Here is a 72089-nt window from a genome sequence, read left to right as displayed (position 1 = left end):
CTCAAACTTTCTCACCGTAAGGAAATGTTTGAAATCAAATCCCCGCATTTCCTCCTGGCGACGCCCTTGAATGTTTCTATTATTCTCATGTCTGCCCCTCAAATTACATTCTTTCCTGTCGTCAAAATCTCCCTCGTGGCCGGAGTCCCTCTCTGCACTGTTCGTACGGCTATTGTTAATGCTATTGACGAGTTCGGAATCACACGCCATGCGGTTTTCCAGATGCGCCACGCGTTCTTGTAATTCGCCTGTTACAGCTCTGTTTTGCCTGTTCACTTCGAACTGTCCCTTCTGAAATCTCAGAAGCGAACGCACTTCTTCGGTCTCTGCGGCCGCTACCGGTGTAGTATTGTTCTCGCTTTCCGTCAGCTTCATCGTGGCTACAGTGTCCGCTAATGCCGCAATCTTATCATCAATTTGTCTCTTGTCCTCCGCCCCAGTCTGCTTCAATTGTTCTATTTGCTGTTCCAACGCGTGGATCGCTAAACTGTTGTCCGCTATTGTGTTGCTAACGGACGTGGGACAATGCGTTTCCGCCTCTTGGACCCTCGAGAGTACCTGCTGGTGTTCCCTTTGGCATTCTTCCCTCAGCTCTTGGAAATTCCTAAGTAGCCGTTCTTCGCTTTCTTTAGATTCGGTATCGCCCCTCCGCTTGCTCTGTTCTAAAGCTTGCAGACGATCATCGATTTGTTCAAATGTACGGCCTAATTCTTTCATAATATCACTTTTTATCTCACTTGCCAGATTGTTTATTCTTTGTGAGATATCATCGGACACTCTCTGCATCGACTTGTCGACTTTATTTGTCTGCTGGATTAGTTTTTCGTCTATTTGTTCGCCTAGCTCTCGGATCGATTTTTCAGATTTATGCGTCATTTGTTCGCCTAGCTCGCGGATCGATTTTTCGGATGATTCTTTTTGTTCTCGGAACGATTTTTCTGATGATTCTTTTTGTTCTCGGAACGATTTTTCAAATGATTCTTTATTTTGTTGCAATAAGGCTTTCATGAGTTCTGCCAAATCAATTTGGTTAGTTGGAGGCAAATTAATTTGTGTCTCTGATGTGAGCCCGTTCGTCCTGTCTTGCATTTCGTCTGAAGTATTCCCCATTGCATTTTCGGAACCGCCCGACGCGTTAACATTCGAAATTAAATTATCCCCTTGGTCCATGTTGCTTAGGTTGTCGGACCGCTTACTTTTAGTTTGGTTACGTGTCTGCATTAGTGCAATTTATAACCGGTATGCGACACAATAATCAAAATAAATGTGTCTCACAAAAATTACGATAGTCACACGAAAGATACCCAACCTAGTACGCACTTTTTCACACGCAAAACAAATTTTTATCTTAGATCGAAACAGTGGAATTTACAAGCGAGAATAAAAAAAACACACAGACATATAAAACACACAAATATAAAAAACACAAGACAAACAAGGCAACGCCGATCAACAACGCCGTGAATCTTTTGAAAGTCTGCTCGAAAACAACGCAGAAGTTGTTTGAGCGCTGTAGGGGAAAAAAAATTAAGATTATAACACGCTCGCAATCTAACGTTTCAGAGATTCCAGAGTCTAGCGGAATCACAGAACAGGGTCGCCATGTGTAATATTGCTACAAGAATTTTGCTATGCTGTAATCGGGTGCTAATAGTAGAATAAAAGCGGGTTAAAGCTGTGATCTGTCTGGGGAGAAGTTAATCTTGCATTACTAAGCAACTGTTTCACGACTGGGTATCTAGTCTAGGTTTACCAAGCAGACTAACATTAATGATAATCTTTTAATAGTCATACCACAACCGGTAATATATATATAAAAAGGAGAATTTAAATAACAAGAAAGAAATCAGTTTATATTTGGAAATTTATTTTTAAGATTGGTCACTGAAATTTTAGCATATTAAATTCTACTCGTAACAAGCTGGTGCCTTATTTAGGATTGTGAAAATCTTACGGAACACATCAAATATGGAGCCAAGATTGGGAGACTGCATACGACACTGCATTCATAAAATAACTCACGAAGAACATTGAAACATAAGCAAGAAGAAATTAACCACAACCAACAGATTCAGTTTTTATACCCAAAGAAATTACGTTCATACCACAATCCTGTCCGTCATGTAATTACCACACACTGGTATACTAAATTCATATTAACTCTTTGTGAAGTCTTCGCAAAAAGAATAGCTGAGGGCTACTTTGATGATTACACCACATGCTCTACGTGGTCAATTTGGTTTACACAAAGCGTACAACTCCACAATAATTTTGATAATTAAAATACATTAGATCGAAAAGCAATTGACAAAAGCAAAACCTTGAACTGGTTACTAACGTCTTACTATTAACCTGATGGGTCAAACAGTTATATAAGCACGTGGTACTGGTCTCGCAAAGTACACTCCACGTGGGTTGAACATAAAGATAAGCATAAAGAAAAGTTGCTATATTGTAAAATATTGTCCAGACGAGACGTTATAATCACACAAGCATTCACATTTAAGACTGATGAACTTAGTTAGAGTTACTGATCAACACGTGGTTCCACTTTACTCGCAAAGTAATGACAAACCAACTACCCCAAAATAATCTGAACTTCACACGAGAATTACACTACGCTGCAATTTAAGATAACCTTAGATATTTTAGAGCTAAACCCGAGATAAAGATGATTAAATTTTCAGTTAGGCTGAACTTAACAAATCCATTGTCCTATGGACTTAGCAGACACGCGCTTAGCCGGAGATCTTACCACTTCAGACGCTCGCCACCGCCAGACTGCAACTGCCTTACAGCCGAGCGTGTTTCCTGAGGGTGGCTCACAAAGACAAACGGAAGGGGCCAGAGGGGCAGCTTCCTATACCAACATGACAACGGACGGACAGAACCATACTAAGGATAGAAACCTCTCTGCTTTAAGAAAGCGTAGCTACCTGTTCCGACGTTGGTCCTACTGTTCTCTAGCAGACAGCCTTGTCTGCTACCCTCAAGCATGCAACTACAAATACATTTGCTCATTCATACTCTCACACAGAAGGGAAGGGGGATCACAGTATCTTATCATATACAGTATATAAAAGAAAGCGGATGTAGGTTCCGTATGAGACTGTGTGACATGAATTACATATAAGAATTACATATAAACTGTGCTTTAAAGTGTAGTAGTGTGACAGATCGTTCTTGTTTATGTGTAAAAGTAACACGTTCCACTGCTCAGTCTCCTCCCAGATAGTCAGAAACGCCACAGTACATTTAGCAGAGGAATTTATTCCATAAATGGCAACAGATTTAAGAAATTAAGCATGAAAGGAATCCAACAGAGACCTTTCAACAGATGACCGCAAAAATTATCATCCTATAGATTTACCTTTGTGGTGCATTCAGGAATTTAGAAGAATGTTAGTTGGTTACTTCAACTAGACAGAGTCAATCTCGTCACCCCATGTTTCCCTAATCCGATAGTGGGTAATCAAAAACAGTAGTAGATTGAATTCAAAGCTATCTTCTTTCAGTTTCAAAAGGAATACTTATGTCTGTTGGGGTCTAATTACATTGACACAGTATTTTCAATGCCCTATGCACCAAATAAATATTCTTATACACGTGTTACTTTTCTGGCTGTTAGCCGTGATACATTACAGTAACATTTCAGTGAGAGATATTAATGCAGCACTATTACACGCATTACCCGATCAGAGTACAGATTAAGCGTAATGGCTAAATAACAATCCAGCACACGGTTTATCGGTCCTGAAGAACACGTCGCTATCTCACGTGGTCGAGACCTTGACCATGGAGTTGCTGGAGGAAGAATTCCAGCATTCACCTAATGTTTTTTATTCTTTGGGATCGTAAGTTAACTTTCGTGGGTTGTTATTCGAATCTGCTACCTGGACCTCAGTGAGTGTTGGAGTATTACTCCAAATATCGGACCAATTTTTTTTTTTAATTTTAATATGAGAAATGTCAAGTTACGGTGAGATTCGAAACCCTCGTTGAATTTCATATCTCGCAATATCTGCCTGGTTTAGTCAGCTCGCGGCTAAGAGAAAGTTAAGGGCGTGCCATTTGTTACATGACACGGTACTGTACTACTCAAATCAGCCTTGAACCTTTTTTTTTTTTTTTTTTTTTAGTATTGATTAGAAAACAGAAAATAATGTTACGTCAAGCTTGCCGCCGATGACGAACAGTAGGATACGGATTGAAATAGGCCGCGTGCTTTTCAGGAGAAGTCTTCAGGCTTTTTCTCTTAAGCGATTTAGAGAGCTCTAGAAAGCGCATTTGGTTCCCGACCCTTTGGGCTACAACCGAGCTGGTGCAGTGGCTACGGCGCCGGAACTCCGTCCGGTACCATGACGGTTCAAATGCTCAATCCACTTCCGGCCACCCAGACAAGGCTTCAGGTAAGGAAAACACAATGATAATTCCCTTCAAAATCATATTTCCCCAATTTGAGCTTGTGCTCTGTAATGATCTCGCGTCGCCGACAAGTTTATTCTTAATTTCTGTCTTACACTCCTTTCGTAGACGAAAACAGTGTCACTGACGTTCCAATTCACCACGCCTCTCGTCTGGTGTGTATGCGTGCGTGCTTGCGCTTGCGCGTGTGTGTATGTATGTGTGTGTATGTATGTGTGTGTGTGTGTGTGTGTGTGTGTGTGTGTGTGTGTGTGCGAAACATTTTTAACCGGTTACGAAGGTGTATACTTTCATAATCAAAATTATCTTCCTACAAAAATATTCACTTGGTGAAAAGCATTTACAAGCGTTCATCCAGGCAAAGGTTTCGCAACGATGTCGTAATACAAAGGGAAAAAAGTGTAAGTCCACTTATAAAAGTCAATGAAAATGTCGCAGTCATTTTCCTTCCAATTATGTTTTCTTTTAAAATGTAACCAGTCAGGATCTGTATTTCATCAAAATGAAATCAGTGTCCGCTCCCGCAGAATGAAAATGAATTCTTGCCACTGTGTCACTACTGACGTTTACCGTCATAACACAATGGTTTAGTTTTGCTGAAGTACAAACAGTGACTGACAACTTTATAAGAATGGAACATGGTCACAAGGTAAACGACCACGAAATTTTTACTTACTTTTGTGTGTTTCTTACAGCTTTTCACCTCAATATAACCAAAGTGCCGTGAGAAGATTCCGTCCATGAAAATTTGTAAATGCATCTGCTACAGTGAAGATTATTGTGTAAACGCACTGCTGCTGATGACGGCATACACTTTCCAAAAGCGTTAAAACTAGTGTTTCCACATTATGAGTGGATGAACCTACAATCTAGCCTTTTACGATCAATTCAGCCACGAACTGACTAGTGTTGTTGCTGTGGTCTTCAATCCTGAGACTGGTTTGATGCAGCTCTCTATGTTACTCTACCCTGTGCAAGCTTCTTCATCTCCCAGTACCTAATGCAACCTACATCCTTCTGAATCTGCTTAAGGTATTCATCTCTTGGTTTCCCTCTACGATTTTTACTCTCCACGCTGCCCTCGAATGCTAAATTGGTGATCCCTTGATGCCTCAGAACATGTCCTACCAACCGATCCCTTCTTCTAGTTAAGTTGTGCCACAAACCCGTCTTCTCTCCAATTCTATTCAATACCTCCTCATTAGTTACGTGATCTATCCATCTAATCTTCAGCATTCCTCTATAGCACCACATTTCGGAAGCTTCTATTCTCTTCTTGTCCAAACTATTTATCGTTCATGAGTCACTTCCATACATGGCTACACTCCACAGAAATACTTACAGAAACGGCTTCCTGACAAATTTATACTCCATGTTAGCAAATTTCTGACTAGTAACGATGATCAAAGCAAATTAAACGAAATATTTGCTAACAAAAGAGTGACGTACCGATTGTGGCGTACTCTGAAAAAAAAAGTACGAAACTGAAAAAAAACGCTTTAACTGTGAGTCAAATATATTTAGAGCCACGTCTGAGCTGTAGACATTATTACAGTTTTGTGTGCAAACAGTTGAGAGGAGGAAATATTTTCGATTTCTCGTTGCATTTCTCCATCACAGGTTGTTCAGCGTACGACAAAAAAAAAAAAAAAAAAAAAAAAAAAGAGACCGTGGAAAAAGTATCTAGCTAAAGGGAAAAAAAATCGGTGAGAGTTGTATTCTGCAATGCGAAAAACCAGAGATGAGGAATCAGCGCTGAAAACCTGTACGGTTATCGCTGTAAGTACCACAAGTCCCCAGGCGCCACTAACGAATGAAATTTTAAATCTTCATTTCGGCTTACACGTTCCGAAAACCTGTCTCGCACGGGGTCGTTCACTGTATCGATTCCGAGGTCGCGCCGCGAAGGGGGCAAGGGTTGAGGGGACGTCGCTGGAAGAGGGGGAGGGAGGAAGGGAGGGGGCATTGATGAGAGGTGGGAGGGGTGGCTGGGGGCGGAGGTGGGGGGAGGGAGGAGGGGCGGCTGCGACCCAGAGCCGGCCCACGGTCCCCAGACGGGCGAGCCCTGCCACGCGTGACAATTTAATTGCGGCGGCGCAGCGTACACAGCCGAGCGGTGCGTGCACACAGCCGACGGCTAGACTGTAGGCGCACGTGTCGCGCGCCGGTGCGTCCGCTCTAGGCGTGTGTGTGCGTGCGTGTGTGTGTCTGTGTGTGTGTGGATCTCTCGTTAGCCGCACCGACAGCGAGGCAACGGCCCCGCACACATCCGACTCAATACCCGCGGCCTCGCAACACCCTCGCGTACATGTAGCGATGGCCCTTTCGTTTGTAACGAAGGGCGTTCATTAAGATTACCGCTGAAGCAATTCATTTCAACTTTCTCCTACCGCAGTACTTTCCCGATTATTTACAGACTGACGTGACGAAAGTCACGGGATAGCGATATGCACGTATACAGATGGCAACAGTATCGTGCACACGAGGTATAAAACGGCATAGCACTGACGGAGCTGTCATTTATTGTAAGGTGATTCACGTCAAAAGATTTCGGACGTGATTATGGCCACACGGCGGGAATGGTAGTTGGAGTTACACGTATGGGTCATTCAATTTTATAACCGGTAGGCAATTCAATGTTCCGAGATCCACAGTGTCAAGAATGTGCCGAGAGTACCAAATTTCAGGCATTACCTCTCACCATGAAAAATCTACAGTACCGGTCATTAAAATTGCTACACCAAGAAGAAATGCAGATGATAAACGGGTATTCATTGGACAAATATATTATACTAGAACTGACATATGATTATGATTACTTTGGGTGCATACATCCTGAGAAATAGGTACCCAGAACAACCACGTCTGGCCGTAATAACAGCCTTGATACACCTGGGCATTCAGTCAGGTACAGCTACCCATGCAGCTTCAACACGATACCGCAATTCATCATGAGTAGTGACTGGCGTATTGTGACGAGCCAGTTGCTAGACCACCATTGACCAGACGTTTTCAATTGGTGAGACATCTGGAGAATGTGCTGGCCGGGGAGCATTCGAACATTTTCTGTATCCAGAAAGGCCCGTACAGGACCTGCAACATGCGGTCGTGCATTATCCTGCTGAAATGTAGGGTTTCGCAGGGATCGAACGAAGGGTAGAGCCACGGGTCGTAACACATCTGAAATGTAACGTCCACTGTTCAAAGTGCCGTCAATGCGAATAAGAGGTGACCGAGACGTGTAACCAATGGCACCCCATACCATCATGCCGGGTGATGTGCCAGTATGGCGATGACGATTTCACGCTCCCAATGTGCGTTCACCGCGATGTCGCCAAACACGGATGCGACCATCATGATGCTGTAAATAGAACCTGGATTCATCCGAAAAAATGACGTTTTGCCATTCGTGCACTCAGGTTCGTCGTTGAGTGCACCATCGCAGGCGCTTCTGTCAGTGATGCAGCGTCAAGGGTAACCGCAGCCATGGTTTCCGAGCTGATAGTCCATGCTGCTGCAAACGTCGTCGAACTGTTCGTGCAGATGGTTGTTGTCTTGCAAACGTCCCCATCTGTTGACTCAGGGATCGAGACGTGACTGCACGATCCGTTACAGCCATGCTGATAATACGCCTGTCATCTCGTTTGCTAGTGATACGAGGCCGTTGGGATCCTGCACGACGTTCCGTATTACCCTCCTGAAGCAGCCGATTCCATATTCTGCTAACAGTCATTAGATCTCGACCAACGCGAGCAGCCATGTCGCGATACGATAAACCGCAGTCGCGATAGGCTACAATCCGACCTTTATCAAAGTCGGAAACGTGCTGGTACTCATTTCTCCTCCTTACGCGTGGCATCACAACAACGTGTCACTAGGCAACGCCGGTCAACTGCTGTTTGTGTATGAGAAATCGGTTGGAAACTTTCCTCAAGTCAGCATGTTGTAGGTGTCGCCTCCGTCGCCAGCCTTGTGTGAATGCTCTGAAAAGCTAATGATTTGCATATCACAGCATCTTCTTCCTGTCGGTTAAGTTTCGCGTGTGTATCACGTCATCTTCGTGGTGTAGCAATTTTAATGGCCAGTAGTGTAGCAACGCACGGCCTTCACCTAACGACCGAGAGCAGCGGCGTTTGCACTGAGCTGTCACTGCTAACAGATTAGTAACACTGCGTCAAATAACCACAGAAATCAGTGTGGCACACACGACGAACGGATCCGTTAGGACTGTGGAGCGGAATGTGGTGTTTTTAAGAGTCATCAGTCTTCTAGCTGGTGGGTCCCGCCAAGGCTTTCTCATCTGTGTCAACCCCTTCATTTCGTGCTACCATACACACCCAACAGTCTCAGTTATTTGTTGGGCACATTTGAATCCTCCTCTACAGCTTCTTCCAATACCACGGAAGTTATTCCCCACTGTATTAACATATGACATGGCCTATCATCCCGTCGCTTCTTCTTGTCATTGTTTTCCGTACGTTCCTTCCTTCACGGTTTATATGGAGAATCTCATCGATCCACCTAATTTTCAACATGCTTCTATAGCACCAAACCTCAAACTATTCTTTTCTCATTTCCGATTTTCCATAAGTCAATGATTCGCTGACACGATTCTGTGCCGCAGACGTACATTCTCAGGAATTTCTTCCTCAAATTAAGGTCAATGTTTGACAGTAGCTGATTTCTTTTGGCTAGGAGTGCCCTCTTGGCGTGTGCTTGTCTGTATTTATGTCCTCCTTGTTTCGTTCCTCACGTGTTATTTTGCATCCGAGATATCAGAATTCCTTGACTTCATCTGCTTCTTGGTCCCCAATTTTAATAATTTCATCGCTAATCTCATTTCTGCTGCTTCTCATATCTTCCGTTATTCTTCGGTTTACTGAAATCCTCTCATCTTGAATCTAATCCCACTCTTCAACCTTTCTTTTATCTCCGTCGGTGCATCTTTGATGCATAGTTTGAATACGAGAGGGCGAAAAACTGCAGTCCTGTTTTACATCCTTTTTGAGTACCTCATTCTCGGTATTGCATTCTCTCTCTCTTGCTCTCGGTTCTTTTACATATTATATACTGCCCGCTTTCGTCTGCTTGTGCATATTGTATACTCACCGTCTTTCCCTAGAGTGTTTTCTCCTTTCTTCTGTAGCATCACATGTCAAATGCTTCCATTCTCTTCTTGCCTGTGCTGTCTATCATTCCAAGTTTTTATTTCCTTAAGAAGCCACATTCTAGACACATATCTTCAGAAAGTTGACTAGCATGGAGAGATGAAGCAACCACAAAACACTACCGTTTTCTAAAGATAAGAGAATATTTATTTATTTTTTGTTACCTGAACATGATTCTCCACCTTCACGTCATCTTTTGTTAGTGAATATTTCTGTACAAAAGCGATACAAGTATGGCTGGTTTCACACGTTATTATTTCCGATGGAAACCGACGATATCAGCTCTCAGTTTTGTGCGATTCCTCACAGTAACACACATAATACACTCCTGGAAATTGAAATAAGAACACCGTGAATTCATTGTCGCAGGAAGGGGAAACTTTATTGACACATTCCTGGGGTCAGATACATCACATGATCACACTGACAGAACCACAGGCACATAGACACAGGCAACAGAGCATGCTCAATGTCGGCACTAGTGCAGTGTATATCCACCTTTCGCAGCAATGCAGGCTGCTATTCTCCCATGGAGACGATCGTAGAGATGCTGGATGTAGTCCTGTGGAACGGCTTGCCATGCCATTTCCACCTGGCGCCTCAGTTGGACCAGCGTTCGTGCTGGACGTGCAGACCGCGTGAGACGACGCTTCATCCAGTCCCAAACATGCTCAATGGGGGACAGATCCGGAGATCTTGCTGGCCAGGGTAGTTGACTTACACCTTCTAGAGCACGTTGGGTGGCACGGGATACATGCGGACATGCATTGTTCTGTTGGAACAGCAAGTTCCCTTGCCGGTCTAGGAATGGTAGAACGATGGGTTTGATGACGGTTTGGATGTACCGTGCACTATTCAGTGTCCCCTCGACGATCACCAGTGGTGTACGGCCAGTGTAGGAGATCGCTCCCCACACCATGATGCCGGGTGTTGGCCCTGTGTGCCTCGGTCGTATGCAGTCCTGATTGTGGCGCTCACCTGCACGGCGCCAAACACGCATACGACCATCATTGGCACCAAGGCAGAAGCTACTCTCATCGCTGAAGACGACACGTCTCCATTCGTCCCTCCATTCACGCCTGTCGCGACACCACTGGAGGCGGGCTGCGCGATGTTGGGGCGTGAGCGGAAGACGGCCTAACGGTGTGCGGGACCGTAGCCCAGCTTCATGGAGACGGTTGCGAATGGTCCTCGCCGATACCCCAGGAGCAACAGTGTCCCAAATTTGCTGGGAAGTGGCGGTGCGGTCCCCTACGGCACTGCGTAGGATCCTACGGTCTTGGCGTGCATCCGTGCGTCGCTGCGGTCCGGTCCCAGGTCGACGGGCACGTGCACCTTCCGCCGACCACTGGCGACAACATCGATGAATTGTGGAGACCTCACGCCCCACGTGTTGAGCAATTCGGCGGTACGTCCACGCGGCCTCCCGCATGCCCACTATACGCCCTCGCTCAAAGTCCGTCAACTGCACATTCGGTTCACGTCCACGCTGTCGCGGCATGCTACCAGTGTTAAAGACTGCGATGGAGCTCCGTATGCCACGGCAAACTGGCTGACACTGACGGCGGCGGTGCACAAATGCTGCGCAGCTAGCGCCATTCGACGGCCAACACCGCGGTTCCTGGTGTGTCCGCTGTGCCGTGCGTGTGATCATTGCTTGTACAGCCCTCTCGCAGTGTCCGGAGCAAGTATGGTGGGTCTGACACACCGGTGTCAATGTGTTCTTTTTTCCATTTCCAGGAGTGTATATGAACTTGATTTAGTAAAGTGTGATGCTGTTGCACACGTTATGTCATGAGGGCCTGTCAGCTGCGAATTGGCAAGAAACATCCATTTCTTTGAATGAAAAAAATAGTTTTTTACACGTAAGTAATAATAACGATGCTGAAAATCCTAGTAATATTGGTTGTAAGTGAAATGAAGTGAGATAACGAATGAAAAAACATTAAAAAGAATAAGTGAGGAAAAAAGTTTGTGGATGATCTTTATCAGAAGAAGGGACAGATTAATAGCACCTCCGCTACGGCAGGTGCAGTTAACCGGGATTCTAATGATCCTAGAACAGCTAGCTACTACAGGTGACGTATCTCGTGTTTTGTTTTTTGTCTATCGTATTTCCACTGTGTATATATGGTCTTCTGACTGGCAGTGGTAGGGTGCGTGTTATAGTATCGACGGGGTATTCTATGTTCCCCACTCCTCGTTTTGAATTTTATGAGATACATCTTCTCACAGTGTTCACTGACGCAGGCGGTATATCTCGCACATGTCAATGAGTGTAAAACATGAAAGACGTCGCCGATACCATAGCGTGCACCCTATCACTGGTAGAAGACTACATACAGTCAGTGGAAATGCGATAGACGAAAAACAAAAGAACTGACGTGTAACATCTGAATAAATTGTCGCGTTGTCGATAGCAACACACGAAAGGAACACAATCAGGAGTGATAAAGAAACGTCTCGTACATCCAGGGAAAGTTGGCTCTCTCATGTATGCAGACCAGAAGAAAGTACTTCTCAGTTTTTTTGGGAAAATAATTTGTCAGTAATTACCCTTTTCATCAGGCAAAAGTTTTAACAATAGCTTTTTACTCGCTTGCTTTAATTTAATATCGCTGCAGAGCGTACAATAGAAATTTCAGCAGCTTCCATCTATCAAACTGGCAGGGTGGCGGTGGTTACAAGTCTGTGGAGAGAGGGAGGAGAGAGAATATGAGGGTAAGAGGGGTGGGAGGGTAGACTTAGCGTTTCGGTGGGGTGGGAGAGCGGTGAAGGGCAGAGAGGAAGGGGTGAGGAGTTGCAGAACCAGGCCACTCAGTCATCAGTCACAGTAGCAAGGCCACGTAATTCTTTTGGCCCTCAGTCTAACACTTAAAGGAAAATTGACACTAGAACGCACCGTACCACAAATACACTTTCCTCTGGTTCATCGAGGGGAAACCAACGTAGAGCTACCCGCGTTCCGAAGGTTGATTTCAACACCGTCCTGTTTTATGCCAGGTCTGGTTCTACTTGAGGTGGTGTTCTCTAACCCTTCTTTGACCTTTGGACACGTTTATTGATCTAGTTACGTTCGGTTACACAGTGTAGCGTGAGCGCCGAACCATGAAGAATTCGTGAATGTTTCACATTAACAAATCAGTAATATACGTAAAACAAATAAATAAAATTTAAAAATATAAAATATGTTATATGGCGACTAAAGATAGAACCTTTGGCCGTTGTATATGAAACCTGAAACTTACTGACTGTGCAACTAAACTATTCTGAGTGGTCCGAAACATTAATCTGCCTTCAACATTTAACCAGCCCTTCGCTCGTTGATGTTCCATGTCTGGGGAAAATATTTACAAGCATTTCTCCTTGTCAATGTTAGTTCCATTTTCCAGCAGAGAACAAGACGATTATTTGCCACTATTAGGTATATATTTATTATTTTATATGCCCAGTTGTCATTTCTGTCACACTATTCTGGTTTTCCGTCACATGAGATGAGAAAGTTGTGAGCCGCATCAACTTGTGTCGTGGTATTGCGCCATCTTCAACCCTCCTTCCTAACACATGAGCGTTTTTACCTGTACAAATATTTCACTTCATCGTCCTTTCGAGTCTTCTCATGAAATCAGTAAACCCTCCTCCCATGCTACAATTTTACTGCTTCAACAGCGAAAATGCAGCACGCAATAAACTTTTTCGTTTTTTTTTTGTGAAGGGCGGAGCGGAGGGGTGGGGGTGTGGGGGTGGGGGAGGGGGGGAGGTAAGAAGTTTTGAAATGATTTGAAACTGTGCGAAAAGTTTGTTGGAAGTCGCTAAATGTTCACAATGTCCAATACGGGATGAATGTAGTCTGGGTAATTTGCGCGCCGTGAGCTAGACTGCTTGAAGACATCACACTGTTTATAGCTTTAATACTGTGTTGTGTTAAGCTATTGTGGTAAGCCTTTAATGTAAGATTATATCACGTAATGAGAAGATTATGACGATTGTGGTGTCACCGCCAGACACCACACTTGCTAGGTGGTAGCTTTAAATCGGCCGCGGTCCATTAGTACATGTTGGACCCGCGTGTCGCCACTGTGTGATCGCAGACCGAGCGCCACCACAAGGCAGGTCTCGAGATACGGGATAGCACTCGCCCCAGTTGTACGGACGACGTAGCTAGCGATGCACACTGACGAAGCCTCGCTCATTTGCAGAGCAGATAGTTAGAATAGCCTTCAGCTAAGTCAATGGCTACGACCTAGCAAGGAGCCATTAGTAACATTGCATGTATCTAAAGAGTCTCACTTGTATCGCCACAATCTCCAGATGTACCAAAAGGATGGATTAAAGTTAAGTATTCCAGAAGCTACGTACTTTTCTTTATAGCATTCATTACGTATCCTGTTTCAGACCTCACGCCATCCTGCTTTAGCTTAGCGCGTGCCTTTCGGCTTCCTCTCATTGTGTCTAGGCTGTCTTGTCTAGACACAACAACAATATTTTAAATTCGGTCGGTAACTATACGAAATACTGAAAATCAAATTTTTGTTGCCCATAGAAGGCGTTACAAAGGTAACTGTTTTAGACGTAGTGATACAGATGAGACTACTAGCTTAGTTATATTTGTAAACAGAAATGTAAACGTAGACACATTTTTCTCCCTTCTTCTCCACATGTGAATGGCTTGCAGGAAGAAAGACTGTCGGCAGCCCTTTCTACGTTACTACGCGAGTCTTATGTTGGAGGAACTATTACGTTCATTGACCCGTTCTGATAGGTAGGCTCTCGGATCCGTGAACCACAACATCGTTCTGGTTAGTTGAAATTATTGTGACCCTCTCGTAGTGATGAAACAATCTTGCGACGTATCATGCATTGTTTTTTTGGATCTTTTCACTCTCATCTGTTAGCAAAAACATGGTAATTGTCCCTGACTAACGCAGATTACTTAAGAACTGATCGAACGAGGCTCTTACAGGGGGGCTCTTCCATGGGTCATTATTTCAAGCAAACGAACATATTTCTAGTACAGTCAGAAATACTTTATTCAGACACACTATGTCATTCATTATATTGGCATCGGTGAGCAACAGTGCCGTCTTACAACAATGCACAATCCACACTTTGATACTAATATTAGAAAGATGAAAGTAATTCCGTGGCGTTTTGATCACTGGACCGTGTAATCTCCCCACGGAAAATTACCCTCTACCACGCAATAATTAATAATTATCAATCAAATCATCCACATTTATTCACTTTTGGAAAGTATCTTATCGGATTTTCTAGTAATATATGCGCCGACAGCTCGTCGACGCCAAGGTATTTTTCTAGTACGTTTATTCTTTGGAAGAACAGAGATACATATATGTATTCTCCATGGTTGTTATAGACGGGTAACGAGGACAGCTTCGGAATTATCTGTTGGAAGATTGTCGGGTTGCTAAAAGAGACATATTTGCTCTTCTTCTCGCTAAAGCGAGCTATTAACGTTTGTGCCACTAGCGGGTTATTTGAAGAGAGAGAAAAACTGTAAATGCAAATTAAGTAAGACTTGGAGTCAACAGAAAACGGAACATGTAATGGAGATGGATTGAATATACAATTTTCCTCAAAAATAAGGTTTGTGACCCTTTTATTCTAGAGTGAATGACGAATGAGTTCTTTGTCTGAATCATTGATGATTGTCTTGGCCCTGTAATTAATGGGGAAGTTTCAGCTGTGACGAAGAGAGCCTGCAATCGACAAGTCTTTATAAAAAATCGTCTAAAAAGGCTTCGGACACATCTGAAATTCAAAATCTGTCGTAAAAGGAACGAATTGTTCAAACGATCGATTTTCCCATCTGAATGCAGCGCTTAACAATAATAATAGATATAAAGATCTTTTACAGCAAGCCAGCCGCTGAATGTTAAGACGAAGGGCTCCACCAGAGATTCTATTGGGCTGATTTCACGTAATGAAATATTATATTTAAAATCGTACAGAGAAAAGAGAGAGAGAGAGAGAGTGAATGAAATTAGAGAAAATACTCAGAATCCTCCATTAGTATAATTGTTTGCCTGTCTTATCACGGATCAGCCTAAAGACAAAACAGGAGGCCCTTACTTTACGGTACAGATTTATGTGTGAGAGTGAAGGAATCATAAAGGCAACAAATACACGTCTTTACAGACAAAACATTACACCAAGTTAGCGGCAAGCTGCATTCCCAAGAACAATATATAATTCATTATAACCGGTCGACAGATTTCGACGATATTTGGTATGGAAATAGCTTGAACCAGAAGGAAGAACGTAGGATACGTTAGAAAGGCAGTAGTCCAAAATATTTATTGATTTTAAGAATATTACGAGAATTAATTAAAAATGTTTTATCTTTGAAAAAATTATTTACCCTTTGACTTTTGAACTTGATAATATTCATGAAAATGCTGTTATTGGTTGATATTTTCTACGTAATACGATTGTGGATGATGAATGCAATGCTTACACAGTCCTCATCGTCTTTAATCCATACCTCTACCCTGTTGTTATTAAATGTTAAAGAAACTCTTTTACGTTTTAACGGCGAAACAGATGAATCTATTGCAGTGGAAGTTTTTTATGGAAACACTTTGAACCCTGAACTTCAAATAGGATCCTAAAACAGTGAAGTAGGAAAAGTAACATTTTCTTTACATCAGTCAATATAAACTACGTTAAAAAATTAAACACCTTACTCACTCGCCATCACTCACCATAACAAAAGTACTGATGTGCGAGGGCAGCAGCTGAGAACATCTAGTCATCCATATCACTAAACGTCTATAACGCTCAGCGAGTTCTAGTTGCAAGCTGCCTATCTAACATACTTCAGGAGTAACAAAAAATGATTTTCAGTATTTTATATAATTACTGACAAACTATAAAAAACTGAAACGCTGTCATAACCAGCTCGTAAGAGGTGTAATCTGAAGTTAAAGACCTGACACAGTAAGTCAAGTATGAAAGTTAAAAACTGTCTGTATATCTTAAGTCAGCCCAAGTCATGGCGCGCAAATTACCGAGACTACATTCACCCGCTGTTTCAGAATGAGAGCACTTAGCGACTTGCAACGAACGTTACACATCATTTCAAACTATTTAGAAATATTTTCTCGCTGAAACCCCCCACAAAATAATGAAAAGTAGAAAGTTCATCGCTTACTACAATTTCACTGTTCATATAATAAAATTTCAACATCACGCAAGAGATTTTCAGTTTATTACTTATCGGCCATTGAATCTACCCGCAAAACATTTTGTGGTCAGTATCCAAATTAACCACTGAATGCACCTGCAAAAGTATATCATTCTAAAATACACAGTATCGGAGACATGGCGTTATAATAAGTGAGATGCGCGAGTAACTAGCTGCTCTTAAAGTGAAGTGTTAATTCCTTTCTTCAAATTTTTTTTTTTTTTTTTTTTTTTTTTTTTTTTTTTTTTTTTTTTTTTTTTTTTTTTTTTGGTGGGGAGGGGGGAGAGAAGGACGGGCGTTTCTGGTAGTTCGTGTTTCCCTATTATTCTCGCGAGCGATAAATCTGTCTCTAATCAGCCATTCTCATTAATGGATTTTTGTAATCGTCCTATCTTAAAGCACTCCCGACAGAAGTTACTAGTTCTGTGAAAACTGTGCCTGATTGACGCGACTGATGGTCAATAGCGCAGCCAAATAATAACGGGTCGTTTCCTCTATTTACACGCATTACACAACATCTTTACGTATTATAAATTTAAGTCCGCCGCCTAGTTTTTCTGTCTGCATATGAATGCTAATCTTAGGAGCTACTGCAGAGATTTTGATACATTTTTTGCTAACAGACAACCTTATTCACGGTGGGTTTTGCGTATACAATCTATTATCGCTACGCTACACTAGTCATCCAGTTGTAGATACATAAGGAACCCGCGGGAAGCAAGGGAGAGGTGGGGGAGAGGGTCACTAGTTCATTTAGATTAATAGTCTGGGTCCCAGATTTTGTGCGACACAATGATTATGCGTGAGTCTCTCTGCATTACGTGTTAAATTTCTAACAACACGTCCCTGCACACATCTGTGCGCCCTGCGAACATCCAGCCTCGTAGAGCTGCAGTTACTTTCCGCCAGGTTCTTTCTGGAGAAGCAGGGAAAAGTTCAGGAGGTGGTAGAATATATTAATTCAAATAAAACGTGCCATATAACATGCATCCAATTTTTATACGTTACCGGGGTACACGAAAGTTACAGTGCTAACTTTTCATTTCTCGTATCAGTACTCCAGATGCTATGAGTTTATTTAGAAATCGTTATTTTTATATCTAAATTCAACTTGTAACGTCGTACTTGACATTGCGTGACTGAACCTTTTTGTAAATATTTAGCGTGATGTGATAGATAACTAATTTATTGAGACTTATGTTAGTGCATTGCCTTACAGGGCTCTTGAAAGCGAGCTTCCAGCATTATTGACAAAGTTTCTTTTGACTACAAGGATGGACATGTTCATACAGCATGATGAGCTCGAGTACATTCTATTCATCAGGTGGTACAGCGACTAAACCTAACATTCCCCCCAAGATGGCTCGGCAGACATTGTCACAGTTCTTGGCCACCAAGGTCCCCGCATTTTGTCCCTTTGGATTTTAATATGTGAGGATGTTCGGAAGTCGAAGACTGCAAAGAAAAGTAAGCACAAGAGGCGAACTGATAATTCGTATTATGAATGATGCTGCTCTCATAAAAGAACGCGAAGCCAACATCAGAAGAGCTACACGTCGTGTTGTTAACAGAAGTTGAAAGCGCATACTTAGGAACTAGACTTCTACAGGAAATATGCCCCTTTCACGTGTAATACAATTTCGCTGATATGTACGAACGATGCAAGGTGACATCAAAGGTTCCCATTAAGTTCGAATTAAGAATCCATCCACTTCTCAAAATTCCTCTTTTACAGCATGCTGTGTATACGAACAATTATTTCAACAGATGCACCTGATATCCTTTTAAGGACTGGCTAATTTCCTATTGTAACAGAAACTGTGAGTTCGAAGCCGGCACGCTCTCTCCGCGGCTGGGTCTAGAACAAGAACAATGCGTCCTTCTTCGTCCGCCTTTGAAATACCTTGCCCTCTGTGTGCTACTAAAACGCCAGCCGCTACTCTCATTCATTTTTCACCCTCCTGCGGACTTCCATTTCAAATAATTTCCTTTCATCACGCATCCGTGAGTAATCTCTATTTCCATTATCGCCCCCCCCCCCCCCCCGTCACCCCATCCTTGGGCCGGGGCACTCCCTCCTTCTTCCATGACCCCCATACATTCGAGTAATTATGCACGTCGGGACTGGAAGTAGAGAGAGAACTTCACAGGACATACAAAGGCAACACGGAAACAGCTTTTGCTGGAGTATCTGAAAACACACTGTCATCGCTGCTACAGACTATGGGCGATGGCAATATGTAATTCCAATAAAGACAGCAGCTCGCACTTACAAAACAGTTCATTCAATAAAAAGAGTATACAAGGTGTAAATTTTAAGTTGACAAACCAGAATAACTCGAAAAATAAGCTTCACACGAAAAAATGTATAGAATCCAAAGTTGATTATTTTGGAGGGGGACATCTGCTAGAGCTAAAATTAGCCCGCCACCCCAGCCCACTGGGGGTGGGGCGGGAGGCAACTTTCAAATCTGAAATGGGAACCCCCATTTTTTATTGAAGAATCAGATTCTACATAAAAAACTACGTACGTACATTTTGCCTTAAACATTTCTTTTGATTCTTGGTAGTTGGCGTTGTAATTCAAGAAAATCGATGTTCTCATATTTGCGTGGAATATTGTTACGGATAAATAAAAAATACTTCTTTACTTCGTAAATTTTGATTAGCTGAAACTAAAACTCTCCCTCTCTCTCTCTCTCTCCATAGGGTGGAGTTTCAGAGAGAGGAATTAGAGTTTTACAAATGTTTACCCAAACAAGAGTGATTACTCCGAATCTAATAAAAAATTAGGTTCGTGCGTTAGTTAGTTTCTTAGTTAATGAGTTCACTCGTTAGTAAGTAGGACATTTGGTTAGTTAATTAGCTAGTCAGATGATTTGTTTGATAATTAAAAGTTGTGTGGCCTCATGACCATGAAACAAACAAAACTTATCCGAATCTGCGGAAAAAATTAATATTTGGGTCAACATTTGTAAAACTCTAATTCCTCTCTCTCAAACCCCACCCAATGGCGACAGAGGGAGAGTTTTAGTTATAGCGAATCAAAATTTACGAAGTAAATAAATAGTTTTTATCTATCCGTAACAGTTTTCCATTCAAAAATGAGGACACGGATTTTCTTGAATTACAGCACCCACTACCAAAAATCAAAACAAATGTTTAAGACAAAATGTACACACACACTCAACAACACACTCACGCAAAAGTAGTTTCATCTGTCTGAGACTGCAGGCATGTGTGCAATTTGCGTTTGTGTGTGTGTGTGTGTGTGTGTTTGTGTGTGTCTACTGCTGACAAAAGCCATAATGACAGAAAGCCGTAACTGTGTGAATCTTTTTGTTGTGCCTATCGCGACTCAGCATCTCCGCTATTGGTGAGTAGCAACTTTCCTTCTTTGGTACTGTCTTAATAAGTAACTGTATGGCAAATTGACGAAAGTAAAAGTGAACGATGTAGAGCACTGTCTGTTATGTAATCAGCTAATCGTAACGTAATTCTTTGATAGCTTAATATTTTTCCAGCTGCTGTATAATCTGAACATCTTACCTGGTATTCCAGGCTTCCGTTTCTAAAGCTTGGCAGCTCACTCACCTGGAACAGAGAAACAGAACTGTTTGATTACCACGAAGCCTCTTTTTGGCTCACAAATTTGTTTTAAATGCTATGGTGTATGAAAGTATGAATATACCGCTGTTAATTTATCTACCAGTTCATTTGTAATTGTACGAATCTGTAGTCCTGCACGATATAACTGTATAAACATCTCAGTAGCGTCCCTGACGATATCAAGTTGTCGACGCAGTTAGAAAAAGACGGAACCTTACAGTTTCCTTGAGGTCCTCGTCCACCGAAATTCAAAAGGATGTTTCAGTCATAGTGTGTACAGGACACCATCTCATATAAATTCGCATCATCTGCTCTTTCTCAGCTGCCACCACCACCACCCAACCCAATAATTCACTGTTATAAGTAGCTTGAATCATAGAAAGAAGGAAGCTTTTCTGATGCCGAAACGTTGTCATAAGAACTGAATCACCGTAATATCGCACTCAACATTACTATCGAAACCGTGAAGACGTTGACTGCTTCTACAGACTGACAACAGCACGCTGGTATTGCAGTGGGACGTGAGCACTCAAAGCACACTCGTATGAGTTCTCTCCACTCACTTTGCTTCAACGGTAGCTGTGTTACTGTCGCATATCTGTCATGGCCATAGTTCCGTTGATTACAACCTCGTGGTTGTAATGAGGATAGCTATGATCTTACGAATCTGCTAAACTATTGGCAGCGAATAAATATGTATGTTTTCGGCACGCCATAATACTTTTTCTGTCATAATGTAATGTGTACCACACTTTATCACCATGAAATGATTACCTGCAGTCAAAATTCAATGTAAACGCACTGTCATAGCATGTTTGTCTTTCTCAGTGCTCACTCCATGCCAGACCGACATTCGTCCACATAAATGAGGTAATTCCTTAGCGTTAGCCTTCTCGGGGGTGTCTTGTTCGAATGCTAGCCAAGCAGAGGCCAGGAAAGGCAACGCTTCATTATAAGGGCGTGCTCAAGACAGCCAATTGGAGAGGAGAAAATGTATTTCTGTCGTTTCATCTCATCCCCCACGCATCCAGCGCTTGATCGTGGAGTAATATGAATTGCTCAGTTGGGTTGGTATTGCACCACATAGGACTTTCGACAACGTTCAGTTAGCCATGAGTAACATAACACTCACTAAATGCCTATTGTAAGAATGGCTACCACTAACAATCACGTAAAGGGGATTTTAGAAGGTATCCGCAAGTCCCGATTTCAGTTGGTAAGAGCTGATGGTAGATTTAGAGCGTGCCGCAAGCCATGAACCCAGGTTGTCTACAGGGCATTGTGCTGTGCGTTTCTGCCACTCTGTGGTTCAGTGACAGAGAAGATTAGCCGACCATGAAAAGACATAACGTCAAGTCATTCTTCAGGCATGAAGCAACAAGCTGGGGCAAATAAAAACGGCCCAAATGTATAGATACGATTGGACGTGAATGTATGCATGGAACCACATACCGTTACGTGCACATTGCGTGTACACCCGCTACGCGATCCCCACCGGTTCAGATCCTAGTGCGGGCTGTGTCAGTGTGAGTGAAGTTGTTATCAGAGGTCAGTCTGTTCGCAACCCTAGCTGGTCACTTGATCTGTCAGTGTGCGTTTACTTTGCCTTAAGTCTAAAGTGTATCGTAATAACCCTCATAGTCTTCAGGAACTGCAGCAGGACATTTCGGATGATACTGCAGCATATCCAGAAGTCCATCTTCGATCCGCCTTCAGCACGTTGCTGACGAGGGCCCACAAGTGCCAAGAGGTGAGTGCTGCCCACTTTCAACTTCAGCTATAGTCCCGTTAGTACTGTATTTTCTTTCTTCTGCTGTGTTTCCCTGTACCCGAAACTTTCTCCGGGCCACTTTTATTTTGCCCACCCTGTACAATATGCTTACCAATTAGGTCTATGAAAGAGACCGCAGAGCACCAGCTGTTTAAAAAATACCGTGAGAGTGAGGGTAGTATTATGTCGCGCAGGCTGTGCACCCGATAGAGCAGCTCAGCTGTGAACATTTGAAGTGTTTGAGATTACGCTATCTGGAGAAATTGGTGATAGCCGATCAAGCATTGGAGAATGAGCGCGAAGTTGTCACAACATATCCTAATGCTTTTTTGGGATGGCATAATAAAAGCTAAGTATCAAAATATCTGCCATCGTCGTCACTAAAGATGGTGGTTTGCAAATGAGTGCAGCGCGGAATCCACGAGATTAAAGCGGCCACAACAGACGCCAGTCGAAGACACTTATGGTTTGAGATCCACTGATGTTACAGCCGATACTGTGTCTGTACACTAACGCAACCAGCAACCACATAGCAGAATTATTCGTGAACACGAGGCACATCGCACTATGGTCTCCCAAGTTCTTGAAAAACTCGCCTTTCGTCCGTGTGTCTATAAACACATAATATCACTCCTTTATCAACAAACATTGCACTTGCTTTATCAAGATAATATCAATCACCTTCCGACCATGAAATCACCCTGAAATGTGCCCTTGTGTACAACCCTAACTCACCTATCCCAACCCAAATAAAGACTACAAACCACCCTTCTCTTGTCCTGCTGACATGCCATTTATCTCCTAGCACTTGTATGCCACCTAACATTAGCTATAAACATATACATTCCATATCCTTTTCCAGGTAACATACTCTCCAACACTTCCCGCATTGCAACCACTACTCATAGTAACTAGAAGCTCACAGGCTATCACCAGTAGTGAGTATACATCACCTCACCATCATCGCGTGCCATAAGCATCACCTATTTTACCTCTTCAATTTTTTTACACTAAAATTGTAAATTGTGTACTGCAATTACTCAAAAGTGGCATTATGTCAGAAAGTAAGTCGTTTATAAAGTCATATAACATTTCTAAAATCTCATACTAACTTTCAGTACGCTGCACGTGATCAACATATGACAGATGTTACTTCATGCGGTATTCTCCACTTTTCGTCTTCATGACATTGCAATGAATATTACTACCTTTTTACTCAGCCAATATCGAGTATTTAACATTTTCGTGAGTCAGTTAGTGGGCACCAAAAACTAGCATCGTGTATATTAGGACACGCATGTATAGGATCTGGTTACATAACACAATAAGCTTTTACTCGTCTCGATTCTGTTGCGGGGGAAGGCACTTAGCAATAGACACCAGATTAAACTACCTGTCACAATTAAGTGCGTAGTTGTACAACACACACCAATGAGTTGTAATTAAAAAAGAATATTAAAACTGTGGAGTAATTTTTTGTTTCGTAAGTGATAACGTATACTGTGCTCATCAGAAACGTAGCACATGACAAAAGAATAAGTTGTAAACTATAACATTGTTATAACGACGAGGTATGTTACACAATTTTGTGAACTTCATCGTTGTCGCAATGAAACATCATACCACTGTCATTCAAGAATAATGACAGTCATACTTATGACTTGTTAACTGCGAAAGCTTTATATAATAGCGAAAATCATTTTCTTAGCATATACTGTGGCATTTAATGTTGCCCATAATGTGATAGGAAAGATCACAATACAATGTACGAGACAAGAAAGGAAATAACTTATAATGCTTTTTTCTATCATGCGTTATCGTAATGTACCCAGATGCAGTTTATTTACTTGTCTAGTGCATCCTAAACGAAAACTACTGAAGATTACAAACATTTCTCCTTCTCATCTTGTAGCTGAAACTCACTTTTTGCCCATATTTATTCCTATCAAATAATTATGGAAATACTGTTCTACCCTGAACGAAAGCACATTTATCTTGGCTCATAGCGGAACCGTATTTCCACCGTTGTGTCTTTTCTTTTCTCATTGATTCTTCTATACACTGCTATGAGGGCTACTGTGAAAATATTCGGTATCTTGGTTCAACTCCACAGAAACCAAGTCAAGAAAGGAGTATTTCTCTGTGAAATTTTGAATATCCTATATTGTTGGGAAATACCTCCTCCCGGTAAAGCAAAGTTTTGTATTTCTTACCAATATAGATTATTCGGAAGACTGCCTGTTATGAGTTTTATATAGCGAACACAGCAATACTCACAGTAACTGGGAGCCAAAAGTGAAATGGAAAGCAGAAGTTAATAGCGAAAGTTACTCGTTTCGGTAGATATAACAGAACTGAGAACGTTAATTTCCAGTTAATTATATTGCTATCTTGGAAATAAGTTTTCGTTTCCACGGAGTTTATATTTACCGTGTCTTATTCTGTGTAGTTAAGGAAATTTTAGGATATTTTGGATTAGTGTGCACATCTTATCGTCTGAAGAAACGCTTTAAGTTAAAAAGGGAACAAAACCTGTAAAACTGGAGTCCATTCGTGAAATATTATTAAGATGTCGTAGCTACGAATAGCACTGTAAAAGAGAACAAATACAACAATTTGTTTGACTGTCTTTCAAGACATTCAGTGTAGCGACACTGCCGAAGCTCCTTCAAAGGAATAACAAGACAAAGCCTCTAATTCTTGTGAGTAACATACTAAGAATTCTCGGCTCGGTAGCTGCGCTGTCAGTGTGCAGACTGCTAATGCAGTCAATCAGAAATAATCATGATTTACTTCGCCATAACACAATCGTTACCCGTGCAAAGTGCAGATTCGTAAAAAGACAATACACATGTATATAGTTCACTCTACCATTCACAACCCTTCCGCCTCAATGAGACATAAGTGTCTACTGTTGGTGGTGCATAATATTCAGTTCACTTGAACAGTTCACTGCATACAGCATATTACAGGTCGTGAATTATTAAATTTGATCGTATCTATGGAGAGAACCCTAACAGAAATTAATTGATGTAGACGAGTTGGGTCCTACAAATCCGGAAATATCCTAAAATTTTCTAGGCTGTTTAAATTTATAATTATAATAATTCAGTGTTGGCATGACTCAATTACAGATGCAGTGCCACGTTCGTCAGCACCGTCAGGTTGATTGATTGGTTGACTTGAGGGAGGGGACGAAACAGCGAGGTCATGGATACCATCCCGGCATTTGCCTACAGTTTAGTGGTCACGGAAAATCTAAATCAGGATGGCCGGACGCGTGTTTGAACCGTCCAGTGTGCTAACCACTGCGCCACCTCGCTCGGTAACACCGGCAGGGTGGGGAAACTCTTGATCTTTTAGTATTTAAGGGAATACATTCGAGGAATCTGTACTTTCGGAGAACTGGCTCTATAAACCAGAACAGATATATTAACAAAAAACGCTCCATATTCAAATTTCTCCAAAGACAAGTTTCAGCTTAAAATTATTCTCCGCGACACAGATAAGGCACTTCAACAAATAAATCATCATATATAAGTTTGTTCAAAGACAAGTGTCAACAGAAATTTGTCGTTCATAACATTGTATTTCTTACTGTTTTTGTAGAACATTCCTTCCCTCTGTTCTGTCAGGATACTACATCTCGTTTCTACTACTTTTCCTCCTACATTTCCAGTAATGCATAGGATTATTCGTATCTCCGGTATTGAGAAGGGCATGAAATACAGAAAAATTACACACAGCAGTGGCTACAGCATCTCTCCACATTTATATGGGTAATACGCCGTTTGGTACAGTATGAAACCAGGTTCTGTTTACAGCATCATGATGGTCGCATCCGTGTTTGGCGACATCGCGGTGAACTCACATTGGAAGCGTGTATTCGTCATCGCCATACTGGGGTATCACCCAGAGTGATGGTATGGGGTGCCATTAATCACTCGTCTCGGTCACCTCTTGTTCACATTGACGGCACTGTGAACAGTGGACGTTACATTTCAGGTGTGTTACGCCCCGTGGCTCTACCCTTCATTCGATCCCTACGAAACCCTACATTTCAGCAGGATAATGCACGACCGCATGTTGCAGGTCCTGTACGGGCCTTTCTGGATACAGAAAATGTTCGACTGCTGCCCTGGCCAGCACATTCTCCAGATCTCTCTCCCCAATTGACAATGTCTAGTCAATGGTGGCCGAGCAACTGGCTCGCCACAATACGCCAGTCACTACTCTTGTTGAACTGTGGTATTGTGTTGAAGCTACATGGGCTGCTGTACCTGTACATCCAAGCTGTGTTTGACTGAATGGCCGGGCGTATCAAGGCCGTTATTACGGCCAGAGGTGGTTGTTCTGGGTAGATCTCAGGATCTATCCACCCAAATTGCGTGAAACTGTAAGCATATGTCAGTTCCCGTATAATATATTTGTCCAATGAATAACCGCTTATTATCTCCATGTCTTCTTGGTGCAGCAATTTTAATGGCCAGTACTGTAATTCAGAGACTTAGAGCGCAGCAAAGAGCGTTTGAAGTTCCCGTGTAATGCCTCTGTACACAGGTAACTTGGTCATTCAGACAGTGCTCCTAGGAACGCGCACGCGCAGTAACTTACGTTCGTAACCCGCCCTGAATAGCTTCGTGTTTTCTCGCCATTTGCGCGTTTGTTTCGTGGTGCTGTGATTTTCCCTCCGTCAATTGACCGTTTTCCGAACTAATAGCGACAAGGTGTAGAGCGTGCGAGGTGGCAGGTGTGCATTTAGGCTCGCCTCCGCCTGGTTGCGAGGTGTCTGGGAATCGATGCGTCGGCGAGCGGCCGGCGGCTGCCTCACTGCATTGCGGAAGGCGGAAGGCGGCACGCCAGCTGAGGCGCCGCGGCGAGGCGGCCCAAAACACCGCCTGCTTCCTCTGCGGCACGGCCGAGGCGCGCGCGCCGGGGGTCCACCCACCAGTAAACGGTACTGCCACGCTACTCCAAGCAACTCAGGGTGGCAGATTACCGTATCCCTTCTATCGTTACACCTTCCATTTAGTGTATGATAGTGTAAGTAGGCTGTTTAGGTTTTCTTATTGGTAACGCCACGTAGCGCTCTGTATGAAAATCACTGGCTGTGCTGTGTGCAGTCTGTGGATAGTTAGCATTGTTGTCTGCCATTGTAGTGTTGGGCAGCTGGATGTTAACAGCGCGTAGCGTTGAGCAGTTGGAGGTGTGCCGCCAGCAGTGGTGGATGTGGGGAGTGAGATGGCGGAGTTTTGAGAGAGGATGATCTGGACAGAGACAGTAAATTTGTAAGACTGGATGTCATGAACTGCTATATATATTATGACTTTTGAACACTATTAAGGTAAATACATTGTTTGTTCTCTATCAAAATCTTTCATTTGCTAACTATGACTATCAGTAGTTAGTGCCTTCACTAGTTTGAATCTTTTATTTAGCTGGCAGTAGTGGCGCTCGCAGTATTGCAGTAGTTCGAGTAACGAAGATTTTTGTGAGGTAAGTGATTTGTGAAAGGTATAGGTTAATGTTAGTCAGGGCCATTATTTGTAGGGATTATTGAAAGTCAGATTGCGTTGCGCTAAAAATATTGTGTGTCAGTTTATTGTTGATCAGAATAGGTAAAGAGCGAAATGTCTGAGTACATTCAGTTCTACTCAGCTGTTTGAAAATCAAATAATGTAAGAGGTTTATCTCCATAGTAATTCATTAAGTGTTCTAAGGGGACGATTCAATAGAAGTACAGAAAAATACCGCGTGATCAAAAAGTCAGTATCAATTTGAAAACTTAATAAATCACGAAATAATGTAGATAGAGAGGTAAAAATTGACACACATGCTTGGAATGACATGGGGTTTTATTAGAACCAAAAAAAGGAAAACAAAGTTCACAAAATGTCCGACAGATGGCGCTGGACAGCAAAACAACAGTGACGGGTGAGAGGTACGCCGATATGTAACAGAATCGCATCATCGCCAACCTGGCTGATAAACACCTGCTGGAATGTACAATGTTTATGCAGGATGGCGCTCCACCCCATATTGCTAAAGGCCTGAAAGATCTCTTGCGCGCGTCGTTTGGTGATGAACGTGTGCTCAACCCCCACTTTCGTCATGCTTGGCCTCGCAGGTCCCCAGAGCTCAGTCCGTGCGATTATTGGCTTTGGGGTTACCTGAAGTCGCAAGTGTATCGTGATCGGCCGACTTTCTAGGGATGCAGAAAGACAACATCCGACGCCAATGCCTCACCATAACTCCGGACATACTTTACAGTGCCGTTCACTACATTATTCCTCGACTACAGCTATTGTTGAGGAATGATGGTGGACATATTGAGTATTTCCTGTAAAGAACATCATCTTTGCTTTGTCTTACTTTGTTCTGCTAATTATTGCTATCAAACATTTTTTTGAACTTTTGTATTTTTTTGGTGCTAATAAAACCCCATGTCATTCCAAGTATGTGTGTCAATTTGTACCTCTCTATCTACATTATTCCGTGATTTATTCAGTTTTCAAATTTTTACTGACCTTTTGATCACCCGGTATATCAGGGAAGAGTATTGCAGCTTTAGGGTGGTGTACCTAGCAACACATCATGTTTTGCGGTCGAGATTTCAATCTAGTGACCGACTTCAGAATAACACGATAGAGTGCGCACAGAGATCGCCGTAAGTAGTTTATGGAATGTCCTACTGTCTGTATCGTTGTGTGACGAGGTTGTGTTTTGTGCAGCCTTTGGAAACACTTTGAGTGCTGAACATTACAGTTTACGTAATATAGCAAAGGTATTTGGGAAATATTGTTAATTACTCAGATCCAAAATTTTATGCTACTAGGTTGTGTAAGTAGGCTGTTTAGGTTTTTATGTTGGTAACGCCATGTACCGCGCTCTCTATTAAATTCGCTGACTGCGCTGTGTGCAGTCTGTGGCTGTTGGAAGTTTTTCCCCAGAGTAGTGTTGGGCAGTTGGATGAGAACAGCCCCTAGCGTTGGGCTGTTGGAGGTGAGCCGCCAGCAGTGGTGGATGTGTGGAGAGTTTGTTCTCTATCAGTCTGAAGATTGTATCTATGGGAGCGTGTTAATGAGCAGAACGCTCTCAGGCATTCCCACCTACGTTCAGGACATTTTTCTTAGTGGAGGATTTCTCCATTCTCCCGTGTCGACTTCTTGCGGTTTTTCGGATCTACGTGTGTCCTAGAGAATCGTGTCGCACTTGCTATCGACAGCAGATACGGCCAGCTTCTTAAAATCCACTTCTACCCTGCTCGAACGCTATCGGTCAGCTTGTAAGACCATCGAAGTTGGCAGAGCCTCAGACAAGCGACTGTTAAGTATCTTGTGTTAGTCACAGCTTGTATTTCACAGAATTCCTTTTGGAATCATACTTTACTTACTACCTCTAAAACCACCCAACGCCAGACACTGGGTTTTCTGTCTGGTAGTACCCTTCTTTCCCAGTCGTCCAACAAAGTGGCTGTGAGGTGGCAGCTGTGGTCGTTCTGGAGATATGGCTGTTTCAAGCGGTTGCCATCACATAGTGATGTTCATGGGACATATATTTGGCACAAATATATTTTTCGAGGGGAAATATACGAAATTGTTCTGTATAGTACTCGAGCTTTTGCATGTTTTGTCAGGTTCCGAATGTTACAGAATACTCTCGAATGTTCTAGAATACAATTGGGAAATGGCACATACCGCATTCATCCGTACTCCACCAAAGAAAAGAAAAAATATTCAAATCTATTGTTACAATGAAGAAACAAGAGGAAAACCTAAACTTTGCAAGGTAAACTTCCCAGTTCTCTCAATGTTCTCGGTGTGCCCCCGCAGGAAAGCTCCTAAACAACATCATAGAAGCGGAAATATTAACGGTAAAAGAAAATGGACATTCATACCACGAATTCCACTCATTTGAGGTAATTTACTATTCAGCTTGAAAAGCTCCAGATTCCGGTAAGGTTAGCTTACAGTTTGAGTAAAATAAAGCACAAAGGCAAACATTCCAACGTTGCGCGAAAAATTTAAAAGAATCGCGTTTCTGGCACCGACAACTATACCCAGTGTGCCTGTGTGTGGGCCACCCACAAAACATATTTGTCTTTACACCCGAGAGCAAAACACCGAATGTCGTTTATAAGAACACTCAACGTCGAGGTACAACAAAAATTCCAAGCACATGTAGTACCAGTACAGTACCTTTGTAAGTAGGCTGTTTATGTTTCTTTCTGGCATCGTTACGTAGCGCTCTGTATGAAAATCACTGGCTGTGCTGTGTGCAGTCTGTGGCTAGTTTGCATTGTTGTCTGCCATTGTAGTGTTGGGCAGCTGGCTGTTAACAGCGCATAGCGTTGCGCAGTTGGAGGTGAGCCGCCAGCAGTGGTGGATGTGGGGAGAGAGATGGTGGAGTTTTGAAATTTGTATGACTAGATGTCATGAACTGCTATGTATATTATGAGTTTTCAGTACTATTAAGGTAAATACATTGTTTGTTCTCTATTAAAATCTTTCATTTGCTAACTATGCCTATCAGTAGTTAGTGCCTTCCGTAGTTTGAATCTTTTATTTAGCTGGCAGTAGTGGCGCTCGCTGTATTGCAGTAGTTCGAGTAACGAAGATTTTTGTGAGGTAAGTGATTTGTGAAAGGTATAGGTTAATGTTAGTCAGGGCCATTCTTTTGTAGGGTTTATTGAAAGTCAGATTGAGTTGCGCTAAAAATATTGTGCGTCAGTTTAAGCACAGTCTTGTATAATTGTTCAAAGGGGACGTTTCACCTTCACGTTTGTAGACTGATCAGCCAGAGCATGATGACTACCGACTTACTATCGATATAAACCCCTCCAGGCGATAGCAGCGTCACCTGGCGAGGAATGACTGCCACTCAGACGTAGGCACTGTGAATGTAGTATGAGTGAGTGTGCTGTCCGTGTGTAGGATGGAGAAGGCGGGCAATATATCTGAGATGTTGCGATGGCCCGGAGGCTCGGCACGACCGTTCTGGAAATTGCACGACTTGTCGGGTGTTCGGGGAGTGCTGTGGTGAGCGTCTTGAAAATGTGGCCAAACCAAGTAGAGGCCATGTCCAGATGTCGTGTGGTTGGGCGGCCACCCTTCATTACAGATGTCGAACGTTGTGGGATGGGCAGACTGGTAAAACAGGACTGTGGTGGAACTGACATCAGACTTCAATGCTTTGCAGAGTACAGGTGTGTCTCAACACACAGTGCACCCAACACTCCTAACGATGGGCTCCGCAGCCGACGACCCATCCATGTGCCAATGTTAACATCCCGACATCGGCAACTACGGCTAAGAGGGGCATATGACCGTCGGTACTGGATCTTGGCGCAGTGACAGAGCATTGCGTGGTCTGGTGAATCTCGATATGTTCTGCATCAAGCTGATGGGAGGGCGCGAATCCGTCGTCTTCCAGGGTAACAGCGCCTTGACATCTGTATTGCTGGCCGGAGACAAGCGGACGGCGGCTCCATTATGCTCTGGGGAACATTCATGTTGGCATCCATGGGTCCACTGGAGTCCCTGCAAGGCACCATGACGGCCAAGGAGTATCGTACACTGGTTGCAGACCATGTACATCCCGTCGTGAGCATCAACTTCCCAGCGGCATTTTTCAACAAGATAATTCGCCACGTCACGAGGCAGGCCTGTGGTGTAGTGGTTCGAGGATCACAGCTCCGAGTTCCAGTTGATGTGCTGGCCCTCAAACTCACCAGATCTGAACCCGATTGAACACATCTTGGATTTTATTGAACGTGGCGTTAGAGCTCAGCCCCCCCCCCCCCCCCCGCCCCCCCTCTACCCCACACTTCCGCCGTATTTGCGGTAATTAGGTGACTTGTGTGTGCAGATCTCCCTTCAGCGACCTACCAAGGCCACACTGCTTCCATGCCACAATGTGTCGCCGCTGTTATGTGTGCCAAAGGTCGACACACTGGGTATATCGTACGAGGCGTGTTTTTTAAATAAGTAACGTTTTGAAATTAAAAAAGACGTGCTAAGATATCTCAATAATTTTATTTTTACATGAAAGCCTGTATCTTAATCTACGCACTGACGCCATTACAGCCTGATTCTTCCTTGTTTACGTTGGGTACTGAGTGTTTAAGATGCCTCCGATAATCGTGAGTCCTGCATACTGTGAAGTACGGGCTGTTGTAAGATTTCTTAGTGCTAAAGGTCTAAAGGCGATCGATATTCATTGTGAGATCTGTGCAGTTTACGGAGTAAACATTATGAGTGATGGAATGGTAAGAAAGTGGGTGACAGCATTTAAAGATGGCCGCACAAATTTGCATGATGAACAACGGAGTAGGCGTCCTTCGGTCGTTAATGAAAGTTTGGTGCAGGAAGTGGATAATAAGGTGAGAGAAAACAGACGCTTTACGATTTCCTCCTTGCAGGGTGACTTTCCCAATGTTTGTCGTAGTGTTTTTTATGGCATTGTGACCGAGCGCTTCAATTAGCGAAAATAGTGCGCACGTTGGGTACCGAAAATGTTGACAGATGTGCACAAAACCAAACGTTTAGACAGTGCATTGACTTTCCTTGAGCGGTACCACAACGACGGTGATGATTTTTTAAACCAAATTGTTACGATGAGGCATGGTGGCCTAGGTCACACCAGAATCAAAGCAACAGCCCATGGAAGTTGAGCAAGACAATGCCCGTCCGCATGTGGCGAATCAGATCAAAGATCTCATCGCATCTTTTCGATGGGATACTTTAGATCAACCTCGATCTTGCGCCCAGTGACTACCATCTGTTCCTGCACTTGAAGAAACACCTGGGCGGTGAGCGTATTCAAGACGATGACGAAGTCAAAACAGTGGTGATGCAGTGGTTAACAAGTCAGGCCGTGGACTTCTATTAGGAGGGTATTCAAAAACTGGTACAACGTTATGACAAGTGCCTCAATATTGACGAAAATTATGTAGAAAAGTAAATTAAGGTACAGGCTTTCATGTAAGAATTAAATTACTGAGATATCTTAGCACGTCTTTATTTAAATTTCAAAACGGTACTTACTTAAAAAAAACACGTCTCGTACATGGTCAAAAATGATCGGTGTACTTTTTAAATGAGATAATTCAATGAAATCATATAATGCAAGTATGATGACGAAGGTGTTGTCAATCACTTTTAATTTCCATAACATATACTGTACTTAACATAGCTCAGAAAAGAATTTGCACCCTCACGCCACTAAGTAGTAAATTATTATTTATGCAAAAAAATATTTTGCAAATGTTGAAAAGAACATAGCTGTCGACAGTATTGAGCAGCTAGTAAGATGCTGAGAAATGACTTCCCTATACGGAACTTAACAAACTAATCCCCGAAGCAAAAATGCAGCCCTTTAAAATGAATTTTAGTACCAAGCGGCTTTGATGAATTTAAACGATGTTACTCAGTGTTATCGTTCCATATCAGTGCAGCAGTTTAATTTTTAATTCGCTTTTTCGGTAGTTAAAAAAACTCATTAAAACTCTGAAATCACTCACAACAGGTTATTTTGAAACTTCGAGAGTTGCCGAAAGCTGCACGTTCCATTGGCATTAAACGGCTTTCTCCGAAAAATAGAACCAACTTTTGCCACTTTAGTCACATCGGGCAACATTGTACGTTCGTTGCTCAACGACAAATAATATCTTCGATATATATAGGGCAGTTCTTTCTTAAATATTAACAAAATGTGCATAAACGAATATTTTCCTTCATACAATACCTCGGATTATTTGTATTTTATTCACATCTTAAATGAAACAATTGAATATTTATCACTGAAAATTAATAAATAAATGAAAAAATTACGATTTTGTATAGACAATGCAGAAAGTGGAAAGGTTTCACAAATCACTAACGGGTAGCACTCGGTATTACTTTTATAATACAATGGAAAGTATCGTGAGATGTTTCTTAGTAATTCATCTAATAAATAGGAAAGAAGAGACATTAAAATTAATTGTGTGTCAATGCCTCGAATCTACTGTACCATTAAGTGGTGTACCTAGACCTTTATTTATTATTTATTTCAAATGAAGCACTTAATTGTTGTTGTTATGGTCTTCAGTCCTGAGACTGGTTTGATGCAGCTCTCCATACTACACTATCCTGTGCAAGCTTCTTCATCTCCCACTACTTACTGCAACCTACACCCTTCTGAATCTGCTAGTGTATTCATCTCTTGGTCTCCCTCTACGATTTTTACCCTCCACGTTGCCCTCCAGTGCTAAATTTGTGATCCCTTGATGCATCAGAAAATGTCCTACCAACCTGTCCCTTCTTCTCGTCAAGCTGTGCCACAAACTCCTCTTCTCCACAATTCTATTCAATACCTCCTCATTAGTTATGTGATCTACCCATCTAATCTTCGCATTCTTCTGCAGCACCACATTTCGAAAGCTTCTATTCTCTTCTTGTCTGAACTATTTAGCGTCCATGTTTCAATTGCATACATGGCTACACTCCATACAAATACTTTCAGAAACGACTTCCTGAGCCTTACCTTGCCATTGCCGCCGGCAGGGTTGGACGAGCGGTTCTAGGCACTACAGTCTGGAACTGCGCGACCGCTACGGTCGCCGGTTCGAATCCGGCCTCGGGCATGGATGTGTGTGATGTCCTTAGGTTAGTTAGGTTTAAGTAGTTCTGAGTTCTATGGGACTGATGACCTCAGAAGTTAAGTCCCATAGTGCTCAGAGCCATTTGAACCACTTTTAAGCCATTGACAGTCTACATTTTATATCCTCTCTACTTCGACCATCATCAGTTATTTTGCTCCCCAAATAGCAAAACTCTTTTACTATTTTAAGTGTCTCATTTCCTAATCTAATTCCCTCAGCATCACCCACTTAATTCGACTACATTCCATTATCCTCGTTTGGCTTTTGTTGATGTTCATCTTATATCCTCCTTTCAAGACACTGTCCATTCCGTTCAACTGCTCTTCCAAGTCCTTTGCTGCCTCTGACAGAATTACAATGTCATCGGCGAACCTCAAAGTTTTTATTTCTTCTCCATGGATTTTAAAACCTACTACGAATTTTTCTTTTGTTTCCTTTACTGCTTGCTCAATATACTGATTGAATATCATCGGGGAGAGGCTACAACCCTGTCTCACTCCCTTCCCAACCACTGCTTCCCTTTCATATCTCTCGACTCTTATAACTGCCATCTGGTTTCTGTACAAATTGTAAATAGCCTTTCGCTCCCTGTATTTTACCCCTGCCAGCTTTAGAATTTGAAAGAGAGTATTCCAGTCAACATTGTCAAAAGCTTTCTCTAAGTCTACAAATGCTAGATATGTAGGTTTGCCTTTCCTTAATCTTTCTTCTAAGACAAGTCGTAGAGTCAGTATTGCCTCACGTGTTCCAATATTTCTACGGAATCCAAACTGATCTTCTCCGAGATCGGCTTCTACCAGTTTTTCCATTCGTCTGTAAAGAATTCGCGTTAGTATTTTGCAGCTGTGACTTATTAAACTGTTAATTACAATCTTATAATCAAAAGATGTGAATAACATTAAGGAGCTACTCAACGTAGAAAGCGTGATAAATCCATCGCCCACCAGGTGGTTTTACAAAATTTGTTTAACAAAGTAACACTACAGAATACAGCTTCTTAAAACGGAGCTACCAAACTATCAACAACAACGTTACAATCACTACGCGAGTGTTCAGATGGCAGAGGCAGTTCAGAACGGCATGCTTTGGTGGCCTTACGTGCGCACAGTGTATTGGGAGCACCAACACGAACAGGGAGAAGGCGACGCGGGCAGCGGGACGCTAACAAAGGCAGCGGTCTAGACACAGGTAATGACCGCAGGCGGGCGACCGCCAGGTGTTTGATGTGTCCCCAGAGATCCGGCGGTCCCCTGTCGCGGCGCGGCCGCCCTTCCATACGTCTCTCCTAGCAGCCACATTTCATCGCCGACACGTGTGCATATGTTGTGTCCGAGCTTCAGACTGTCACGGATAACGTTCCAGTCGACGATATCATAACAAGTGATATCTCCCTGAGAAATGTTGCCTTTCCCTTTAGAATTAAACCTCCACACTCCATTAATGTACACTGGTGTAAATGTGTAGTGTCATGAACACTTGGTCGTTGAGCGGTAGATAACTAAAACTCCAATATTCAGATTTCACCCTTATGCGCGTTTGTTTTCAGTACAGCAGAACGCCATTCCTACAGATGGTGTGAGTACAGTTGTGTTCGTTGCGCTCTTTCAAAATTACCGTTTTGGTACCTGCATAAATGACGTAGTAAATAGTTAGACTACCGGTAGTATTCTACATCTACATCTATATGATTACTCTGCAATTCACATTTAAGTGCTTGGCAGAGGGTTCATCGAACCACAATCATACTATCTCTCTGCCATTCCACTCCCGAGCAGCGCGCGGGAAAAACGAACACCTAAACCTTTCTGTTCGAGCTCTGATTTCTCTTATTTTATTTTGATGATCATTCCTACCTATGTAGGTTGGGCTCAACAAAATATTTTCGCATTTGGAAGAGAAAGTTGGTGACTGAAATTTCGTAAATAGATCTCGCCGCGACGAAAAACGTCTTTGCTTTAATGACTTCCATCCCAACTCGCGTATCATATCTGCCACACTCTCTCCCCTATTACGTGATAATACAAAACGACCTGCCCTTTTTTTTCACCCTTTCGATGTCCTCCGTCAATCCTACTTGGTAAGGATCCCACACCGCGCAGCAATATTCTAACAGGACGAACAAGTGTAGTGTAAGCTGTCTCTTTAGTGGACTTGTTGCATCTTCTAAGTGTACTACCAATGAAACGCAACCTTTGGCTCGCCTTCCCCACAATATTATCTATGTGGTCTTTCCAACTGAAGTTGTTCGTAATTTTAACACCCAGGTACTTAGTTGAATTGACAGACTTGAGAATTGTACTATTTATCGAGTAATCGAATTCCAACGGATTTCTTTTGGAACTCATGTGGATCACCTCACACTTTTCGTTATTTAGCGTCAACTGCCACCTGCCACACCATACAGCAATCTTTTCTAAATCGCTTTGCAACTGATACTGGTCTTCGGATGACCTTACTAGACGGTAAATTACAGCATCATATGCGAACAACCTAAGAGAACGGCTCAGATTGTCACCCAGGTCATTTATATAGACCAGGAACCGCAGAGGTCCCAGGACGCTTCACTGGGGAACACCTGATATCACTTCAGTTCTACTCGATGATTTACCGTCTATTACTACGAACTGCGACCTTCCTGACAGGAAATCACGAATCCAGTCGCACAACTGAGACGATACCCCATAGGCCCGCAGCTTGATAAGAAGTCGCTTGTGAGGAACGGTGTCAAAAGCTTTCCGGAAATCTAGAAATACGGAATCAACTTGAGATCCCCTGTCGATAGCGGCCATTACTTCGTGCGAATAAAGAGCTAGCTGCGTTGCACAAGAACGATGTTTTCTGAAGCCATGCTGATTACGTATCAATAGATCGCTCCCATTCATAATGTTTGAACACAGATTATGCTCCAAAACCCTACTGCAAACCGACGTCAATGATATAGGTCTGTAGCTCGATGGATTACTCCTACTACCCTTCTTAAACACTGGTGCGACCTGCGCAATTTTCCAATCTGTAGGTGAGCGAGCGGTTGTATATGATTGCTAAGTAGGGAGCTATTGTGTCAGCGTAATCTGAAAGGAACCTAATCGGTATACAATGTGGACCTGAAGACTGAAGACTGAAGCGATTTGAGTTGCTTCGCAACCCCTAAGGTATCTACTTCTAAGAAACTCATGCTAGCAGCTTGATAAAACGGATTGGGAGAGGTACGTAAATGAATGTGTAATGGAGAAATTGGCAGCTGACGACTTCTCTTTTTTGATGCAAGTCCAGTATAAATGCACAAACATAAAAAAATACAATGCCAGCCACTTTATTGTGAATAGCAATCACGTAGATGCAGATGTGAAGAGCCAAAGCAACTGACAAACCTGCCTAGTATTGTGTACGGCCCTCGTGAGCACGCAGAAGTGCCGCAACACGACACGTCTGAATTAGTGCTGGAACCCTGCACTGCTGTCCATAAATTCGGAATTGTACAAGGAAGTGGACATCTCTTCTGAACAGCACGTTGCAAGCCATCCCCGATAGGCTCAATAATGTGCATGTCTGCGGAGTTTGGTAGCCAGCGGAAGTGTTTAAACTCAAAAGAGTGTTCGTGGAGCTACTCTGCAGCAATTCTGGACATGTGGGGTGTCGCACTGTCCTGCTGGAGTTGCCCAAGATCGTCGGAATGCGCAATGGACATGTATGTATGCAGGTGATAAGACAGGATGCTTACGTACGTGTCGCTTGTCACAGTCGTATCTAGACGTATCAGGGGTCCCATATCACGGTTTATTGATAACTCTTACTTCGTCTGACTACAACTGAATGAAACAATTTTCGTGTCATACGCGTTTCGCCTTTATTCTCTACAAGGCATCTTCAGTGGCAGGTTGCGTGGACACTTTTCTATATATTACGCTCCTGTTCCATTTCTGGTGTCGTTCCTTTCCTTATAAATGCCACTTGCAGTTTTTTCCACATTTCACAGCACTAGGAACTGAACACTCCATAAAGCAAAAATTATCAATATTACTGTAATATTACACGCAACTGATACTTTACAGACGAATGGAAAAACTGGTAGAAGCCGACCTCGGGGAAGAAATGTTGGAACACGTGAGGCAATACTGACCCCACGACTTATCTTTAGAAAATAGATTAAGGAAAGGCAAACCTACGTTTCTAGCATTTGTAGACTTAGAGAAAGCTTTTGACAATGTTGATTGGGGTACTCTCTTTCAAATGGCAGGGGTAAAATACAGGGAGCGAAAGGCTATTTACAATTTGTACAGAAACCAGATAGCAGTTATAAGAGTCGAGGGGTATCAAGGGGAAGCAGTGGTTGGGAAGGGAGTGAGACAGGGTTGCAGCCTATCCCCGATGTTATTCAATCTGTATACTGAGCAAGTAATAAAGGAAACAAAAGAAAAGTTCGGAGTAGGTATTAAAATCCCTGGAGAAGAAATAAAAAATTTGAGGTCCGCCGATGACATTGTAATTCTGTCAGAGACAGCAAAGGACTTGGAAGAGCAGTTGAACGGAATGGACAGTGTCTTGAAAGGAGGGTATATGATGAACATCAACAAAAGCAAAACGAGGATAATGGAATGTAGTCGAATTAAGTCGGGTGATGCTGAGGGAATTGGATTTGGAAACGGGACACTTAAAGTAGTAAAGGAGTTTTGCTATTCGGGGAGCAAAATAACTGACGATGGTCGAAGTAGAGAGGATATAAAGTATAGACTGGCAATGGCAAGGAAAGCGTTTCTGAAGAAGAAAACTATGTTAACATCGAGTCAGGAAGTCGTTTCTGAAAGTATCTGTGTGGATTGTAGCCATGTATGGAAGTGAAACGTGGACGATAAATAGTTTAGACAAGAAGAGAATGGAAGCTTTAAAAATGTGGTGCTACAAAAGAATGCTGACGATTAGATGGGTAGATCACATAACTAATGAAGAGGTATTGAATAGAATTGGGGAGAAGAGGAGCTTGTGGCACAACTTGACAGGAAGAAGGGATCGGTTGGTAGGACATGTTCTGAGACATCGAGGGATCACCAATTTAGTATTGGAGGGCAGCGTGGAGGATAAAAATCGTAGAGGGAGACCAAGAGATGAATACGCTAAGCAGATTCAGAAGGGTGTAGGCTGCAGTAGGTACTGGGAGATGAAGAAGCTTGCACAGGATAGAGTAGTATGGAGAGCTGCATCAAACCAGTCTCAGGACTGAAGACCACAACAACAACAACACGCAACTGAGGAAGACAGGACTTGAAAAGTTGAAGATGTTAAGTCAAATATCACTCCAACTGCACACGCTTCACGCCATTACAGAGTCTCCACCAGTCCCCTGCTGTCATGCGGGGTTCATGGATTCATGTGGTTGTCTCCATACCCAGACACGTCCATCCGCTCGATACAATTTGAAAAGAGACTCTTCCGCCCAGGCAACATGTTTCCAGTCATCAATAGTCTAATGTTGGTTTTTAACGCCCAGGTGAGGCGTAAAGCTTTGTGTCGGGCAGTCATCAAGAATACACGAGGAGGCCTTCGGCCCCGAAAGCCCATATCGATGATGTTTCGTTGAATGGTCCTCACGCTGACATTTGTTGATGGCCCAGCAATGAAATCTGCAACAGTTTGCGGAAGGGCTGCAGTTCTGTGACGTTGAACGATTCTCTGCAGTCGACGTTGGTCCCGTTCTTGCAAGATATTTTTCCGGCCGCAGCGGCGTCGAAGATATGATGTTTTACCGGATTCTTGATATTCACGGTACACTCGTGAAATGGTCGTACGGGAAAATTCCCCCTTCATCGCTACTTCGGAGATGCTTGGCCCCGTCCTTGTACGCCGACTGTAACGCTACGTTCAACCTCACTTAGATCTTGATAACCTGCCATTGTGGCGGCAGTAACCGGTCTAACAACTGCGCCAGACACTTATTGTCTTATGAAGGCGTTCCCGACCGCAGTGCCATATTCTGCCTGTTCACATTTCTCCTTATTGGAATGGGCAACGGCCTTGCCGCAGTGGATACACCGGTTCTCGTGATCACCGAAGTTAAGCGCTGTCGGGCGTTGTCGGCACTTGGATGGGTGACCATCCCGGCCGCATGCGCTGTTGCCATTTTTCGGGGTGCACTCAGCCTCGTGATGCCTATTGAGAAGCTACTCGACCGATTAGTAGCGGCTTCGGCCAAGAATACCATCATAACGACCGGGAGATCGATGCGCTGACCCCACGCCCCTCTTATCCGCATCCACCACTAAGGGTGACACGGCGGTCGGATGGTCCCGGTAGGCCACTAGTGCCTGAAGACGGAGTGCTTTACTCGAGTGCGCATGCCTATAAAAGTTTCTTTGGTGCTTCGGTGTATATACATAATCAATGTTGTTATTTTGCACTCAACAGAATGTTGTTCATCATGATAAGAAGCAAGCGTTTCCTGTAATTATTTTTAAACGTGAAAACTTTTTATGAGTGAGAGAAACATGTTTTATATAAGCTCGACGAAGTATTAAAGCGAGGTTTGATATATTTTTATTTTGCAATTTTTTTAACTTTTTGTTGAGTAAATTGCTTTTTCTGGCGCTGTATGATAAATCTGTATCGGTTCCTTTATTTTTACAAGAAAATTCTCTGGTTTACGTTACAATTTTCGGATAAACCCTGCATTAAACAATGACAGATGAGTTTTACTTATTCATAAGTTTATTCATAAGTAACAGACCGAGGATAAGTATGTACAACAAAAATGTTGCATAGGCTACCTGGCCCTTCATATAATGTCACTCTGTTTCTAGGTGGTTCACTGCTTCCAGTTTTTAGGGGAATGTAGTAAGACACTGATTGTATATGTAAAAAAAGCGATCGTCAGGTCCATCGAGAAGGACTACACCACAAAAAGACAGTAGGAGTAACAGACTGGCTGAATATGTGTATGACAACAGCTGAAATTGGAGAAGACCTTACAGGCGGCGTGCCATCACGAACCGTCGAGGACAGGTTATAGGAAGCCGGGTAGACATATCAAGTTGCCATGCGCAGTTTAACGCCGACAACACACCACAGACAACAAGGACTTGGATGTTATAGAGTTGGAGTCAACTGGAATGTTGAATGGCTCCCTGTGGTGTTCAGTAATAAGCCTCTGACTACGGCGGTCGCATCGACACCAAAGACGACACCATAGACGACATGGTGGAAGATGACAAGATACACCGTCCTTGAGACCGCAACGACCCAACTCTTTGAATCATGGTGATGTCGTATCCTTCATGAAATGAAATGAACTGTCGTGTGGCTAGGGCCTCCCGTCGGGTAGTCCTGTCGGATGGTGCAAGTCTATTTAAGTGTCGCCACTTCGGCGACTTGCGCGTCGATGGGGCTGATATGACGATGAAGACAACACAACACCCAGTCCCTGAGCGGAGAACATTTCTGACATAGCCGGGAATCGAACCTGGGCCCCTTTGCATGGCATTCCGCCACGAAGGCCATGCAGCTATCGGGGCGGACTGTATCCTTCATGATACGCTGAATCAAGTGGCACATTCCAACAGGATGATGCATGATCCCACACTACAGTCACAGTTGAGAAATGTGCAGATCTCTCAGTGGCCTGTTCAGTCCTCCGATTTGTCACCCATTCAGGATGTCTGCGACGCGATGGAAAGACGTACCAGCCTCGTCAGCAATCTGCATGAAAAGACACAGCATGCTTTCCAGATATAGCAAGAAAATCCGCGATACTTTCGAAAGGTGTTTGCTTCCACGCCACAATGCATAGAAGAGTGTATTCATTGCACGTGGCCTGTCACTACGTATACTGATGACAAGAATATCGGATGGAGATGTGAGACCTCCTTTAAAAATCACGATTCGCGATAGCTTTTGTAGCAGAGTGACAATTTCTTGTTAGACCTTTCAGTGAACTATCAACGTTGTTGCGTTTGAAGGCAGTGTATCCTGCCAGGTCCTTCAACGTGCCACTACGTGAGACATAGTGAATAATTGAACGCAATACTGAATTAGAATCTTCTCTCTTTACCATTATTATAATTTGAATTACCGGTTAAATTGCCACCTAAATTGTTTCGAATGTAACAAAATTTTAATGATTTAATACACATTATTTGATGAATTTTCCACAAAGTACTATTTAGTCATTCCATATGTATAAAAACATAAGACTCGATCCAAGTTGATACTGAAACATGCCACTTCCTGAGTATAAAGATATACTATTGGTATTTTCAGTGACTATGAATCTAACAACTAACAAACGAAATTACGTTTTTGCATTATAGTTGACGTTAACAGTTTAACATTCGCGAAACCATGATGGCTTACCAGGGATTTCTGGCAAGGGATGCATAACTGGTGCGAAATCTCTCCAGTCCAGAATATATAATGACCGTTCCTCGTTCTAGAGCAACCTCGGCCCAGAGTTTCTAGTTGTGTAATGCTATGTTGACCGAAGTGCGACCGATAAGCTTTGGATTTGCAAGAGATCCGCTAAGTTTGCGTCATGGGTGGGGGAACATTAATTCCACCAAGTTCAACGGAAATGGGGCTACAGTCGTGGTGAACCACAAATAAAAACCACTCACCAAAAAATGGTTCAAATGGCTCTGAGCACTATGGGACTCAACTGCTGAGGTCATTAGTCCCCTAGAACTTAGAACTAGTTAAACCCAACTAAACTAAGGACATCACAAACAAACATGCCCGAGGCAGGATTCGAACCTGCGACCGTTGCGGTCTTGCGGTTCCAGACTGCAGCGCCTTTAACCGCACGGCCACTTCGGCCGGCCCACTCACCACTCTTTTCGTTTTACACATGAATGAAATTCCAGAATGTGCGCTGGTACATAAATAACATTAATGTGGCTCATCACATACTTTGAATAATGGAAGAAAGAGCCGTCTTTTGCTGAAATGCTGCGCAAATGAAATATGATATTCTCAGGCGCTGCTTCAAACTTTCGGGAAATGCTTTCCTGGAGAAACTGCTACAATATGAATTATGAAACCAGAAGGTACTACGGAAAGGATTTATAAAAGATATATTCCCTCTGCTTCCCCATCGCTTACCACAGCATCACTGGCTTCATTATTATTTTCTTGCTCATCATTGGCACAGTAGTTATTTTGGTTACTGTACTGATTGGCCCAATCTGGGGGCGTATTTGTAATCTAGTCACTTTTATTCAAACACGAATATGACAATGAGCTGGTGCAAAATTGTGGCTTGATGTAGTGTGTCCTAGGCAATGTAAACATTGTAAATCTTTCTTAAATCATTTCAGTTTAAGAAACCAGTTTATCGAAACGTCCTAACACACAATGGGCAACATATTTTTTGCATATTTCACACTGGTAATTTTTTATATTGGAAGATACTGAAGCGGCTATTAGTGTTTTAAAAGAAACGTTGTACTTTGACAGCATTACAGGTTATGAACAAGAAAACAGTCTGTGTTCATTGCGCAACGCTACCCAAAACTATTCGGAAAACAGGTAAATATGCAACCAAAATCCACAGAGATTTGTTGTCAACATTACAATGCATCCCCGTGGAAGTGGATGTCGAAACGTCGCACATTCATGTTTGGAAATAAAATTAAGCACCCATGCACATTCTTAAAATGAAGCGTCATTTTAAGAATGTGCATGGGTGCTTCATTTTATTTCCAAACATGAAGCTCGAATTCAAACAATAAATACATAAATAACAGGAAGAGCCTTATTAATCTGAGGAAGTGCTACCAACTGTATGTAGCTAACTAACTGTATGTAGCTAATAATTTCATTCCTCTCAGTATGAGCACGGGCACAAGACTAATATATATACAGGGTGGTCCGGGGACGCTTTCACTTATTTATTGCACAAGAACCAAACATTGTACAGATATCATACATATGTCATTTTCAAGAGAAACCCTGAAAGTTTTTCTTTATGTTTACCGCCACAGCTTAGTTTGGTAATTTGCCGATAGTTCAAATGGTTCAAATGGCTCCGAGCACTAGGGGACTTAACATCTTTGGTCATCAGTCCCCTAGAACTTAGAACTACTTAAACCTAACTAACCAAAGGACATCACACACATCCATGCCCGAGGCAGAATTCGAACCTGCGACCGTAGCAGTCGCGCGGTTCCGGACTGAGCGCCTAGAGCCGCTAGACCACCACGGCCGGCTTGCCGATAGTCAGCGCTAGTCGCAAACATGGCCGTGCCACAGAAGGGGACAGCTGTTTCATGAAATTGCCTCCCCGATCACCAGATCTCACTCCGTGTGACTTTTTTCTGTGAGGACACATTAAAGATCTGGTGTATGTACCGCCTCTATCACGTGAGGTAGCAGAGCTCCGGGAGAGAATACGGGAAGCGACTGCCACATTCGACGATGCCATGCTGGGACGGGTATGGCAAGAAATCGATTACCGTATTGACGTCTGCTGGCTCACTCATGGTTCCGCATATCGAATGTTTGTAGAAAAAACTTTCAGAGTTTCCCTTCAAAATGCAATATGTATGACATCTGCACAACCTTTAGTTCTTGTGCAATAAATAATTGAAAATGTTCCCAGACTTAATGTACACCCTGTAATGGTTTTGTTTGCTATATGTTCTTTGTGCTTGAAAAAAGTGTTTCTGTTTTTGCTGTATGTCCTTTGACCTAGCACATTCTAGACACCATCTTTGTTTACAAAATGGACAGTTTATATCTGATGTATTAAGACAAAGAAAGGAACTTATGACTACTCTGTTTTAGTTCTTTTATTTTCAAATATACATATACATTCAGTTTTCAGTCAAAGACCTCCACGAAACCATTTTCTAACCATGTTTTGTTTTCTCTGCTAGACAGTGTTACAGGCTACCACAAGTCGTAACACTAGACACTAATATTATACTGATACAAATAAATCGACCATATGATGGATGTTTAAAAGTTTGAAAAGTGTTGTGGAAATAAATTAAACAGTTGTTGATAACTGTGAACTTATGTAAAGGCTTTTTAACTACCGTTATTAGTCACAAAATTTTGTGACTGGTAGCGGTAGTTAAAAGCCGTTACATTTTTTTGAAACAGTCACGGTCGAAAAATAGTCAAAATGGCTTCAAATTGTAAACTTTTTGTTTCATTCCACATCAATAACAGCCACGGTAAAGCCTAACCCAAAATGTTTTTAAATTGTTTTTAACAGGCAGTTTCCTCCGGCTTTTCATTCATTTAAAAATGAATGAAAATATTGTTGGCTTCTTGTGTCAACGGCAACGGCCTTGCCGCGGTGGCTACACCGGTTCCCGTGAGATCACCGTAGTTAAGCACTGTCGGGCGTGGCTAGCACTTGGATGGGTGATCATGCAGGCCGCCATGCGCTGTTGCCATTTTTCGGGGTGCACTCAGCCTCGTGATGCCAATTGAGGAGCTACTCGACCGAATAGTAGCGACCGGGAGAGCGGGGTGCTGACCACACGCCCCTCCTATCCGAATCCTCAACTGAGGATGACACGGCGGTCGGATGGTCCCGATGGGCCATCGTGGGCCATCGTGGCCTGAAGGCGGAGTGGTTTTTTTCTTGTGTCAACACCTACAGGTGGAGAGAGGCTCTTTAGCATAATACTCCTAAAGGACCAAAAATTACTATAACATCTATACCGAAAAATTTGAGAAAGCGTGATTAGGAAAGGTCGGATTCACGGTGTTTTCGCAAAGCGTCTCCACTACGCCGAGCTTAAGCACAAAACCATAACCACATTGACAGCACTATTATATGTATCTACGAAACAACACGTCCTTCTAGACGAGGACAGCTTTAACGACACGAGCCGCAGTTGTGAAGCGGTAGTGAACTTGTGTATATAATTATCGCTGTAATGCATATCAAGTCGGGGCCATGCAAATGTGGAGGAGCCTGGGGAAGAGACGGGACGCTGGGGGAGCGGTCAGGGGTCTGCGGTCCCATGGGACGTGTCCTAGCCGCTACTGCTGCCGAAGGCAACACAGAAACATCGCGGCGAAGGACGCTACTGTCTGCTACATCACCTTCCTACACCTGCTAGGCGCCATACCGCGCCTGTTCCTAAACGCGCGTACACACTAGGCCGACGAACGACAGCAAACTGCTTCGTTGTCCAAAAGGTGCTTAGTGTATAAGGCCGTCAAATCTAAGTCAACGAAGTGTTTGGCCTTGGTTGCGTTTCGGTCTGATGGCGCTAGCATCCAAGCGTTGATGGTTGGTTGGCGTTGTGACCTCTCTCCTAACGTGGACGCCGCGCAGAGTGAGCGGTGCCCGCATCTCGTGTTCGTGCGGTCGCGTTCTCGGTTCCCACGCCCGGGTTCCTGGGTTCGATTCCCGGCGGGGTCAGGGATTTTCTCTGCCTCGATATGGCCGGGTGTTGTGTGATGTCGTTAGTTAGGTTTAAGTAGTTCTAAGTTCTAGGGGACTGATGACCATAGATGTTAAGTCCCATAGTGCTCAGAGCCATTTTTTTGAGAGTGAGCGGTGGTTTAGCAGCGATTTCTTGTGTCTTTACAACTGGTATTGTATTAAGTTTTTCAAGACTGCCACAAGTCGCACTTAGTATGTTTTATCGACCGGTTTATCAGAGCATCAACACAAACTCTGGAATTTACGATTTAAAGTGCAGTAGTTAGCTATCAAATTAAACAGCGAAACAAGTCAATAAACATACTGAGTGCGACTTGCGGCTGCCCTGAAATCTTCAATTTAAACAGTCGATGTTTTCCTTCGGGCAACGTCTGCTCTCGCTAAGGGTGTTAATTATTGCGTTTAAAAATTCTGTCATACAGAGTGGAACATTGGAGAGCATTAAAACTGACAGAGTTTTATCGTTGACAAGAATATTTATGGGGCCCCTACGAACTGCGATTATAAAAATGAATTGAAAAGATTACAAGTTTGGAGGGAATGTGATATGCACGATGCGAAAAAGAAAATGCAGTCTTTATCGACATCTTTTCACCGTGAAAGGGAAAGAGAGGGGGAGGGGGGGGAGGCAGGGTTGGGTTGTTTGGAGGAGGAAACCAGACAGCGAGGTCATCGGTCTCATTGGATTAGGGAAGGACGAGGAAGGAAGTCGGCCGTGCCCTTTCAAAGGAACCGTCCCGGCATTTGCCTGGAGCGATTTAGGGAAATCACGGAAAACCTAAATCAGGATGGCCGGACGCGGGATTGAACCATCGTCCTCCTGAATGCGAGTCCAGTGCGCTAGCCACTGCTTCACCTCGCTCGGTAGGAAAGTCAAAACAAACAAAACTGGGAATGACTATCAACTTTCTGCTACAGGTGCAAAGATATTATCTTTGAAAATTTTATGGCCTACTCAATTCCACACCAATTCAAAATCTATAGCTTTCGCTAGGGAAAGAGTTATGAAGTAGCCCGTACTTCAGTTCAGCTGTTAGGTAAACATTTTGTCCCGACACACTGCTCCCTACTTTTTAAAAGAGGCGACGTCCACCAGCGTCATTTCTTCTTTTCCTGACGATCAGCTCTTGCAGAAAAATACATGCTACACATGCGACGACTGCTAGATACTCCTCGTCCCTCATTACACCGGTCGGTGATATTGTAATTAAAACGCTACTTTATAGCAGTAAGAAAACGGGAGCAACGTCAGCATTTATCAGAGGAAACTTTTCCCGCATAGCCGACTCCATTGGCCCCTAACTCTTCGTTTGGTGACGATGAGAAGCCGAACGCCAATGCATTGGCACCAAACATTCGTCCGACTCCGGTGTCTGTTGTTAGTTGGCCGTCGTTGACCTAGTGTTTATGCGCCTTAAAAATGCTTTAAACCTGAGATTTTATGCGTTTAGTACTGTCACTGGATGTAACTATTATAATTCACAATTATTTTGTGAGTGGTGGAAGAAGGGGGTGGGGGAATAGGAGATGTGGGGCGACAACCATACATTTATATCAACAACAAAGGTATATTACGCTCCAAGTCCTTTGAACAAAAGCAAAGAATATGATATTCCAATGAAATGAATACCCCTAGCTGCATACAGGCGTTGTTATAAGTAAACGGGGACAATTAAAAATGTGTGCCCCGACAGGGACTCGTACCCCGGATTTCCTGCTTACATTTTGTTCGATATAGTTCGTTGCGTTTGGTCTGGGCGGACGAGACAAGACATCCGTTCAAGTTGATTTCTTGACTCAGTTATTTTATTACAGAGAGCACGCAGCCCTCTGACCGAACGCGCTGAGCTACCGTGACGGCTCCATCTGAGCCACCGAGGACACAGAGGATAATGCGACTGTAGGGACTTCTCTCTGGCACACCTCCTGTGAGACCCACATTCGCAGCTTATTGTCACACCACACTATATTCATAGTTCCCCTCCCCATTACGCTCATAACTCGCGGCTTTACTGCCGATTCCTGTAAGAATTCGGGCACTGTTTGTGCATCCGCACAGAAGAAGATGGTCAAATGGCCGGTGGGCCTTAACTATATATTGTACAATACTCCTTACGGTGTGCGGTGGACGATGGTTGGTGTTCCTACAACATTCGTCACCCCCTTCCCCCCCCCCCCCCCCCCCTCTTCACCACTGTTGCCACTCTTCATTTTCCAAACGCTGTAGCAAACCTAAGTTACACGACGACACAGATACAAATTTGAATAAAACGGACAGCGAAAAAAAAAAAAATTGTACACGGTTCTCCTGCTTGGCAGTCCAACACCGTAACCACTTAACCGCGGCGCTACCTCTCTTATCGCCTTCAGCATATGCACTTGGACCGTTCGCTGTTTCTATTTTGCCTTTTTTTTATTTTTTGACAGTCCAGTAGACCTCCTTCCTGTTTTCATGCTTGATCTATGTTTCGCTTCTGACGGGCTCTCCAATGGTCCCTCTTACCACTAAATCTGAAGGGGTGCGATGGGGAATTTCCCTTGTGAGGGTTTGCAGTCTTAGTAATTCACTTGTCACGGTCATCGGTGATTGGATGGTGCAATGTTTCGACTCTGCAGCCAATAACTGTGATAAGTTTAGAGGTCAATAGTGTGTACAACATTCATTATAGCGTGCAACCATGCCCCGCCATTTGGTTTTCACGTATCTAGTGTTGTCGCGTCCCAGCACAGTTCTGTAGTACGATCGGAATGTTGATGACTGTGTGAGGGTTGTTTGAGTGTCCACCTATATTGCCAGAGATGAGAGGGGGAAAGCTCGCTGACGTAGAATTGGGTGGTTATTGCTTGCAGTGGTAATCTTTTAGGATTAATGGCATGATGGGTATGCTGAAGAGTTCAGCATTTATTTAAGTAATATCTTTATTCTGTTTGATAACTTATGAAAGAGGTGGCAGTTCCTAACCCCTTTCTGTATTACTTGTCAGACTCAATTTATTCTTATCAACAGGCCACTCGTCTAAGCTTACAAGAGACAATTACTATTCCGTAAATAGTTCTTGTTAATAATGAAGCTACGAATGCTAGCTGCTCCTTGAAACAAAGACATCGTCTATGTTCAGAGCTATTCCCCAGAAAAGATAATGATTACTTATCTTGCAGTTGATGTGTGTGTCTCCAGATCTGATCACCGACTTCTCGCTGCGAATATTACTTCTGCATACTCAGGTTGCGACTGACTGCCGTACTACTGCTCTCGGACTCCTCCGCCAGACTACTCCATCAGAATTCTCCATCAGACTGACTCTTCTCATTTTATCTCTTGCTTATATACCGTCTAAGTTGAGGCTGAACCTCGATAATTGCCTTTCGGGATATTTCTATTAGCTGGCGGCGCCCTTGACACGTAAATACTTTAATGTTGGATTTCTCCTAGAGGTTTCCGCTCGATGTTACCACTTACGTATACTGCGAAGCTTCCCATGGCGCAGTCTCAAATAGTCCCATCACGTGTTTAGTCTGTGATCTCATGGGCTACTGGAGGTCCCTACTTTACATAACTTATGGAAAACTTCAGTTGTCATCCAACTGCGTTTCAAATAATGTCTTAATGTGCGTGTTTTGATCATATGCGTCTTATCTCTCTACGCTTCACAAATATCCTCCACTAGGGTTTCTCAGTGCTTAAACTCTGAGGCTTCTAACTTCATGAAGTGGCAATTTTCTCCGCTCATTTCTGACGAGTATTGCTTAGTAAAATCATAATTAGTTCGTTTTTATTCTTGGGACTGGACAGTATAAACCGAAAAAAAACTGATATCTTTTCAGCACATCTTAATCAACATTAATAATTGAACTTTATTTACCATTCCCGAAACCATAAACGTCTAAATCGATGGCAGCCATTTAATAGGTTCAATCATTAGGAGAAATTACGTCTTAGGATAAATTGTTGTCTCGTAAAAAGAAAGCCCGTCAACTGTATGCGTTTTTCTTTCTTACGAAAATTATTTAATTGTTTTGAACTCAATTAACTCATGTGAGAAACCTATGCACATGAGTAATGTGATCCACCACATTACACGATGAGGTGAAAGCCTTAAGTGACATCTTTCTTAATGACATATGTAAAACAAAGCTATTGGAGATGGGATGCTGTTGCTCACCTCACGCTGAACTGTCTCGTATACGCATATAAGTAGAAAGGTGTGTTGTGTTTGTGTTTGTGTTGGAGTGTGTGTGTGTGTGTGTGTGTGTGTGTGTGTGTGTGAGAGAGAGAGAGAGAGAGAGAGAGAGAGAGGGAGAAGAAGAAGAAGAAGAAATTGCGTCTTTTAGTATCCAACCACTTGTTTCTTCTTTCTGATCGGTACAGAAAGAAAAAAAAAATAAAACACTCGGACGTGTTAGTACGCCTAAAATCAGCGCTGCTCGGAGAAATCTTTTGAAAGTGCAAATACCCTGCTACCGAATCATCGCAGAGTAAGTAAAATGTGAGAAACTTTCTTTGACATATTCTGTGGAACGAAAGGCAGCCTTTTGTAGTTTTCGCGGACCAAATCGATCGCTTTGAAGCGCAGGCGTATACTGTCGCCTGCCTAAACGCCAGGGAGGCTCCCGGCATTTCTATCAAATTCCCGGCTTCATTAGCCACGCAAATATTGGAGCTCCTCGTGCTTGACCGAACAAAGTCCCAAATCGGGCGTGCACAATCGTATTGACGCAGCCGATGGCAAGCCGCAGTCGAATTACATATCGATGATTGATATTTACATTCCAAACAATTATGGCAATTTCTTCGGCGATGTCAGTGGTACGCACTTTCCGGATTCGCAACCACCAGCGGTATAAACTCCGCTCCTTTGCTTTTAGATGTCTGTGTGCCATTTATAAGACGATAAATTGCTTTGCCTGAGTTATTGTCGGTGTGGTAGGAGGCAATACTTAAATAGTACCTCATTTTTATAGCAACCCCTTCTTGCTAATGGGAGCACATACTTGTCGATAGTTACGATAAGCTATACATTGTATTGAGACAACCTGAAGTTAACGTAGGTAGTACTACAACACTCATTACCGTCCTTCCCGGAGCTGTGGACTCTCTAAGGTGCGGTGGTTCGCGTGCCTCTACGATACAAATAGCTGTATCGTGGGCGCAAAAACATCGGAGGTGTTCCTATATAGATGCCAGAGCAACAGGCTTTTCAATAGCTGCAGGGACAACTGTATGTATGATTAACTCAAATGCTTCAAATGGCTCTGAGCGCCATGGGACAACTCAAATGGCTCAAATGGCTCTGAGCACCATGGGAACATCTGAGGTCATCAGTCCCATAGAACTTAGAACTACTTAAAACTAACTAACCTAAGGACATCACACACATCCATGCCCGAGGCAGGATTCGAACCTACGACCATAGCAGCAGCGCGGTTCCGGACTGAAGCGCCTAGAACCGCTCCGCCACAGTGGCCGGCTGTGATTAACTGGTCGGGCCTTGTGACATTAGCCAACACAGACTTACGTTGGCAGCGCGAACAGCTGAAAGCAAGGAGGGGCTAAGGCCATCATACATCTCGTATATTCCGAGGACGTGCAGCGCTACTGTGTAGCTCAATGATGATGGCGTCGTCGTGCGTAAAATATATTGGCGGTACAATGGTCTCCCATTCAGATCTCCTGGGGAGGGGAGGGGGGGGGGGGGACTAAACAGGTGGGCCGGCCGAAGTGGCCGTGCGGTTAAAGGCGCTGCAGTCTGGAACCGCAAGACCGCTACGGTCGCAGGTTCGAATCCTGCCTCGGGCATGGATGTTTGTGATGTCCTTAGGTTAGTTAGGTTTAAATAGTTCTAAGTTCTAGGGGACTAATGACCTCAGCAGTTGAGTCCCATAGTGCTCAGAGCCATTTGAACCAACTAAACAGGTGGATTTTTCGCCACCAGGAAAATCAAAACTGGCGTTCTACTGTTCGAAGCGTGGAATTTCATATCCCTTATCGGGTATACAAATTAAAGAATCTAAAAAGAGAAATGGATAGCCTGATGTTGGATATCGTGGGGAATTAGTGGCAGGAAGAACAAGACATTTTTGGGTATTACATCTGCTACAGTATGTCGCCTAGAAAGCCCGTTAGCAAGATAGTTCTTAGATTTACGGGAAAAACAGCTGAGACTAGATAAATGAAATAAAATATTAATAATGATTTCCTTCACTTCTCCGCGAGATGTACGACTAGACTGAAAAACTTGCGTACGTGGCTGGTTGTGTGTGTATGTGTGAGTCACTATTATAAGTGCTATTTAAATGGCAGTTTACGTATGTGAATATGAAGAATTACAATAACTGCAGACAAGATGTGCATATGGTATACAGTAAACCATATAACAATACAAATTATATAGGCAGCCATATTACTCTTTTGCTGGGTTGATTGCATGTAATATATTTCGCCTGACTCTGCTTTTAAATTTTATTTTTCTAGTGATTGTTTTCCAGCCAAGACAATTACGTAATAGTCGAATTTCTGGTAATTGTGTAGAATTCAGAACAGGGGAAGGGAAAAAGTAAAGTGCGAGAGAGGCGGAGTCAGTGTACACGTACACAAAGTATGGTTCAAATGGCTCTGAGCACTATAGAACTTAACATCTGAGATCATCAGTCCCCTAGAAATTATAATTACTTAAACCTAACTCACCTGAGGACATCACACACAACCATGTCCGAGGCAGGATTCGAACCTGCGGGCGTAGCAGTCGAGCGGTTCCAGACTGAAGCGCCTAGAACCGCTCGGCCACACCGGCCGGCTACACAAGAAATGAATGGTATATGTAGGCGAGAATATCCTTAGTCTGGGACTCTTAATGTCGTAGTACATAAGAAAGAGAAATCTTTTCTTATTATTTCTTGTACTTAATTTGTAGGCAGATTATTTTCTTGCATACTTATACGAAATTGTTATCTCTATATTTGTAGCTGTCGGCTGACACTAAATAAGACTTAAAGTGTGTTCGCACTGTAGTATCACTAAGGCCAAGTTATACTTCCTTTCCCATTCACATCCGATTGACGCAGTGCTGTCTCAAAAATACGGAGGGAATAATGAAGGAACGAATAATCTTAAAGCAAAGTTCAGTTCTTGGGTTATAAGTGATTATATCTTTGACAAAACCACTCTCTACTGCATTTCCTTTTCCTACCTGTTATGCCGTAGATATCTGATCAACAGCATGTCACCTAAATACGACTGTAGCATTGTAGTGTCAGGAACAACGACACAAGAAGGAATCCAAGTTAAGAGTCATTTATTAGAACACAGAACTTTGTAAGACTGGAATTCAAAGATCTTTCCACGTAAAGTTCCGAGCAAACGGCCCGAGAATTTTCGGAGGTGACGCTCGCTGGAACTTCGGCTGCAGGCTCTCTCAAGACCGCCGCAGAGGCCCGGAGGAATACACTCATCGTGATTGGCTGTCGCGATGACGATCTGCTGATTGTGGGCCGGGGGGGGGGGGGGGGAAGGTTGATGGTAATTTAGCTCCGCCTTGTGGAGTGCCCTCTGAAGGAAGCTACTGCTATGTCTGCATTACTGAGTGGCTGCGCCTTCGCGATAGGCAGTTGGTGATGCACTAATGTGTGGAGGGATGTTGTCCGGCAGGTGCCGGGGACGTAACATTTTCAGTCGAGATGTTAATCTACCGCAAAAGACGTTGACAAGAAGAACGCTGCAACTGAGTTCAATACTTGGCATGTCCGTGAATGTATTTCCAGTAAAGCTAATTTCTTTGTAATTCCCTAATTCAAAATCATGCGACCCTACTGATGGGTTCAGGGGCAAACAGCGTGACTGTTGGCAGCTTCACAAGACTAGTGCAAAACACAGCTACTGAGTCTAGCTGCTCGTTCATTCGTTCATTCATTTACGTTAGTGGAACGTTTGCGTTATCCTCATTTTTGCATATTTTGAGAGAGAGCAAACGTCAGTGTTTCTTTAATTTCTTCGTCATCCGGATGGTTTACTGTGATCCAGCAGCTGTATAGACTAGAACATATGGGAGAAACTTCTTTTCATAAAGCGACGTTAACAGTGTCTTATGTCAGAGCATAAATGGTTTCATAATATATAGTTATAGTCAAATGCTCATCGTCGGGTTTAATAGGGCTGTAGCAGGAGTTCCATAATTTTTTTCTCTGATGGAATACTTTGAAAATTTTGGTACTTTGGTGGAATACCTCGCTTATTTTTAAGGTTAATGAAATCTTTTAAAAAAGGTAAGAACTTGTTTTGTTCAGCAACTACTTCAATTTTTATTCATAACTAATGATACATAAGTCATAATGGTTTTAAAATAATTAGTATCGTCAAAATTTCTGGAAAAAGTCATGTTATTAATAGTTTTTCGCGGAGCTCTTATTTACTTCCCAAGGAATATCAGTGTTCCTCGGAAAACAGTTTGGGAAATCCTGGTCTATAGTAAAATATAATATGATAGTCTTTTTCACAGTACGACATCGGTTACTTCACTTGTAAGGGGCACATTGTGTGTGTCTATGTGCAGCAAATCAACAATTCCTCTACAGAATAGAAATTGCATTTTATAAGCAATAAAATAATTATCGCGTAAGTTCAACGCCTTAATTGCTTTGGTTACATAAATGCCCCGAAGTTACGCGATAAGGTCCTACGTAGCTCAAGAAACAACATTTGGATACAATAATTAAGAGATTATTTTATGTCGAAAGACTTCTTTAAGGAGAAATAGTGAAAATGTTAACACTGGAAAAGCCCTTGTCCACAGAGACAATTCACGTTGGCATGGACGTTCCTGCCCACCATATTTCGTTCAAATGGTTCAAATGGCTCTGAGCACTATGGGACTTAACATCTATGGTCATCAGTTCCCTAGAACTTAGAACTACTTAAACCTAACTAACCTAAGGACATCACACAACACCCAGCCATCACGAGGCAGAGAAAATCCCTGACCCCGCCGGGAATCGAACCCGGGAACCCGGGCGTGGGAAGCGAGAACGCTACCGCACGACCACGAGATGCGGGCCAGCCATATTTCGTACAATTCTGTAGTTACAATAGTTCACTTGAACTGTCACAGTAAAAGAATGCACTACTGGCCATTACAATTGCTACACCACGAAGCTAACGTGCTACAGACGTGAAATTTAACCGACAGGAAGAAACTGCTGTGATATGCAAATGATTAGCTTTTCAGAGCATTCACACAAAGTTGGCGCCGGTGGCGACACCTAAAACGTGGTGACATGACGAAAGTTGCCAACCGATTTCTCATACACAAACAGCAGTTGACCGGCGTTGCCTGGTGAAACGTTGTTGTGATGCCTCGTGTAAGGAGGAGAAATACGTACCATCACGTTTCCGACTTTGATAAAGGTCGGATTGTAACCTATAGCGATTGCGGTTTTTCGTATCGCGACATTGTTCCTCGCCTTGGTCGAGATTCAATGACTGTTAGCAGAATATGGAATCGGTGGGTTCAGGAGGGTAATAAAAAACGCGGTGCTGGGTCCCAATGGCCTCGTATCACTAGCAGTCGCGATGGCAGGCATCTTATCCGCATGACTGTAACGGATCGTTCAAGCACGTCTCGATGCCTGAGTCAACAGATGGGGAAGATTGCAAGACAACTACCACCTGCACGAACAGTTCGACAACGTTTGCAGCAGCATGGACTATCAGCTCGGAGACCATGGCTGCGGTTACCCTTGACGCTGCATCACAGGCAGGAGCGCCTGCGACGGTGTACTCAACTACGAATCTGGGTGCACGAATGGCAAAAAGTCATGTTTTCGGATGAATCCAGGTTCTGCTTACAGCATCATAATGGCCGCATCCGTGTCTGGTGACATCGCGGTGAACGCACATTGGAAGCGTGTATTCATCATCGCCATACTGGCGTGTCACCCGGGGTGATGGTATGGGGTCCCATTGATTACAGGTCTCTGTCACCTCTAGTTCGCATTGACGTCACTTTGAACAGTGGACGTTACATTTAAGATGTGTTACGCCCCGTGGCTCTACCCTTCATTCGATCCCTGCGAAACCCTACATTTCAGCAGGATAATGCACGACCGCATGTTGCAGGTCCTGTACGGGCCTTTCTCCGTACAGAAAATGTTCGACTGCTGCCCTGGCCAGCAAATTCTCCAGATCTCTCACCAATTGAAAACGTCTGGTCAATGGTGGCCGAGCAACTGGCTCGTCACGATACGCCAGTCACTACTCTCGATGAACTGTGGTATCGTGTTGAAGCTGCATGGGCAGCCGTACCTGTACACGCCATCCAAGCTCTGACTCAATGCCGAGGCGTATCAAGGCCGTTATTACGGCCAGAGGTGGTTGTTGTGGGTACTGATTTCTCAGGATCTATGGACCCAAATTGCGTGAAAATGTAATCACACGTCAGTTCCAGTATAATATATTTGTCCAATGAATACCCGTTTATCATCTGCATTTCTTCTTCGTGTAGCAACTTTAATGGCCAGTAGTGTAGTTCTCTGTCATGTCAGACTGCAAGTGACTGAGCCATTTTCCCGGTGCGGCGGAGAGCATAGAGCAGGAAATGCAAGGCCCGCGACTGCCCCGGGGTGTTGGGTGTCAGTATAACGAAGGCAGATGCCGGTGGAGAGCGCCCTGGGCGGCGCGCGGCCGCTTGTTTTCACAGGCAGATGGAGCCGTGCCTCGCAGCTGCGCCGCTCCCACGCACGAGATAAGTTACGCCGACATTTATCGCGTCGCTCGCTTGTAGCAGCGCTCCTTCTCTACCACACCGAGTCACACGAAAAACGTTCGAGTGAAGTAAAACACAGATTTAGCGTGACGTCGATGGTAACTCTCGGAATGGGAACCAAATCTCTGATTTTTCGTTGGTTGCTGTGACCACGGAAGCTGAACACAGGACAAATGCTGGAAAAGGTAATAAAATAATACTAATGTCGTGTGTCGAGGACCTGTGGTCGGGTAGACCGCTCGCCTGGTGCAAGTCTTTCGATTTGACGCCACTTCGCCGACTTGCGCGTCGATGAAATGATGATGATGATGACAACACATCACCCAGTCCCTGAACGAAGAAAATCTCCGACCCAGCCTGGAATCGAACCCGGGGCCCTTAGGATTGACAGTCTGTCGCGCTGACCACTCAGCTACCCGGGGAGGGGGGGGGGGCGGGACCTGGAAAAGGTAATGCCTTCCCATAAAATGTTTCTCAACCATCTGATTCCTTACAATACTTGTTTTACACACTGAAAAAATGAAAACATCGAGTACGGTAAATCTGTAACTGTTCGGAGCTAGAAACATACAAACAGCATCGTAGCGCAACTTATTCGTAATGAACTAGAAGTCAGAGAACATCCTGCTCCCTGAACGTCCCCCAAAATTATTTTAGCCATCTTCAAAGTATTATACGCAAAACAACGACACATTCGTTAAATTCTGTCGCTGAAATTTATCAGCTGTACGTCTATGTTTTGTACTTGGCAAGGAACTGCGAAGTTAAGAGGCGTAATGCATGGCGAATAGTTTCACGTATGGGGTAAGGCAGTGGAAATACATTCGAAAGAAGCAGCCTTCAAGAAATACTTGGTGACTTATTCTTACAGTACCGAACTTCTGGCCGGCCGCTGTGGCCGAGCGGTTCTAGGCGCTTTAGTCCGCAACCGCGCTGCTGATACGCTCGCAGGTTCGAATCCTGCCTCGGGCATGGATGTGTGTGATTTTCTTAGGTTAGTTAGGTTTAAGTAGTTCTAAGTAGGGGACTGATGACCTCAGATGTTAAGTCCCATAGTGCTTAAAGCCATTTGAACCATTTGAACAGATGTGGCAAAAATATATGGAAAAAATATAAGACAGTGCAAATTAGCAACAATTTATAAATGGTTTGTTGGTATTAATTTCTAAAACGACTGGTGTGTGAAGACGGTGCATGGCAATATTTCTTCACTCTGTCTTTAAACACTGGTGTAGTGCTATATCCAGTGAATGATGACTTCATTAAATACAAGGTATTACAAAACGAAAGCGGCAGACTCTGAAAAATTGTGGAAAATGTCGTGAGGAATAAATTGAGGGTGGGAAACCGTATCCGGAAAAGTTATCCAACTGCGCTACAGAACGTGGCACCGTCTGCTGGGCCATTCTTTCGGCACCAAACTTGACTTTGTTCACTGACGGGGCATAGGCGGAACGTCTCGCAATGTTGTTTCTTGTTCAGCGATCGCGACTAATTGGCACTATTGCCAGTGGAGAAGCTGCTACATAGACAGTCTTTGTCTCCTATGAATGCGAAAATCCGTCAGTGGGTGACGGGTTCGGTCGCGAGTTTACATCCGCAGTTTATTTTCCTCCTTTACACCGAAAAACACAGGAAATTTTGGAGCGGTCCAGGAGAAAAATAAATACTGGGGATCGAAATCTGTGTCCGAAACCGTCATCCACCAAGGGAACACAGCATCGCATTCACAGGTGACAAGGCCAGCGTAGCAGCTAGCTAAATCTTCTCCTCTGGCGACAGTACCGGTCAGTTGCGATCGCTGAACAACAAACAATACTGCAAGATGTTCCGCCTAGGGACCGTCATCGTACAAAGTCAATGTTTCTACCAAAGTAATGGCCTAGCAGAAGGCGCCAGGGCGTAGAACTTCGACGTTCCGAAATGTCGTTGGATGGCGTTTCCTGAGATGAGCTTCTGCCTTCAATTTGTTCCTCATTACAGCCTCTCCAACCCCATGCTTCAACAAAAGCCCGTACGGAGCTACTGAGCGTCCCTCTTCCAGAGTCTTCCACTTGAGTTTATCTATCATCTCGGTAACGCTTTCGCAATTACTGCATGATCCTGTAACGAAGCACTCTGCTCTCCATTGGATCTTCTCTATCTCTTCTACCAAACCTATTTGGTATGGATTCCACACCGGTGAGCAGTATTCAAGCAGTGGGCGAACAAGTTTTCGGACTGCATTTCCTTTGAGCAATTACTGCGAGCTACGTTGCTGTCATGTGCTGTACGCTACGTACCGAGTGATCAAAAAGCCAGTATAAATTTGAAAACTGAATAAATCACGGAATAATGTAGATAGAGAGGTACAAATTGACACACATGCTTGGAATGACATGGGGTTTTATTAGAACCAAAAAAATGAAAAAGTTAAAAAATGTACGACAGATGGTGCTTCATCTGATCAGAATAGCAATAATTAGCATAACAAAGTAAGACAAAGCAAAGATGATGTTCTTTACTGGAAATGCTCAATATGTCCACCATCATTCCTCAACAATAGCTGTAGTCGAGGAATAATGTTGTGAACAGCACTGTAAAGCATGTCCGGAGTTATGGTGAGGCACTGGCGTCGGATGTTGTCTTTCAGCATCACTAGAGAGGTCGGTCGATCACGATACGCTTGCGACTCCAGGCAACCCCAAAACCAACAATCGCACGGACTGAGGTCTGGGGACCTGGGAGGCCAAGCATAACGAAAGTGGCGGCTGAGCACACGATCATCACCAAACGACGCGCGCAAGAGTTCTTTCACGCGTCTAACAATATGGGGTGGAGCGCCATCCTGCATAAACATCATACGTTCCAGAAGGTGTTTATCAGCCAGGCTGGGGATGGTGCGATTCTGTAACATATCGGCGTACCTCTCACCCGTCACGGTAGCGGTTACTGACGGTTTGATGTCCAGCGCCATCTGTCGGACATGTAATTTTTTTTTTTGTTTTTTTGTTTTTTTGTTCTAATGAAACCCCATGTCATTCCAAGCATCTACATTGCCGCGTGGGATTAGCCGAGCTGTCTAAGGCGCTGCAGTCATGGACTGTGCGGCTGGTCCCGGCGGAGGTTCGAGTCCTCCCTCGGGCATGGGTGTATGTGTTTGTCCTTAGGATAATTTAGGTTAAGTAGTGTGTAAGCTTAGGGACTGATGACTCTAGCAGTTAAGTCCCATAAGATTTCACACACATTTGAACATATCTACATTATTCCGTGGTTTATTAAGTTTTGAAATTTATACTGACTTTTTGATCACCCTGTATATCCCGAACACAATAAATATGCATTCCGACTATTGTTCCCTTTTCAATTTCACCATAATGGTTTGTGATACCCTACGTACTTGATGTAAAGTGGATTTGGTGAATACAACGGTACTGATATGACCAAATGTGCCTACTGGAAAGTCGTGTAAAGAAGTATCGGTTTGAAAGCACTTGACACTAAGAAATACGGACAGTTTTTTCGCGTCCCTAGGTGTAACACTGTAATGCGTCGTGCTTCTCTGGGGTGTCATTACCTTTTTTAACGGCGTGTTTATTTCTTGCGCAACAAATTCACGCACGGTTTTCTCTGGAGCGTGGGAGCTAAATCGAGACTGAACCTATTTCCGTGTCTGCCACCGCAGGGACCGGGTACCCCACTGCGGCATCCTAGTTGCCGTGACACACGGCCGCGGGCCACGCGAGCTGCGGCCGAACTTTACAGCCCACCCACCCAGCAAGTGGCGGTGCGGCGAGGGCGTGGCCCCCTGCCCGTGACGTCAGCGGCCGGCGTGATGCGCTTGTTCACAGCGGCAAGGGCCGCACCTGGCGCTGCAATGCGACACCGCGCACTGCGTTTCCCTACCTAACGCCGTCGCCTCCTCAGGAGGTAGCTCGGCGGCGCTGGATTCTCGGAGCTACCTGCTCACGTTAAAAGTATCGCGTAGTGACTCACCGCAGGCTCACGTTACACCGTTCCTTTCACTTACCCTAATGTCTCGTAATCAATCAACTGGCGCCGGGCGACGCGCCTTACTTGAAACTTGAGCAGTGTTTAAACGATACTGCGAGGCCTTTCGTGACGGTATACTGTTCGCTGTTTACATTCTGTTCCTTACAGCCAGAGTGTGTAGCGCGCACTCTTCTTGAATACTCAGTAATACGATTTCGAATGTCTTTTCCCTTTTTCAGTCTTCTTACTGTGGTGGTTAATCCACCCTGATCAGGTAATTGCTGTTGAGCGGGAGGGCCGGGCCACATAAGCAACATTCACAGCTTATAACAACGTTTTTATTCAACGTCTCTTTAGGAAATAAAATTTTATCTTTAAAATTTTTGTGATAAGGTAAGTTAGCAAAGAATCCTTACAAGCACGAGCAAGCGCCCTATTCAAATAACAACATAAATCTTTAACCCTTTCATGGGCAAAATTATTGAGCAGCTTTTTTTAATGAATGGAGAGCAGATAGTAGTTAACAGATAGGTATATTTATCATACAGAATATCAAATTTGCTCCAATTTTGAAAGTGAGGTCACAAAACAAGGTGGGAAGTATTCTTCCCACTGCCCTTCCTTGGAGTTAAATAACAAAAATAACTTTTTCAATATATGTCGCATTTATTTGATAAATTTACTTCTCTTCTTACAATGATTGTTCACAGTTACTAGCCAAGAAATTTTCTGAAACATGGGTCTATGCAAAGTGGTATTTGACAATATGTACAAACACAGCGAGTGCTCCTTTCCGCAGCTTTGGTACTACAATGAGGGCACGCCCAGTAGGTTTCTCCTAAACTGGGTTGATGCTCCCCTACAACTACGTGACGAAAATCTTTTTTTTGCCAGAAAGACAGGTTTTTGTCCACGCCTTTTTTGGGATGAGAAGGCAGCGATCAATTGTCTGGCTAGATGGATCCTGTATGTGAGCTGATCATGCTGTCCACTTTCTCTTTTACTTATTTTCCACAGGATAAAACTGTTCACTGCAGCAACGTCCACCAGGAAGTAAAATATTCTGGGCCACCATTTTACAGAACGTCTGCCAATAGCATACCTTTCCCGTAATTGATCCAACTTGTCGACACCACCCATTATTTTGTTGTATTCTGCCACAACTTCAGGACAAGAAATCTCTGTACTAGTACCATCCTTGTTTTTCCTTTTCACTGTGGCTGTTTGTCATGGGTCATGAATTGAAGACAGGAAAGTGACTGGACGTTTATCCATCCATTTTACTGCAGAAATGGCTCCTTTTGTTTCAATCTGGAATTCCCCTCGTTCCAATTTTACGGTTTCCTTCATAAATTTGAGTAAATCAAAAGTATGTACCTTATATTATAGCTTTGAGGAAAAAATCATAAAATGTCACGCAAACAGCACTCGACAGAGCTACACTAAGCTATACAATATCTCTGCGCGAAGGTAAAGCAAAAACGGCGGGAACTTCCGACTGGAAGTAGTACCCTATACTGTCCACTAGGTAATAGCACCATAAAGAGGTGGGAACTGTGAATCCCACGGAACTAGGAGCGAGTTCATTGTAGTGGGAAGCATGTTTCTCACGGCTCACGAAGGTGTTAAACAGGCATTAAGTGATTCGAAAGCTAATTAAATTCTGTACACAATGAAGCTCGCAAAAGGAGACTACAATAATGAGATAAAGTTTAACCAATCATGGATATCACAAATATTTAAAAAATAAAATACAAACAAATATACCCCTTCGTGACAGATTTTCAAAACAGGTGACGTCACATAGGCACGGGCTAATTCAAGTAGCAGAAGGGGGGCCCACTGGACCCAGAAGTCAGCTTAGAAATTTAAACTACACTGGTAGGGCCGCGCGGAATTAGCCGAGCGGTTTAAGGCGCTGCAGTCATAGACTGTGCGGCTGGTCCCGGCGGAGGTTCGAGTCCTTCCTCGGGCATGTGTGTGTGTATTTCTCCTTAGGATGATTTAGGTTAAGTAGTGTGTAAGCTTAGGGACTGATGACCTTAGCAGTTAAGTCCCATAAGATTTCGCACACTTTTTTTTACATTAGTAGGTTAACATATGCTCACTGAAACTGGGGAGTTCATTTAAATTACCCCTTAACAGGATACTAATAAACTTAAACAGGCAAGTAAGACTACCATTTCACTGTTTACGAGTAAACAAGTGATGCAATTAGATAACACAGAATGTACAGATTCAATGTTAAGCCTGTGCTATGAACCAACTATAAAACGTCCACACAGCTCAGTGTACGAGGAAAAATATTACAGTTTCACCATACTGGCTTATGCCGTCCGTCACTCCGAACAGCAATAGTACCAATTAATACACCTCGCTTACTCTGACTGTATCACATCACAAAATCCAGATAAACCTTTATCCAAAAAACAATAACACGTGAAACTTCCTGGCAGATTAAAACTGTGTGCCCGACCGAGACTCGAACTCGGGACCTTTGCCTTTCGTGGGCAAGTGCCCACGAAAGGCAAAGGTTCCGAGTTCGAGTCTCGGTCGGGCACACAGTTTTAATCTGCCAGGAAGTTTCATATCAGCGCACACTCCGCTGCAGAGTGAAAATCTCATTCTGGAAACATCCCCCAGGCTGTAGCTAAGCCATGTCTCCGCTATATCCTTTCTTTCAGGAATGCTAGTTCTGCAAGTTTCGCAGGAGAGCTTCTGTAAAGTTTGGAAGGTAGGAGACGAGATACTGGCAGAAGTAAAGCTGTGAGAACCGGGCGTGAGTCGTGCTTCGGTAGCTCCGTTGGTGAGCACTTGCCCACGAAAGGCAAAGGTCCCGAGTTCGAGTCTCGGTCGGGCACACAGTTTTAATCTGCCAGGAAGTTTCATATCAGCGCACACTCCGCTGCAGAGTGAAAATCTCATTCTGGATTACAATAACACGTGTTTACTTAAACAGCACTAAATAGAGGGGACCTTTTGGTTGGCAAGACAACAGTTTCTAGTCATGGTGCCGATACTTCGGAAGAAAGGATCAGTATAATATGCGCACAAAAAACATGACAAGCAGTTCTCACCAAATCTTTTATAAAATCCTTTACAGATCCAAATCAGGGCCGCACGACTCGATTCGGGTAATGTGGCCGAGTCCAGTTCTCACACTAAAAACCAGGTTCGGTCTTGCAAACGTATCAAACACACCACAAACTCTGCGTCGTGCCCCGGCCTGCTCAACCACGCTCCCTCTGATTCCCCAGTGCCGCGCGGCTCTCCGGCTGTCCCTCTCTAGCGCCACACGCCCGTCGCGGCCAACAGCCACGTCAAACGGCTGAGCCCAAAGATCACACCGTGCCGACCCGATCGATCAATCGATACAGCTCACTTACCTGCTTGATCCGCTTGCCAGTTTTTCCATCTCAGGGTAGCACTTTCATCCAACGTCCTCAATTCGTTTTCGCTTTTATTCCTAAGTTGTGTGGCCCTTTCCCGCTAGGACTGTGTCTAAGAACAATAAGAGTCATGAACCAAAGCACAACTGAAATGGTTTTACTCGTACAAGTGTTTTGAAACAGTCCGTATTTGGAGTTGCATTTACAGGGTGTTTAAAAAATGACCGGTATATTTGAAACGGCAACAAAAACTAAACGAGCAGCGATAGAAATACACCGTTTGTTGCAATATGCTTGGGACAACAGTACATTTTCAGGCGGACAAACTTTCGAAATTACAGTAGTTACAATTTTCAACAACAGATGGCGCTGCAAGTGATGTGAAAGATATAGAAGACAAGGCAGTCTGTGGGTGCGACATTCTGTACGTCGTCTTTCTGCTGTAAGCGTGTGCTGTTCACAACGTGCAAGTGTGCTGTAGACAACATGGTTTATTCCTTAGAACAGAGGATTTTTCTGGTGTTGGAATTCCACCGCCTAGAACAGAGTGTTGTTGCAACAAGACGAAGTTTTCAACGGAGGTTTAATGTAACCAAAGGACCAAAAAGCGATACAATAAAGGATCTGTTTGAAAAATTTCAACGGACTGGGAACGTGACGGATGAACGTGCTGGAAAGGTAGGGCGACCGCGTACGGCAACCACAGAGGGCAACGCGCAGCTAGTGCAGCAGGTGATCCAACAGCGGCCTCGGATTTCCGTTCGCCGTGTTGCAGCTGCGGTCCAAATGACGCCAACGTCCACGTATCGTCTCATGCGCCTACCCATACAAAATTCAAACGCGGCAACCCCTCAGCGCCGCTACCAAATGGTTCAAATGGCTCTGAGCACTATGGGACTCAACTGCTGTGGTCATAAGTCCCCTAGGACTTAGAACTACTTAAACCTAACTAACCTAAGGACAGCACACAACACCCAGCCATCACGAGGCAGAGAAAATACCTGACCCCGCCGGGAATCGAACCCGGGAACCCGGGCGTGGGAAGCGAGAACGCTACCGCACGACCACGAGATGCGAGCGCCGCTACCATTGCTGCACGAGAGACATTCGCTAACGATATAGTGCACAGGATTGATGACGGCGATATGCATGTGGGCAGCATTTGGTTTACTGACGAAGCTTATTTTTACCTGGACGGCTTCGTCAATAAACAGAACTGGCGCATATGGGGAACCGAAAAGCCTCATGTTGCAGTCCCATCGTCCCTGCATCCTCAAAAAGTACTGATCTGGACCGCCATTTCTTCCAAAGGAATCATTGGCCCATTTTTCAGATCCGAAACGATTACTGCATCACGCTATCTGGACATTCTTCGTGAATTTGTGGCGGTACAAACTGCCTTAGACGACACTGCGAACACCTCGTGGTTTGTGCAAGATGGTGCCCGGCCACATCGCACGGCCGACGTCTTTAATTTCCTGAATGAATATTTCGATGATCGTGTGATTGCTTTGGGCTATCCGAAACATACAGGAGGCGGCGTGGATTGGCCTCCCTATTCGCCAGACATGAACCCCTGTGACTTCTTTCTGTGGGGACACTTGAAAGACCAGGTGTACCGCCAGAATCCAGAAACAATTGAACAGCTGAAGCAGTACATCTCATCTGCATGTGAAGCCATTCCGCCAGACACGTTGTGAAAGGTTTCGGGTAATTTCATTCAGAGACTACGCCATATTATTGCTACGCATGGTGGATATGTGGAAAATATCGTACTATAGAGTTTCCCAGACCGCAGCGCCATCTGTTGTTGAAAATTGTAACTACTGTAATTTCGAAAGTTTGTCTGCCTGAAAATGTACTGTTGTCCCAAGCATATTGCAACAAACGGTGTATTTATATCGCTGCTCGTTTAGTTTTTATTGCCGTTTCAAATATACCGGTCATTTTTGAAACACCCTGTAGTACTGCAAATAATTTCCTTGATGCCCTTAACTGCCTCTTTGCCAGTTTCAATCTGGGGAACAACCAGAAGTCGACTGAGGCTAAATCTGATGAATGCGTTGGGTGATCCAGGGCTGTGAGCCATTTGCTGGCCATAAAATGGTGCAAAATCTTCGCGTTGTGCGTTAGCGTGTCGTCATGAAGGAGCAACCGGGAACCTGCCTCTCGCTATTCGTGGCGAATTCGAGAATTGCCCACAAACGGAGGAGGACTGAAAAAAAAAAAAAACCGGAGGTTGTCTCACTGCTGTACTGCCACTTTCCAAAGAGTCTCAGGAAAAGTTGTTATATTCCCAGCTGCAGTAATGCCAGCGCTTTAATTCTACACACCTGTTTTTGAAACTTCAACGACCATAACGCCGGAACTCGCCAGGACATAGCACTGCAGTCAAGAATTTCACACAAGCAGTCCGAACGGAACTGGTGCAGTGTGCGTCTTTAAGCCTTTCCTCGCAATTCTTGCAATCTCGGCTTTCTACTGAACCTTGGAAATAATTGCCTTACGTATCAATACAAGTCCTGTCGTCTTATTCTTAGCAGTTCTTTGATGTTTCCTAATTCAAGGGAGGATATCTTGATTTTTCTCCACTTAGTTTTCAGCAGTCTTCCACAACAGCACATCTCAGACTCTTCGGTTTGCAACTTCTCCGGTTTTCTCAAAGGGTAGAATTCATACTCATGCAATGCTTTGCTACAGACGTACAAAATCACTTTTTTTTTCAAGTTAACATATGTGTGTGACCTTAGCAGATTCGTTTCGCCACTGTCAAGAAGAATATTTCACCCTTGGTACACTATGGGAAATTTACCACGAATGATGTTATAGTCGTTAGCTGATTGCCCGTGTTGCTCGTTTTATGCCAGACCATCATCGTCAATGAATACTTTGCCAGATGAACGAATGTATAAAAAAAATAATAAGATGAGCTAAGAAACATTGCCCAGCTACGTTTTCAGGTTCGAATCCTGCCCATGGATGTGTGTGATGTCCTTAGGTTAGTTAGGTTTAATTAGTTCTAAATTCTAGGGACTGATGGTCTCAGATGTTAAGTCCCATAGTGCTCAGAGCCATTTGAACCATTTTTGATAGCCATGACACTTCACAGCTTTGAATTTAGAGACAAATGTCCGCATTTTGACAGCATCTTGCAAAGTGGACATACAGTTTTGGCTGTCGGGCATTGTTCGTGACACTCGTGGGCGGGGCAACTCCTAGTAAGAAAATAGAGTGTGGCCTGCTAACTAGTGTAGCCGAAACAGTCGTACAGAAAGTGATATATGAGGGCTATCCACAAAGTACATTACGTTTTGGAATTAAAAATGAATAAAGTATTGGAAATTTTTTTTATTATATACAAATGAAAGCCACACTTAAATACTACTTTTCTACATAGTTGCCATTTAAATTAAGGCACTTATCGTAGCGATGGACGAGCTTGAAAACTCCTTTGTCGTAAAATTCGGCCGCCTGCGCCTTCAACCACGTGGTTACCCCTTCTTGAAGCTGTGCGTCGTCATCAAAACGCTGCATAGCCAACCACTTCTTCATTGCTGGGAATAAGTGGAAGTCGCTCGGTGCCAGGTCGGGACTGTACGGCGGATGAGGAAACAACTCCCACTTAAAGGATTCGAGAACTTCACGAGTGGCATTTGCCGTGTGGGCCCGGGCGTTGTCGTGAATCAGCAAGATCTTTGAGCCCAACTTTCCCCCGCGCTTGTTTTGTATTGCTCTTCTGAGGTTGTGCAGAGTTTGGCAATACCTTTGAGAGTTTATTGTAGTGCCTCTTTCCAGAAAATCCACAAAAATCACATCTTTTCTGTCCCAAAAGACAGTCATTACGTAGTTGAAGGCGCAGGCGGCCGAATTTTACGACGAAGGAATTTCCAAGCTCGTCCATCGCTACGATAAGTGTCTTAATTTAAATGGCAACTATGTAGAAAAGTAGTATTTAAGTGTGGCTTTCATCTGTATATAATAAAAAAAATTCCAATACTTTATTTATTTTTAATTCCAAATCGTAATGTACTTTGTGGATAGCCCTCGTAGATACCCTGCTTGTGAGCGGTGGCTTTTACAAGATGGAGAAGTTAGAAGTTTGACTCTGTGGAAATGGACTTGCTTGACTTGAGTTGTGATCGACGTATGTTGTGTACCTATATCGCTACCGATCGCAGGCGATGCCATCGACTCGACGATGTTTAGCATTATAAAATATCGTTTCTCTTGCTTTGTATTACCCAGTTGGTGTCTCAAGTAGAAGTAGATATCCTCGGTGTAACAAAGCAGCTTAAATCACTTAATAAAGGAAAGGCCTCCGGTCCAGATTGTATACCAGTCAGGTTCCTCTCAGAGTATGCTGATAAAATAGCTCCATATTTAGCAATTATATACAACCACTCGCTCACAGAAAGATATGTACCTAAACACTGGAAAATTGCTCAAGTCACACCAATACCGAAAAAGGGAAGTAGGAGTAATCCGCTGAATTACATGCCTATATCACTCTCGTCGATTTGCAGTGGGGTTTTAGAACATGAACATTATGAACTACCTCGAAGAAAACGATTTATTGACATATAGTCAGCACGGATTCAGAAAATATCGTTCTTGTGAAGCAGAACTAGCTCTTTATACTCATGAAGTAATAAGTGCTATCGACAGGGGATGTCAAATTGATTTCATATTTTTATATTTCCACAAGGCTTTCGACACCGTTCCTCACAAGCGTCTTCTAACCAAACTGCGTGCCTACGGAGTATCGCGTGAGTTGTGCGACTGGATTCGTGATTTCCTGTCAGAAAGGTCACAGGTACTAGTAATAGACGGAAAGTCATCGAATAAAACAGAAGTAATATCTGGCGTTCCGCAAGGATGTGTTACAGGCCCTCTATTGTTCCTGATCTATATTAACGACATAGGAGGCAATCTGAGTAGCCGTCTTAGATTGTTTGCAGATGATGCTGTCATTTACCGTCTTGTAAAGTCATCAGATGATCAAAACGACTCGCAAAATGATTTAGATAAGATATCTGTATGGTGCGGAAAGTGGCAATTGACCCTGAATAAAGAAAAGTGCGAAGTACTAAAGGAAAACAGCTAAATTTCGATTACGCGGTAAGTCACACAAATCTGAGGGCTGTAAATTCAACTAAATACTTAGGGATTACAATTACAAATAACCTAAATTGGAACGATCACATAGATAATACTGTGGGTAGAGCAAACCAAAGACTGCGATTCATTGGCAGAACACTTAGAAGGTGGAATAGGTCTACTAAAGAGACTGCTTACACCACGCTTGTCCGACCTATTCAGGAGTATTGCTGTGCGGTATGGGATCCGCATCAGATGGGACTGACGGATGACATCGAAAAAGTACAAAGAATGGCAGCTCGTTTTGTATTATCGCGAAATAGGGGAGATAGTGTCACAGACATGATACGTGAATTGGAGTGGCAATCATTAAAACAAAGTTCTTCGTTGCGACGGGATCTTCTCATGAAATTTCAATCACCAGTTTTCTCCTCCGATTGCGAAAACATTCTGTTGGCACCCACCTACATAGGGAGAAACGATCATCACGATAAAATAAGAGAAATCAGGGCTCCCACCGAAAAATTTAAGTGCTCGCTTTTCCCGCGTGCCGTTCGAGAGTGGAACGGTAGAGAGACAGCATGAAGGTGGTTCATTGAACACTCTGCCAGGTACTTTATTGTGAATAGCAGAGTAATCACGTAGATGTAGATGCAAAAGCTCAAAAAAGATACGAGGCTGTGAACCTTAAAGAAAGTTTGATATTCAACGAAATCGTCGCGATGTAGGAGTTCCAGGAGTCAAATTCCAGTCCGTCACATCATTTTAATCGCCTACTAGCATTTCTGAATTTTGTGTCCATTACTGGACGAGTCACTGGTGACGAACGCTCGCCTCTTGCTGATCAGCCCCATCACGCCGGCTGTGATCGACTAGGCAGAACCGCTGCCTGGCTGGGAGGCGGGAAGCGGTGTTTATCCTTTGTAGAGGGGGCTCCTTTATGAAGTTCCCCTGCCCCCCCCCCCCCCCCCCATCCCCTCCCCATGACGCTGGGCGGCTCTGCAAGTATTGGCGGCACGCGCGCGCCAGCCAATACGCCGCGTCCGTGGAGTGGAGCAGGGATCTCTTTATTAGTAGGCGCGCCGTGGCAGCAGCCAGACTGGTAGACTGACGGCTCGCGGCCTTTCACCCGCCGCTCCAACAATTCTGCTGATAAAACAATGAGGCCCGGCGAGAAAAATTCCGACCGGCCAGCTGCCCATTTTCTTTCTTTTTTGGTTTTAATGAAACGCCAGACGAAAACTACAGCTGGAAATTAAATTCTGAAAAACAACTCCAGTTGCAGAGTTAATCAAGCTGTTCGGAGGCTGGGATTCCTCCACCGGCACGCTCTGAGCCGTAATTCATTACGGAAAAAAATAGCAAGTGAAGGCGCGCGCGAGATGTTTCAGCGAAGCTCCCAGGAAATGAGTAGAAACTTATTACGCAATAAGAAGCAGCAATTAATCGTTCAGTAGGGAGGGGAAGAACGCAACATCATAACAGTTTTCTGGTCTAGTGGAGGGCGTCTATCGAAAAGTTCTCGTTTACTTTAAGGAATCTTCTTCTTCAGTCTTTACCCATTCGCTGCTGAACGAAAGTTTCTTCTGTATTCTTCAGCATCATTCATTTCTGTGCCCGCAATGCTTTTGATCTAATTGAGCCACGTCTGCTGGCACCTTCC

The 72089-nt window shown here is 43.6% G+C and overlaps 1 pseudogene; it reads left to right on the top strand.

Moving 5' to 3' along the window:
- The first annotated feature begins 46092 nt into the window (after positions 1-46092).
- Positions 46093-46210, top strand: LOC124561579 (annotated as a pseudogene).
- The last annotated feature ends 25879 nt before the right edge of the window (positions 46211-72089 follow it).

Source organism: Schistocerca americana, chromosome 1, assembly GCF_021461395.2.
Source record: "Schistocerca americana isolate TAMUIC-IGC-003095 chromosome 1, iqSchAmer2.1, whole genome shotgun sequence".
NCBI classification, from domain to species: Eukaryota; Metazoa; Arthropoda; class Insecta; order Orthoptera; family Acrididae; genus Schistocerca; species Schistocerca americana.
Note: the sequence above shows the minus strand (reverse complement) of the source record. Positions and strands in the feature narration are given on the sequence as shown.